Source organism: Athene cunicularia (genome assembly GCF_003259725.1).
Source record: "Athene cunicularia isolate RWA chromosome 2 unlocalized genomic scaffold, athCun1 chr2_part1, whole genome shotgun sequence".
Classification (NCBI taxonomy): Eukaryota; Metazoa; Chordata; class Aves; order Strigiformes; family Strigidae; genus Athene; species Athene cunicularia.
This window is the reverse complement of record NW_020799095.1, coordinates 2,752,014-2,821,460: the sequence shown is the minus strand read 5'-3', so window position 1 is coordinate 2,821,460 and position 69,447 is coordinate 2,752,014. Positions and strand designations below refer to the sequence as shown.

At 48.4% G+C, this 69,447-nt stretch overlaps 1 protein-coding gene across 4 annotated transcripts; it reads left to right on the top strand.

Annotated features, from left to right (window-relative positions):
- Positions 1–11,582: 11,582 nt before the first annotated feature.
- Positions 11,583–42,288, top strand: CCDC12 (coiled-coil domain containing 12). Of its 4 annotated transcripts, none has more exons than XM_026843409.1 (7): positions 11,583–11,617; positions 26,415–26,485; positions 37,631–37,710; positions 40,096–40,157; positions 40,262–40,296; positions 40,681–40,757; positions 41,037–42,285. In XM_026843409.1, exons 1-7 carry the CDS (start codon positions 11,609–11,611, stop codon positions 41,114–41,116), a joined length of 414 nt encoding a protein of 137 aa, XP_026699210.1. In that variant the 5' UTR covers positions 11,583–11,608; the 3' UTR covers positions 41,117–42,285. The 4 variants fall into 4 exon arrangements, with proteins under 4 accessions (XP_026699210.1, XP_026699208.1, XP_026699209.1 ...); XM_026843407.1 differs by lacking the exon at positions 11,583–11,617 and adding an exon at positions 15,720–15,816 and having other exon boundaries at positions 41,037–42,286; XM_026843408.1 differs by lacking the exon at positions 11,583–11,617 and adding an exon at positions 24,254–24,304.
- Positions 42,289–69,447: the final 27,159 nt, after the last annotated feature.

The window sequence follows — 69,447 nt, the reverse complement described above, 5'->3', positions numbered from 1 at the left end:
GGCTGAGGGGTCTGGGACTCCCAGGTGGTGGGGCTGGGCACAGCGCTGGGATCAGGTTATGGGGCGCTGGGGGTTAGTGGGAGAAGAATGGCTGGTGTCTGATGGGGGGGTGGTGTGGGAGGGAGGACGAGCAGAGAGGAGTGGGTCAGAGGAGTCCTCTGGTGTGGGGAAGGGGCCGTGGGGTAAGAGGGATGTAAGAGATGGTGGGGGTGCAAGCGCAGGAGGAGGGGACTTGGAGCTTGGGTGGTGCCCCAGTGCTGGTGCTGGGTCTCTTTGGTCCCATCTGCGGGCTCCGTGCTGGCTCTGGAAGACCCCATGGCCTGTCTGGTCTCAGGCTTCCTCTTGCTTTTCTGTGCTGCCCCTGGCCCTGCCTCATGGGATTAAACCTCTTGATTTTCCCATGTGATCTCCTCAGTTCACTCTGTTTGCACCACATCTGAAATCCAGGCTGTGAGCTGCATTGGGCAGCGAGGATGAAAACAGGGTTCACCCTGGGGTTAATTAATAACATATTTCTTTGTCACTTCTTGGGCTTTAAACTTCTCTTCCATAGAGACGTTGAGACCCCATTGCCCTTAGCACGGGCTTGAGGATACTTGAGGAACCCGGGCATGTTGCCTCACCAAAACCAGGCCCAAGTGGGTCTGTAAACTGGGATTTTCCTCTTGGCTGTGTGCGCTGTGGATGGTGCTGCTGGTAGCAGAATATCTGGGGTCGATTCTGAAAGAGTTTATCTGAAAAATTTTGTGATGGGTTGAACCCTCACCCAAAAACCTCCACTTTTTATCTGGTTGTTGTTGTTGCCTCTGTGAATGCTGAGCTCAGATTAACCTAGAGAATTATTATTTTTTTTTTAATTGGGGGTGAAAGAAGGATGGAGTAAACTTGAGCAACTTGGCAATTAATACCTTGGCAGCTCCTGCTGAGGAAGGCAGCCACACTCCAGCGTGTCTTGGCACATCTTGGCATTGCTTAATTCCCCTCTTTTAGGCTAATAAGGTGCTCACCTTCTGCCACATCATCCTGAATTTGTTGACCGAGGTCGGTATGGTCTGGTGATGTGGGAAGATGTCCTCTCCCTCGGCTGAGGAACCTTCTCTTGGGGTTGTTAACGGGAGCTGTGACTTTGGTGGGCAGGCCAAGCACATTCTGCTGTGTCTCTTGCCTTGAGATGTCTGTTATTATGGGAGAGCTGAGCTTTCAGAAAGGGTTACAGCCTTGTGCCCAGCCTTACTGAGAGAACAAGCAGTTGGAAAGAAAAGCTCCTTCCAAAACAAAAGCTCTTTCCTTTTTTTTCTGTCCTGTCTGGCAAATTTTAGAGAGACCGAGGCAGAGTGATTGTGGAGGGTGTAGCACACCGGGTGTTGTTCTCATCTGCTTTATTGCTGCCTTGTTTTAAATTTTGGGTAAGATCTTCTGACACTCACTGTGAGGGCTAAAGCTGTTCTTACTTTTCAACGAGTAGTATCTTGTGCACAGTGCCAGTGTACTGCACCTTCGAGGGTGGTCTGTGATGGCTCCTCAGAGACCTGTCCTGGTGAGTTTGTCCAAGCCTTTCTAAATCCCTTTTTTCCTTTTGGCTTTTTTAGTCTCCTGAGACAAGGTTCCACTGTTTCATGACAAAATAGTGACTCTAAAACCATGAAATGAAAGTTACCTTGGGTGCTCTCTCACACAGCCCTTGTGGAAAAAACACAAATTAATAATTCTGTCTTCACGTTTATGATTTTATAGTGTGCTTGGTCTCCCTTCCAGATTCAAGGTGTGGTCTGTGAAGCCTGTTATTGTATACAAATCTCTCTGAATCAGCTTGGTGACTTTCCCCAGTACCTCCCTGAGTGCTGGGATGCCCTTTTGCCATGAGGGAATCTGGGACTGGCTCAGGATGGGGGGCATTTGTGGGCTTACAGCACTGGCATGTGATTTCCTGTTTTTTTTTTTTTTTTTTTCCTATATTCTCACTTTGGCCACGTGAACCTGTCTTCAACCATCAGAACTTGTCTACCTTTTATAGTCCTATGAGTCGCAGCTGGAACCTTTCCCCAGCAGCAGAGCTCACTGGGAGCCCATTGCCTGCTTACAGAATGATTTTTCCCCCCCCCCCCCAGTGTGTGTTGCTTTGCTCCAGGCTCTGAATTCCACCTGTTGTCTCATCGCTCAGTCAAGTGTAATTTTACAACCCTTCTGCCAGCCCTTGTGGGACTTCCTTGTGAGTGATCTCACCTACAGATGCTGTCATCTAACTTGTTAGGTCTTTCCTGAGTCTTATGTGGTGCTTGGCAGAAGGTGTGGGGGATAGTGGGGAAGAGGGGACCGGCTGATCCTCACCTGCTGCTGGGAAAAAGCTGCTTGCTGGGGTTTGCAGAAGAGAAGGTGCTGTGCTTTCTGCTGTGTTTCTGTATGCTTAGGGAATGGGTACTTAATATCAAGCCAGGAGCCTCCTTCAGCTCAAGACTTCTCCTCAAATTGCATCCTGCGCTCAGTTTTCAGAGGAAGGTGATGCTCATCTTTCCCAATCAGAGGAAACAAGTGAGGTAATACCCAGACCTACAGAAACTCAATGGATGATGTGCTTTCTGCTGCTGTGGCACCGCCTTTTATTGATTGCCAGCAAATGGGTGTTTTACTCAATAAAAGGTGTATACGTGTGTGTGTGTGTGTGTGTGTGTGAGAGAGTTCTGGGCGTTATTTATGTTTGAGAAATGCCAGTCACCACTTGCATAAAACAGTCTGCAATGCTGGATTCCCAGCCTCAGTGTCTGGCCTTTTTATCAGCAGAATTTGCAGTGTCGAGGATCAGGTACTGTATGAGAGAGGCTGTTTCCCTCCTAAATTTAAATAAAAGTGTCTTTCAGTAGCAAGAAGTCAAATTGTGGACTCTGACTCGGTGGCATATTGAATATTGCTGCCTGCTCTGGAAAAAAATTAGTTTTGAATTGTGTAATCTTGGTTTGCAACTTTACTCTTTTTTTTTTTTTTTTTTTCCCCTCTTCCCTCAAAAACATCAAATCAAAGTATCTTGCAGCAGTTACTTACTAAGCTTATGAGCCCTGAGGGTTGCTGTACAGCCTGCCCTGTCTGTGGCTGCTTGCCTTTGAATTGCCAGTCTGTAGCTGAAATCTCATCTTTTAGTCTGACCTGTTCAGGCTTTGCTTGGTGCTTCTGAGCAACCAGAGCACCAGGTTATTATTTGAGACCTTTTTTGCTTCCTTGGGCTAAGTCTTGATCTGTGCAGGCTCAGCCAGGATGGGTAGCAGAGCCTTTTTTTGCTTTGGACGAGCGTCGTTACTGTTTCTGTGAGTCCTGCAAATTGAAAGATCATCTCTCCCTGTTTTATATCCTTCCCCCAAATCTCAAACCGAGGGAGAGGAATCTGAAAAAAACCCACAGTATCCAGTTATCTAGAAGGCATTGGGAAATAAAGTGAGAAGGTGGCAGGAGCAGTCTTGGAAGGTAAGCTTTCTGCTGTGCTGGGGGAGAGGAAGTACACAGGGAAGTCTTTAACGGGGCTGTGCATGTTTTCTCCCAGCTTATGACACTTAAAAAAAAAAAAAATCTTCCTGAAGCTGGTCACTTATATAACTCGTGCTTAGCTCCTGTTTTCACTGCCACGTTCAATTAACAGGAAAACCCCACCAGGTTTTTGCAGGGAGCCTTGTGAAAGGTCATGCAGTGACGTAAGCCTTTTCAAGCTTGAAGTTGGCTTTTTTGGTTGTTTTAAGTAACAAACAGTTCCAGCTCCTGAGATCCTGCAGCGGGGGAAAGAGGAGACAGCCTTTTCCTAAATTGTACTGTGCTTTGCAGACCTCTCCTAAAGAAGGGTGCCTGTGGGGTTAAGGGCTGAGGAATGGGATTCTTTCTATGGCTTTTATTTTTCAGATGGCTGAGTACGGGCAGTAAAAGCTGTGTAAGTGCTGAGCTGGTCCGTAGCACGCTCTGTGCTGATGCTAATGACAGCACTGAGTCTTTATCCTTGCGCTATCGTGTGATAAAGCCCTGATTATCTGCTATGTCTCTTTTTCTTTTCTTGCTTAATGGCTGAAAATCAGATTAAAACATTCTCTTTGTTCCTCAGGAAGGTTTTTTTTTTTTAGCTGAAGAAAAACTTTTGCCCGATTCAAGCTTTTAGCTTAGCATGGTTGTATTTGCTGTCTTCAGTTTGTTCCTGCCTATCGTCTAACTATAAATTTTGAAGCAAAATAGAGGAGCAAGGTCTCCTGAATCTGTTTAACACTACCTGGCTGGAGGTGGCTCGCTGTTTGCACACACTGAGGTCCTGCAAGTGCTTGCTGGAGCAAGCTGGAGAAGTTTGACCATTAGTGGGATATGCAAAGCTACAGGTACTTTCAGGATGGAGACTTTACGGGCTGAGTGAGTTTCAACAGCACTTTGCAATTTTCCAGAGTGAAAAAAAAAAAAGAGTGAAACAGCGTGGTGCTTCCCATGAAAAGCTGAAAACACTTGCACCACCTCGACTGTAAAATTGTGGTGCTACAGATCAGACTGAAGCTTTTGGGGAACTTTGCTTAATGGAGGGTTCAGTCCAAAATGGTGTTTGGAGCAGAAAAGTCCTTGTCCTGGATGAGGAGTCAGGAGATGGCTCTGTTGATCACTGCTGGCTGGTCTAAGGGGAGCCATTGTCCCTGCCTATCTGAAAACTTGGAATTTTGTTACAAGTTCTTCTTGTAATACAGAAGAAGCTGTATTTCCATAACCACAGCTTTCTGCTGAACAGGTTGATAATTAACTGTAGTTACTTGTATTTATGAAATGCTTGTCTGCAGGTTGCCCTTGAAACCGGTTCTCTGATGCATTCACATCTGCCCAGTTTGGAGTTAGACAAAATCTTTGCTTGGGTGCTGCATCCACTGAAGTTTACTGTGCTTTTAACCCTGTTAAAATCGCCATGTAACGTCAGATTTTCCAGCAGACATATCCTGCAGTGTGTCTGTAAGCACCTTGTAAACTGGAGCTTGCATCTTAAAGACAGTGAGGTCTCTGAAAGCCAAGCTGATTTGGTGATCCATGCATGATAAGAAAAACTTCTGGTAACAAAAAAAAAAAAGGGTGAGAGAGGGGAAGGTTGCAGGCCCTTTAGTGGGTTTAGACATCCCAGTATAGCGTGTGTGTGATCACAAATGTTTTTGGCTTAGGGAGGACTTTCAGTTAAAAATATGTGTATGTATATTTAGTAAAGGGTTTGATAGGCTTTTCCTCTGGGTAGTACCAGAGAAGCAAAGGAGTAGTGAAATACAGAAGTACACTTGTTATCTTTCTTGCAAGAAGCTAAGTACTTTCCCACAGCTACTTATTTTTAGCGATAGATATCCGAGTAGAGTAACTGTTGTCCTGGATGCTGCTTGTAACCTGGGTCTGCTCCTTTGATCCAGCTGTTGAAATAATCTTGTGTGTGGCTGCTGTTGAAATGAGAGGAAATTCTTCATGGCTGCTGGTGGCGCGTTGCTGCTGGGTTAATTTGGATGACGAGGGGAGAGGAGGGTGTTCAGAGGAAACTTCCCAAATTCAGCTTTGTGAGACGGTGAGCAGTGAGGTTTAAGGTGTGCTGGGTCAGGCTGTCGTATGATGAATGCAGTTAAAGGTATTGAGAGAAGCTTTGGATCCAGCTCTGCCCTTTTCCCACCAGTTTCTAGGGTTTGGGGGTGATTTTTTCCCCATTTCTAAAATACAGCTTGTGGCCCCTGTAAAAACAAAGAGGGAGCAAAGCCCACTGTGTGCAGGGAGGATTTGGAGCACAGGTCTGCTGGGGAGCAGCTGAGGGAACTGGGGGGGTTCAGTTTGGAGAAGAGGAGGCTGAGGGGAGACCTCCTGGCCCTCTGCAACTCCCTGCCAGGAGGGTGCAGAGAGGGGGGATGAGTCTCTTGAGCCAAGGCCCCAGCGCCAGGCCCAGAGGGAATGGCCTCAAGCTGCGCCAGGGCAGGGTCAGGCTGGCTCTGAGGAAGGATTTCTGTGCAGAAGGGGCTGTTGGGCGTTGGAATGGGCTGCCCAGGGCAGGGGGGAGTCCCCGGGATCCCTGGAGGGGTTGAAGAGTCGGGCTGACCCAACGCTGAGGGATCTGGTGGAGTTGGGAATGGTCAGGGGGAGGTTCATGGTTGGGTTGGAGGAGCTTCAGAGGCTTTTCCAACTGAAGTGATTCTGTGATTTGAATGGCAGCAGGTTGGAGATGGAAGGGCAGCTGGCAGCACTGGATTCGTCTGTTGGAGCAGCTCTGTGCTAGGAGTACAGGCGTAATAATCCTTTTCTGTTTTCTCTGGCTCTTTAATGGGCTCCTGTGTCCTGGCTGAGGTTCAGCAGTTCATCAAGGATGGGCCAGCAATGCTCGACGTGTCAGAGTGGGAAAGGGTGACCTGGGGGGAGATGTAAAACAAATAGAACTGACTAAATGGAAGGTAGAGAAGCTTGCAGGGTGATACAGGTATGATAAGGACCAGAAGTCCTCAACACTAGTCCCATTTGAACCCTGACATCCTTTCTTCTCCAGCATGGCTACCACCTCCCTGTCCCTCACCCACTGCACATGCCTCTGAACTGTCGGGGCTGCTTCCAGGGTGTTTGGGATGCTGGTCCTTAGGCCAAGGCTAGTACAAGGAGATGATTTAAGCAGAACCATCTCGACTTAGACCCTCTTTTTCATGTTGTTTTTTGTCATCACCAGCAAGGCACCGTTGCCACCTTGTCAGACCGCCAGTGGAGCAGCCCAACAGAAGTTGGTGCTTGGAGGCAGAATCTTTGAAAAGCATGCTGGATGATTTCCTCCTTTTTTTTTTTTTTTTTTCTTCTTAAAGTATGAAACCGCTGTGATATTATAAACCCTGTTGGGAGCATATCTTGTAAATGGAGGGTTAACTCTTCTAGGAGAAACCAGCAGAAAGTTTGAGATCTGCTTTTCCTGACACATTAATCTTGATTTACTTTTGCATCGCCATGGTAATGGACAGAGGGTTTTTACATAATTTTTCTCTTTTCATCTGTACCCATAAAAAAAACTTTTAAGTGCTCCTTTTCAAGCCGAACTAGACAGTGCTAAAACCTTGGCTCCTTTAATCTACTGCTCAGTAGTCCCAGCTGTGCTGCCTGCGTTGCCATTTTTCTGGTGCTTTTGAATGGGCTCCGTGGAAATAATAACTGTCACAAAGCCTCTTTTCATCCGTCACCGACAGCGTGCTCATTCCAAATGAGGAGAAGCTCCAAAGGCTAACTCAGAGCTGGAGGGCTAAGTTGTGGTAGCATCAGGAGATACGTATGGTGTGTCAGCTCTCTGTTGGGGGAATCTTGGTTTCGCCTTCAAATGGGATAAACTTGTCTCTATAAGTACTTGCTCTTTAGGTTATCTAAGTTACCTGTTGTGGGTAGCTTTTTATTTTTTTTTATCAGAGAAGCCCTGTTTTCCCAGGGAGGCAAGGCTGATGGGATTGTGTCTCCTATGCTGGTCCTGGCTTCATGATGGAGTGATGGAGGTGGGCACTCTGTAGCTCCGAGGCCCCTACAAGCTTCAGGGAAAGAGGCTGGATATAGAAGGAGACTTTTTTTTTTTTTTTTTAACCACCCTACTGAAACATTCAGTGTGAGCTCAGCTGTTAGTGGAAAATGTTTGGATTGCAGCTCCTACTTTATTAAATGTTGGAGAACATACCCAGGAGTCAAAACCATAGGAGAGCAGGCCTGAACCTACAATAATTCCTACAGGAATTTCACTTGGCATCTCTGATTGAAGGAAATGCGCGATGGTTATTACTGGGAAGGCAACAGGCTTTGTAAATTGTGGTAAAATTCAAGAAGGTGTTTGTTCAACAAGAGCAATGTAGTTAAAAGTCAGCTTGATGCTTTTCCTCTCCTGTCAGTGTTTGATTCCTTTTCAGATTCTATTTTTGAAGTTTTTAAAAGATTTTCCTTTATTCACGTTCGGTTCTATTTCCTTTGACAACTCACAGCATCTTCTTTTTTTTTTTTTTTTAAACTAGGGCTTGACATTTGTTTTCCTCATGCCCTTAGTTCCATAAATACAGCAAATGCAAATCATCCCACTCCTCAGATCGTCTAGTGTAAAGTATGAACATTTCAAGGGTAATGTATTTTCATCTGGAAGAAAGTGATTTGAAATACAAAAGCCAACAGGGAAAAGTGGCATGTATGTGAACTTTTGGATGCACTCCTTAAATTGCAATTGCAGTGCAGAAATGGGGATGTAAAGCTGATCTAAGCAGCAAAATGCATTCCTGAGTGGATTTAATGAGAGCTGCAAAGGACTTTGTTAATGAGCAAAAATCAAGTGACCTTTAGTAGTGTGATGGCAAAGCACCTTGAAGGCATAATCCAGGCTAGTGGTGAAGACCATGTGAAGCATCTAAGGCCCCAGGTTGTTTGCCAAAAAGTAGGAACTGGCTGAAATAAGAAAATCTACTCTGTATACATCCAGATTTCACCCGTTTCTTGCAGCTAACGCAGATTGTTTGAGCTTGTGAGGGCATGCTACTCTTCCTTTAATTTTCCTATTGTTCCTGTGTCTCTTGGCCCGCAGATGGCTTTGTGCCTAAAATGTGGCAGCTTCAGGTTATTCCCACCGATTTGTGGGAAACAAGGCACCGGGGGGAGCAACAGGAGAGCCTGTGGGTCTGTAGAGAAACTGGTGGTTGGCCCTGGGTGACCAACTTGCCTGTGCTGTAAAAATCCAGGTTGCTTGGGACTGCTGGGCGTTTTGTGCTGAGGTAAGTGTTGGTGGCACCGATCAAAGGCAAAAAGTGGATGCCTTGTGCCTGCTTGCTCAGATTCTCTGTCAGATCAGCTTAAGGAGAGATCTCCAAAAACCTTTAGTTGTATGGAGGTGTAAAAAATAATAGGAGCGAATAATAAAGAAAAGAATGAGATCTCTGCTTTGAAATGCCATGAACTGGCACAGCAGAGTATAAAGCGGCTTTAATAAGCATCCTTTGTCTGTAGCACTTGAATTTCCAAGGGAGTAAAGCAGATGGTTGTGCTGTTGGCTTCTGTGGAAATGCTTGTTGTAGGCATGTATTTCAGTATTGTCCATATAATATGTGTGTGTGTGTGTATATATATATGAGTTCCTGCATTCAGATTCCACCATCTCCTTCCTTGCTGCCTTCCCTTGGTTTCTTCACTTAAAAGGTGGGTGGTGTAGTACTTTTTCTGTGATTTAGGGAGGAACAGTTGCGTGGAAGAGGTTTTTGCTGGAAAGTAGTATTTAGCATTTACAATCGTAGACCTTACTGTGCAAGCATGTTCTGGATGTACAGGCTTTTTTTTTCTTCCTTTTGCAATCACCTTTGCTGCTATTAAATTCTTCTGGGGCAGTGTTTGATTGCTGCAGCTAAATAACAGGATCCACTACTAGGTAATTTCCCAGTAAAAGATCTGGGTGTTCTTCTTTTAAAACAGACTAGCTGGCGACTCAAGGGGATGCCGCGCATTTTCTAAAAGTGTTTGTCAGCAAAACCAAGATGGAGATGATCGTGCGGGGTGCGGGCTCACCTGAGCAAGGGACATGCCTTTCTCCACACCGAACCTTCATAATGCAATAACCTAACGAGCATAATAGCTGTTTCGTTCAGTTTTCTGGCCAAAAAAGCCTTGCCTCTGAGGCTGTGCAACCTTTAGGCTGTGTTTGCGCAGGAAGGGGCTCCCACCTACTCCTTCGCTTTGCCCCCTTGCACCGGCACTAAAGCTTTCGTGGTTGTGTTGTGCATCACGTCGGGGGAAAAAAAATTGCTTTGGCCTCAGCCCAACCTTTTGTTTAACGTTGCTTTCGCTTTGCAGCCAGATCACTTCCCTGCTCCTCCACGCCTGCCCGTGCTGGCAGGAGAGCTAGGAGGGGGAGGAAGGCCACGGCGCTGCTCATTTCCTTTGCAGTGTAGCTCTGTTTTCCTGCTATCGCCGTGGATGAGGAGCCTTTCTGCCACTTTCCCTGGCTGGGCCAAAGAGTTGGTCAACCTGTAAGTGCTGGTGGACTCTGACCGAAGCATCTCTCCAGCTGAAGATTGGGGTGTGATCCGGCAGCTTGGCTTGTTGCTGTCCTCAGTTTTGTTTTTCTGCTTGTTTTTTTTATTTTGGTGGAGCGAAGCAGCCTTGCGTTCCTGCAAGCAAAGCACCAAGTGGCTGAGAAAATAGTTGCTGTGGAAACAGAGTGTAGTAAAGTTGTTATGGCGAGAATAAACTGCACACTTAGGGCTACAAAGGCTTCATTTCTATTCAGACTTTATTAGGAAAGTAATAAACTATCGCAGCGGGGCTGGGGATGGAAACCTACAGACAAAATGATTGTGCTTCCACCAGTGACGCACAAACACAGGCCAGGAGTGGTCAGTTGGTCATCTCACCTTGGGTAACGTTCCTTGAGGGTGTCTCTACAGTGTCACCTCACAAACGTTCTTGACTTTGAGACAAGAGGGTTCTCCAGAGCTGTGTCCGTGTACTCCGTGCTCTGGGGTGATGGGGTTTGGACATCCCAGGAATGATGGCGAAGATGGAGTCAAGTGTGCTTGGGCGTTAATTTGGACATGGAGTTTGCTGGAGATCTTGGGTGTTTCTTAGTGCCCTGCAGTGAGGTCCTTGGCCTGGCATGCTCTGGTGTTGTGTTGCTTAATTGGTATCAGCAGAGAAAACTGTCGATAGTAAAAGCTAAAAAGCAATATGTTCTTGAACACTCGTTTTATTTTTTTGGTCTTGTGGCCAGTGTAAAATATGTTGGGTGTTTTGTTTTTTTTTTTTTTTTTTTTTTTCTATGTGGTTAGGAAGGGCTGGGAAATAAAGTCTGGGAGTAAGGGAGTGCTGATATATAATTACTTAAAACAGTGCTGTACACAACAGAAGGATGGGAAGTAAAAGCTTGCAGGTGAATAGTGTTTTGTTTGTCCATCCCTGATGGCAGTGCTGTGAAATAAGGAGCTATGCTGGCTTTTGTAGGAAGGTGGATCTCTTTGTTTCCTTTAGGGATGTGCAGAGTTGGTGGTTATAGTCAAGACTCAAATTCATGTCTGCTTCTTCACAGCTCCTTGCTGGAAACAGTGACAGTCACAGCTGTCTCCTCCACGCACTGTTTGACAGGTTTTGTGCAAGGGAGCCAAATAAATGCAAGTATTTTGCTTTGGCTGTAGTTCCCAAGATGCTGCCATACACACATAAGCCAATGCTATGGGGGAAGAAAGCGGTCCTGCTTTAGCTGCTGTGTCTGCCCTCCCTCTGGTGAGCTGAGGTTAAAACAAATCGAGCCAGGTTAAAACTAACCCAGCAGGAAAAAGGAAACGCTTGGTTTCTCTGCTTCGATTCCTGGATCAGGTTCACAGGGAGACCTTGCAAACAAGGAGGGGTGGGGAGGAGGATGGCAAGACCTTTGTTTAAGTGCTGGCTTTTGTGCATCTGTGAAACTGTGGCTGTAGGCTGTGGAGTTTAACAAACTTTTACACCCGTCCGAGTGGATCCTACTGTGGCTGCATCCTGCCTGTGCTGGCATGTGTTTGACCCCACCATGAACTGGTTCAGGAATCTAACTGGCTTTTATTTATTTTTTTTTTCTTTTTGTTCTGTTGGTTTGGTTTAATTTCTGTGGGAGAGTAAGCCCTTGAAGTGGTTTCCCATGGGTGAGGTGAGCGCTGGTGATGGGGAGGTGAGTCTGGTGGGGATGGATGGAGGATTGGGGATACAGGGGGGCTCTGGCATGGCCCCCTTGGATGGGAATGGGGACAGGTTGAAAGGAGGCTTCTGACCAAGGCAGGAGCTGAGATATATTTATTTTTAAGCCTGGGACAGCCTGTCTCCAGGTATGGAGTGTGATGGGATTATTTTGAGTGAAAACACATGGAGCTGGCACAGAGGCATCCAGAATAATTGATTCAATGAATCTGAAACGCACTCGAGACTGAGGTTTTCCAGCAAGTGTTCTCTGTGGTGCAGTGCTCCTGTTCATCTTTGGGCAATGCTGGACTCCCTCAAACTTGCTTTTCTTCAGTGCACCCACCTGTGTTGCTCTGACATGAATCCCCTCAGCACTCGAGGGGCGGCTGGTCTTGCTGTGAGTTGCAGGTGGATAAAGAGCAGCGTGGATCCTGACCACCTGCTACGAGTCAGGCAGGGATCTGCAGAGCTTCTATGACCTGGGGAAGCTGGGGGAATCCCTCCTGTCCTGAAACCAGCAGCAATTAGTAACAGTGGCACAAAAGGTTTCCCATCTCTTAACCGCTGTCTCTCCAAAAGACGGTGGTGAGAGAATGACATAATTGACCCCGTTGGCAAAATGCATCGCGTGTCGTGTGGTCGGGATTACTCAGCGCAGGCTTTGAGCAGATGGATGGGTAAAACATTTTTGTTCCACACGATTTGAGCGTTAATCAGGCCGTGCTTGGCTTTGGGGAAGCTGTGCTCGTTCCCTCCTGCAGCCTTGATGCAGGTGGAAGAGGAGCATTTCTCCCTTCCCATTTAATTTCTGAGTAGTTGTGACCGTGTGAAGAATTTGGAGACAAGGCCAGCAAAAGCTGCATTTTTGCCTTTTTTTTTTTTTTTTTTTTTTTTTTTCGCAGGGCTTGTTTTTTTCCCCTCACGAAACGTTATTCTCCTTGCCTTAGAGCTGTTTCAGAGAGGTAGAAATTAGACCCATCTATGGGAAAACATGCTTGTTTGGAGCTGCAGTGTGCATCCTGTGGGTATGTCTGAGCTCCTCCTGCTCCGTACGGTGAGGCACCGCTGCTGCATTTCCTGACAGGGACGTCCCCATGTGAGCGGTCAGACCGTGCTGCTCTTCTCTGGATGTATCTGCAGCAGTTCCCCCATGACGCTGGGGAATTCAGCCTTTCTCCAGGCAGTTTCCCAATGAGACAAATAGCCGAGGTTCTTGTTGACCTCCCGTTGAAGAGCCCTTAATGTTCCCATTAACCATCTACTCTGATTTGCCCGTTTTCCATGTCGGGTACTGATGCCAAATTTCCATGCTGCTTGCTTGGGGTCATACTTGCTGCTGACTCCCTTGTCTGGATTGTTGGTGTGCTGCTACTATACTGCAGGGGTTTCAGCATCTCACGTGGCGTATGAATGAACAATTAAACGTTCATAAAGGTTGTCAGATTTTTAAAATAAAAATAAATTAAAACCAGAGACACAGCAATATGGGGAACCACTCGCATTTGGTGCTGTTTGAAAAAAATAATGCAAAGTTCAGCTTTTGAGGACTTGATACTTCGTGCTACTGTCTTCCCCATGTTTCAGCCTCTTTGGAAAAGTGAATGTTAGGTTGTTCTGTTGTAAAACAAGTCAGCAGCAGGTCAGGATTTAGTGTCCCAACACCGGGGTTACTGCCCAGTTTGATGAGCTAAAGATACAGAGTTTGAGTGAAAATATTTGTTTCTTATCCAAAAAACACGAGGCCCTGAACTGAACTGAGTTTTCAACCCAATCCTGAAATATCAGGTGGGCAGATGCTTTGTGGTGGCTGTAGGTGGCTCGGCACTGCCCCTCCCCTGCCATCAGAAGGAGAGAAGTAGTTTTGTATGAGATACAGTGTGGCCTGGAGGACTTAGGGCAGTGATCATCCCCCTTGCTCAGCCTTGGTGAGGCTGCACTGTAAATACTGTGTTTGATTTTGGATTTTGGGCCCCCTCATTACAAGAAGATTGAGGTGCTGGAGTGTGTCCAGAGAAGAGCAGCAAAGCTGGTGCAGGGTCTGGAGCACAAGTCCTGTGAGGAGCAGCTGAGGGAACTGCAGAAAAGGAGGCTGAGGGGAGACCTTATTCTCTACAACTCCCTGAAAGAGGGTGCAGAGAGGTGGGTGTTGGTCTCTTTTTCCAAGTAACAAGCAATGGGACAAGAGGAAATGGCCTCAAGCTGTGCCAGGGGAGGTTTAGACTGGATATCAGGAAAAATTCCTTCACCAAAAGGGTTATCAAGCACTGAAACAGGCTGCCCAGGGAAGGGGTTGAGTCACCATCCTGGAAGGTATTTAAAATCCGTGTAGGTGTGGTGCTGAGGGACACAGTTTAGTGGTGGCTGTGGCAGTGTTAGGTTAACGGTTGGACTACATGAACTTAAGGGTCTTTTCCAACCAAAATGATTCTGTGATTCTATCATCCACCACAGCCTGGTGGAGGATTGTGGTGTATGGAGAAGGAAAGGGTCAAAGGAGGCTTTGTGTCCATACTTCTGCAAGGAACTATTTTGTTTTCCACTTAAGGGTTTTGTTCTCAGCCAGTTTGGTCCATGTCTTGGGAGTCCCCTGTGGCCATGACCTTGCGTGAATCACAAAAGAGAAACTGCAGTTATTAATGCCGTGTCTCCCTGCAACGCCCAATTACTTTGGTGCTGGACTGTAAATACCTGGGTTGCACCATCTATGAAATTGTTGAGTTATTTGCAAAGCCTGTGTGTTCCTTGAGCCTCCCGGCATCCCTCTCGGGTGGCTTTGAACCATCCCAATTTCACGGATGAGGAAATTAAAATCTTGTTGCTGAAATAATGTGTGTCGTAAAAAGCCTGAATGAATGGCCGGGCCTTCCTTTCGCCCTACAAACATAAGATTGTTGTTAGTTGAGGAATTTTCTTTTAAAATTTAGTCCTCTCATAGCAAATAATTTATAATACTAATGAAGATGGGATGGTCCTGGTGATCTCTGTCACGTTTTCCCAGCAGCTTTTTGCTTTGGAGAAGAAAGTCGAATGCAAAAAAAAGCAAAGAAAAACCCATGGTAGGATAGATGGAGAGCTGCATGGCCGGCTGGCATTGCTTTTCAATGGGCTTTTTTGTTTAATTTATGAAGAGGAAAAAATGACCTCCAGAAAATAGGTTAATCATCAGCTCCAAAAATGCAGAGTTAGATTAGTCTTTGCCCAAGCAGCACTGCTTAATTAGCGTGTGCAAAGCTGTGATTTACATTTGTGAAATGGTAGTTTATCTAACTTAAAAAAAAAAGGGATTGGTAAAATTCATGTGTGGAGCTTCTTGGCTGCAGCAAACCTTTAACCTTTCAAGAAGGTCTTGGTGTGTAAACACAAAGCTGGTTGTAGTCTCTCTCATTCCCCCCTGCCCCCTCTTTTTTTTTTTTTTTCTCCTTGGAGAAATGAAACTGGCCATGTGTAGCGTTTGGTTTTGTTTCTGCTTTTATCTGAGAGCAACAGAAGTGACAAATTAACTCACTGAAATGCCTCTAAAATCTGACAAAGCCTGCCTGACCCTCTTTTCCCTCCCACCCCAGAGGAAAACAAGATAACTGGAACATTGTCTTGCCTGCAGTGGTGGCTTCTCCACTGGATTATGGCTAGCAGGTGGTTTTTTTTTTTTTTCATTGTTTTATTTTATTTTTTTCTCCTGATAGTAGAAAATAATTATGTGACAGTGAACATGTGACAGGGGTTAAAACAGGCACATTGTTTCTCTGCCACAAACATAATTAATTCTTGAGTTAAAACCCCTTTTTGGGTAGAGATTCAGCCGATTCCTGAGTGTTGTGTCCTGTAAATCAACGGCTTTTATTGGAGGACAGGATGACTCTTGCAAGCACGTTAACCTGTCAGATTCAAATAAAGAAGTTTTGTCGTTGGTAGAACAAGCTGTAATGGTCTGCTCTGCCTGCTGCTGCTCTGCCTGCTGCCAGCATTGCTTTTTCAGAAAAGCTGGCTGTATCTTCTCAAACGTGTCAGAGCTCTGAACACAGCCTACAAAACCCACAAAACTTTCCACTGCTGATACCAGCACTCGTGTTAGTGGGTGTTAGGGAGTGATGCTTTACTGCCCATCTTCAGATGCATTTGCCCTGCCATTCCAAGGATGGATGGTCCTCCTGCGTCTTTGCAGACTGGGAAGTAAGTGGTCCCTAATGAGCATTTGCTGCATTTAAGTGAATGGCTCTGGTTCTGCAGATTTCCCCGGGGGGAAAAACGATTTTAGAGTCAGACCTCAGAAGAGCACCACCCTACCTCTCAAATGTTAACTATTTGATGCTTCTGCAAATTGGCAGCTCCATCTGTTCTCGCTCAAGGAGTGAGCCTTTCCCTGCTAGCATGGTGAGGTTCCCTGCTGCCTCCCTAAGATATTTCGTAGCAGCGCGCTGTGGCTTTCACACCAGGGCTGCGGCTTCTCTGCGGAGGGCGCGTTCACGTGAAGGAAATCCTCACGTTAGCGTTTTGCGTTAATAGGGAGGATTATGGGAGATTCTTGGCACAGGGATTGGGAGAAGACTCACCATTCACACCAGATCTGAAGGCAGAGGCAGAGCACCTCTAATGACCACCAAGAGCGCCTCTAGTGATTGCCTAATGCTGGCCACACTGATGCATGCACATGCCCATCGTTCACAAAGTTGGCTCAGCCAGCAACCCTCAGTGCTCTTGTTCTGTGCAGTTTAGATTTTTTGCATTGACAGTGTCCTACATGGAAAGGAGTTAGTGACATTTCTACCATGTTTGAATGGAGAATCTTCTTCATGGCTTTTCCAGCTCTTCGTTGCCTGGAAAGTGTTTTGACTTTGAAACGTCTTGTTCTTCCCGCTCAAAAGTGCTTATTTCTTTCCCCTCAAGCTTTCTACGTCTAATTGAAACTCACGGGTTTTCATATATGCATTTTCTTCAGCAAAAAGTTTGTAGTTCTGATCTTAGGGGAATATCTGTGTCACTAATTTCACGGGGGGGACGGCGACTTGCTGCCAGAAACGTTCTCCAGTCTTTGCTATGCAGTGTTTGCAATGCAAACATTCAGATTCTGAAATCGTGATAATAGGTCTAGTGAAAACAGCAAACCACAGCCATTGAGGAGTCATTTTGGCTTATTTGAAGGGAAGAAATACGTGTGCTTGTTTACTATATAAACAACACAATTATTAAAAAAAAATAAAAATACCTTTCCTTATGGAAACGTGAAGTTATTTTTTGGCGGCATGGACATAAACCACAGTGTTTAATTTTCTGAGGCAGTTTTGTTCCTTGGGTTTGTTTCTTAGGGGAAGTCATGCTGTTTGGGCTCTGATTTAACCATTTCCATAGTAACTGAACGAGGATTAGGACTTCAATAAAGGAATAAGCAGCAGGGACACAGAAGCTCCGGCTCTTAAAAATCATGTTTTAATACAATTACCGCAAGGGTTGCTATGAGCAAATGGATTCCAAACAGCTTTTGAAAAATATCAGTGAATCTCGGGTACTGAATATACTTTAATGATGTTTTTATGTTCGGAACTTTTTGCTGTAAAATGTTATTATGAGATCCCTTTTTTGACTACTTAGAGAATTGTAACTGTTGGTTTTAAAACATGCTTTATTGCTAATTGAAACCTTTAGCTACTCAATGACATTTCTTCAACTACTCAGTGACTTAGCTTTTTGCGTTCTGGCATTAAACGTCTTGAAAGAGCGGGGAGATGAGAGCAGGACTGCTCAGCGGTGCCTTGCCAGACTTCAAGGACATTTAAGCTTAAATCCTGGCCAAGCGGGAAGCAGAAAGAACTAGTACGTGCCACGCTCAGAGCAAGGCACCGTAACTCTGTCCTCACCTCGTAGCTGACCTCACTGCCACGTATGCTTCGGTACAAAGAAAATGCCAAGGAAAACGGTGGATGTAACCACCAGGCAAGATGAATGCTCCTTACTTGGATGAAGTTGTCTGCTTGTGTTGTGTAGAAAATCAGACTGTATGATCTGTGAGCTTCCCAGCTGTCGGAGATATGGACAGGCTGCTGGAGCGGTTGCTTTTCCTGCTGGTTTGAGTGCTAGCACTTTGCCTTGCATGGGCTCCCCGGGGCTGGCTTTCTGCAGCCAGTAAGTGGGAATAGGAGTGGCTACAGCTCAGCTGGCAGAGAATAGCTTGAGAGATCAAACCTGCTTTGTTCCAACTCCGACCTCTTTTTAACTCCTCAAAAAGAGACAGTTATTTGTGCCAAAGTAGTACTTGACTGGTAACGTGACCATCCTCTAAACCTTAAATGAAAGATAAGGAGATCTTTAGTATTCTGGTCAATCTCCAAGGAAAATAAGTTGATATTAGTTCTCGGGGAGAGGAGAAGCTGTCGGGTCATTTTGTTGACTTTTAGGGGTTGCCTGGGGATGGCTAGCTGTGGGCTGGGTTGCATTTAATACGGGCACATAGGGCCAGCTCAGTAGCCTGGGGGATTTGAAAAAGCAGCTCTGTTAAAGCTGGGGAGCAGTGGAAATGCCAGTTGGAAGATTTAGGCAGATATCAAAATGTGGCAATTTGGTTATTGCAAGTTTGAGTAAAGGCCAGCCCTGATTAGAGGGGGAAGCAGTTCTTCAGAGACAAAAATTTAAAAGATGATGAAAAGAGAAGGAAACAAATACAAGCTTCAGTTATAAAGTGTATTTAGGAAGGAGTTAAGTGACACACTTGTGTTGTATGGGAATGATGAGCTGCTTTCCAGACCAACAGTGATGAGAGGATGTTATGACATCTAGCAAAGCCACTTAAAATCAGCAGTTGTAGGTAATTTGCACCTAGGAATCCTAAAATAATCAGCCAAAGAGATTGTTAGCTCGCTGCGTTTTGATTGAAATCTTTTCTGAGTACTGGATAAATTCCAAAGGACTGGAAAAGCGCTAATAAAACACCACTATTTTAAAATAAAGGCAAGAAGACTTAACTTGGGTGAAGCCAGTTTGACTGCTGCTGGTGTTGAGCCGAATGATGAAAAGCCCGATTTGCAATTCTTTTAACCAAGAGTGAGAAATGGGGAGTGTCTTTTTTTTTTTTGTCATGTAAATTTGAATTAGGGAAGGGTTAGTGTTGCACAACATGCAGGTTAAAAATGACAGCTCTGAAATGGATTAACCAATAGCAAGGAATCATCATCTGGCAGAAGTGTTGCTTTTGGGGGCCTGTGCACGCAATATTTCCATTAGTTATTTGGAAATATGTGTGAACTTTCTGCTGACTTGAGAGCTGACTCAAAGTCTGAAGGCTGGTGAGGTCCCAGTAGCTATTGTTACCTGTTTGGGTGGGTTTTTTTGATTTTTTTTTTTTTTTTTTTTTTTTTTTTTTTTTTTTTTTGATTTTTTTTTTTTTTATTGGTAAACTATGAGCCCTTTGCAGCAAAAAGGGGCTGCAGGGCATGGGAATCTGTTCTCTGCACATCTGCATGGGAAAAATACGGGGTTTATCCATAAAATGAGTTGACCTCCAGGAAACCAGCTGTGTTTATAAGGATGCATGTGTTGGGGGAGGGCTGGTGTCCCCTCTGTGTTGCCCTGGTTCATGTGGGTATTTGGAGGCATTTGAAAAAGTTAGTGGTGGGCTGGGGGTGCAGAGAGAGCAAGCCACGTTAATCTAGTTGATCAAAAAGATTTGAGAAGTGTCTTCAATCCTAGTGCGCAAGTGTTTACACCCTTTAAACAGCTCAGGTACAAAATGCTCTTGGCAAGTGAGTGATGATGGCAGGAACCAACGACTGGGAATAAGCTTTGGATGGGATTTAAGAGGAGAAGCTGCCAAAGAAAGGGGTGGCTCCTCCACCTGTTGTCTCAGGATAAGGTTGTGTCCTTTCCCTTTTCTTGGAAAAGATGCTTCATTTGGATGCGGATTGCCACAGTATAGGGATAACCGGCTGAGACTTCCCTGATCAGAGGCATTTTAAAAGTCAGGTGAGGTGATTTAAACATCCCTTTTGGGCTTCCATCTTTGAATGCGATGCAATGTGAACTCCTTCCCTTGTTATTACAGTGGAAGGAACCAAATAGCTGGGCAGGCTTCTACCAGCAAGAAAAAAGCATGATAATGTGCTGAAGCACAGGGGAAAGTTTCATATTCCTCAAAATGTTGTATTCCCCAGAGGAGATATTCTCGCTGGTAGCCAAGACCTGCTCCACATGCAGGGAAGCACATGATGGGTGGGAGAGTTTGCTTTACTGCAGGCAAAATGTCTCATGTTTTGTAATTTCATATGCAAAGTCTGGCTGTACACCAGGAGAGGAGATGATAGAAATTACTTCCTCGACCGCATTCCTCTCTGCTGATTTTCAGGGCTTACCTCCTGCTTTGTGATAGGACCTGCCTGAAGTCCAGGAAGTGGTAGAACATGAAATCTGGTGCTTTCCCCAAAATGCTGGAGAAGCTTGATCTTTTTTCAGCAGGAGCTCAATAAAATCTAGTTGTTCTTCAGCAGACAAATAAAACTTCTGCCTTGCAGGACTGTGGGTTGTGGGTGGCGACAGATGGACTCATCCCCCTGATAATGACCCAGGAGTCTTCCTCTTTCCCTCTGCTCAGCTGTGCTTACAAAGTGTTTTTTACCAAGTTGTCACTGTTCATCTCTGAACTGTCAGATTATTTTCTCTGCCTGGTGCTGGCTAGGAGGAAAACAAACTAATGGAATGGGTTTACATCCCAGGTTTGCAGGACCCGAGTTCTGAACTTTGCAGGCATCATCCAGTTCCCCACAGATGTTCAGCTAGGAGCACAAGCTATTAACTGATCCCATGTAAATCTTGCTCTGGGCCTTGTGGGTGTTGCACAGAGGCAGCTGACACTCTTCTTTGAACAACCTGATGCAAATCTTCTTGGATTTATGCCTTGAACAGGTAGTGGATTAGACTCTTCATCTCAGATCTCTGTGAAGAGTGGGTGTCCATGGAGCAAAAGTCTTTGTGTTGGTAGCTACAAGCCAAGGATTGCTGGTTCCGACGTCTGCAAATTAAAATAGGTAGGAGACTACAGGCCAGCAAGCTTTTTAATGTTGGGAGTTTATCTCTAGAGTGTCTCCTTCCAAAGACTAAAGGATGGGAATGACTTTGTCTGCAGGCAGTTGGCGAACAATCTTGTAGACTTGTGTGTGTGTCTCTCCAATCTCATGACTTAATAATAAAAACCTCACCACAGGGTGCCTTGAAAAGAGGAGTCTCTAGAGTGAGAGTGGAAGGGCAGAGGGGTTATTTTCGGCTCCCATTGTGGCATTTAGGTTTGAAACGTGAGAAAATGGAAGTTGAACCGAAAAGTAGTAAGAGTCCAGTTGCTGATGCAACACCTATGGGAAGTGCCCACCAGCAAACAAAGCATTAAAACACTTGAAGGATGAACTGGTAATTATGGCAAATGCTGTTTTGGGGAGGAATGCTTCCTTTTGTGAGTTAAGAAATGAAAGTTGTGACAACTTGTTGAACAGAAATACTTGAAGAGGATGATGAAGGGTGCAGATCTTAAGGCAAAAATTCAGAGCAAAGTGGAGAACCCCAAGACGTTGCTGCTGTGTTGAAGACCTGAGGGATCTGCTAAATCCAGTGTGGGCAGAGAAGAAAGAGGAGAGGGATGGGCAGCAGTAAAAGATGGAGCTGTAAGTTACATGTTTGATAGGCTGCCTTGGCATTGATAAATGATCACGGTAATGGGAGCTGCTTTCCATAACCCTTTGCTCCTGCAGAGACATGGCATCCTTGCGGCAGGCTCTGTATCTTGTGTGTGGTTTCAGGTTCTGCCCCTGCAGGAGTGGCTGGAGGGGGAAGCTCCTCCCCGTTGGTGCAGCCCTTGCCTGCACAGCTGGTTGTGCAGAGGAGGAAGGAGATGATGGTTGCAAACCCCCATTGCTTCTCTTTGCAAGGGCAGTTCATCATCCGCTTCTGCATTAAGCAGAATATCAAGGGAACATTATTTCCTCTCTTTTCTGTCTACTTATTAATGGCTCTCTCAGTGGCATCTTTCAGCTATGCTCAGACAAGGAGACGTGAACAAGGGAGGCTTTGTATCTTAGCTAGGTTAATTTAGAGCACTGCTGGACTCGGTGGGAGCTGCTCTGGCTGCTCCTGCACAGCAGCAGATGACACACGCATGGTCCTTCAGCAGACTATGCTGGGCCAACCTGTGAGGACAGGAGTGTCACACAGAGCTCTGCCCCAGCTCTCTGTTGATACCCCGGGGATTTCTGATGGGTATTCCCTGAAGAATCTGGTTGACTTATTTCAGACTGAAATGGAGCGTGTTTGTTTTGAATATAATTTCAGGGCACGCTGCGGGTAACTACCTGGAGAGGGGACACAGGCAAGGTTTGCTGGGGTAAAGCTGTCTGGGAGAGAAGGATCTGGAGGTTCTCACTGACAAGCAGCTGAACAAGAGCCAGCAGTGTGCCCGGGTAGCCAAGAAAGCCAAAGGCATCCTGGTTTGGATTAGAAATAGTGTGACCAGCAGGAGTAGGGAGGTGACAGTCCCCCTGTTCTCTGCACTGGTGAGGCCACACCTGGAGTGTTGTGTCCAGTTTTGGGCACCTCAATACGAGAGAGATCTCGAGGGGCTGGAGCGAGGGCAGAGGAGGGCAACGAGGCTGGGGAAGGGCCTGGGGAATAAATCCTGTGAGGAGCCATTGAAGGAGCTGGGAGTGTTCAGTGTGAGGAGGAGAAGGCTGAGGGGAGACCTCATCACTCTCTACAGCTCCCTGAAAGGACATTGCAGAGAGGCTGGGGCTGGGCTCTTCTCACAGGGAATTAGTAACAGAACAAGAGGGAACGGCTTTAAACTGCAACAGGGGAGGGTCAGACTGGGCTTGAGGAGAAAGTATTTCCCAGCAAGAGTGGTCAGAGAGTGGAATAGGCTGCCCAGGGAGGGGTGGAGTCCCCATCCCTGGGTGTGTTTAAGGGTCATTTGGATGAGCTGTGGGTGGATGTGGGGTAGGGGAGAACTTTGTAGAGTCAGGCTGAGGGTTGGACTTGATAATACCGAGGGGCTTTTCCAACCTGAATGATTCTGGGATTCTATGATTCTATGAAGCTGTGGCGAGCACAGAATCAGTCCTTTCTTTTCCCTGTCCTGCTGCTGTTGTGCACAGTTAGTCTCTCAAGGCTGCAGGCACTTTAATTGCCTCTTTTTGCTGAAGCAATTGAAAGTTCATCTTGCTCATCCAGCAGGAAACCCCAGCATTTTGCCCGAGGAAGTGTGGAAAGCAGAGGAGGGGTGATAGCCGTACACCCCACTTGCTGCCTGCTGCAGCCTAAAACCGTCAAGAAGCACTTTGAATCAGCTGTCGTTTGTATGGATATTTAAAAACCTGTGACAGCTCCTTCTATGCACCATCTACAGCAAGCCACTCTTGTCTTACAACTGCCTTTTTTCAGCTTGTGTGAATTCACGTGCTCGAAGGCAGAACAGGAAGCCTTCATGGTAAGCTGTGGGTAAGGAGAGTGTGCAGGGGGAAGGCAGCACAGCCTGCCTGGAAATGCAAGCAAAATCTCAGCAGTTGGAAGAGGAGCAGTGGTCCTCCTCTGCTGTTCCATCAAATATTGCTTTAGAATGTTTGTTTTGTGGGTTTTTCTTTTTTTTGTTTTTGTTTTTTTTGTAGAGTCGGTGCTGAGCTGTCTCTTTGCAGATCTGCGAGGGGTTCCCGATGCTGCTGGAGGTTTATGGCCTCTTTGCCACATGTCACCTCTGCCCCGTGGCTGGGGGTTTTTCGTCACTCTGCTCATGAAACCAACATCTTGTTTACAGACCTTGTGCAAACAGGGAACCAGCATTTATTTCTCTTTTTGCGGGGGGGAGCAGAAGCCTGACTTTAGACATCTGTTTCAGACCTCGTTAGTGTTCCACTTGCACGTTGATCCATCTGGTGGATCCCGATTAGTGGTGGATGAGGGGAGAGAATATAATTTAAAAGGCATTCCTGACCATGATGAATAGGCTGGAAATGCTCACGTACCGTTACACTGTATCCTTGAACTGCACTGCAGTTCTCATTATCCTCTGTTTACTTCTGCTGAAGTACAGGAGGGCTCACCTTTTGTTTTTTCCCAGCTCACAGTATCCCCAGGGAGACTCTGGCTTCCGTTCACTCCTTACTGAAGGGCAGCATGCCTGCTCCCTGCTGTCTGAGAAGGTGCCACAAGGAGATGCTTAGCAGGGAAAAAGTCCCTCGTTGAAGGCACTGCAGCACTTGTGGCACAAAGTTGCATTTGGTGGTGGTGTGCTTGATTTTTCTAGGAATATCACCATGTGGGTAGGGAGCTACTCTGTGCTGTATTCCCCCTGCACGTGCTGCCTCCCCACAGGAAAATATTTGGGTGGTAATGGGAATAAATTGGAACTGAGGATTTTGGTCAAGCTCTAGAAGAGTGGTAGGATTTCAATATTGTATTATTTCAGCATACGGTGAAAAGAAAGGTTTGCAGCACTGCAAGGAGTGCAGGCTTGTGGTGGGAAGAAAAGCCATGGCTTGATGAGAATATTTTTGTCAAATATCTCTTTAGGATTTCAAAACCTGCATATAATCCTCCTGGATAAAACTGTAGCAAGAATGAGGGGAATGCAGGCTCTTCATACATGCCCTAGAAGTATGAAGAGATGAAAGGAATGAGAAAGGACTTAGAGTGCAAGAAGGTACTTTCCACAACTTTAAATAACTTGGACTGGAGGGTTTCTAAATATTACCTAGGACTAAGCTCACAGCAGAAAGTTACAGCAGGCTGCTCTTGCTCTTACCAAGCCAAGCTCATGGTCTTTATTGAATATGAAATTTCTGTGCATGTATCACAAGGTTACTAGGGACTGAAAATGACGAACAGGGAGTAAAAGCTGAACTAAACACTGGGTTTAAGAAAGATTTTTTTTTTTTTTTCTAAAAAGACAGGACTGTTTCTTGCCCTTTGATCAGGAGCTGAATCTGAACAACTCCAGTCACTGATGGGGCTGAACCAGACCTGAGCTCTTTCCTGGCTCACCTCCCTGTTTGCGTGTAATCTAATTTTTAACCTAGGTCATAGAATGGAGTTTTAAAGTTTGTAGAGTCAAGATGCATGTGGTAAGCAAGCTGTTCACTAGGGAAACCCTTCTGGTCCTTCCAGAGGTTAGGAATAAGTTTAGCTGGTAAATTATTTTGGTATCCTGAAGCTGGCTGTTAGATGTCTGAACTCTCTAGTGAAGCTTTTAACAGAGCAAGTAACTAATCAAAGTAATTTCTGATCTGAAAATAATATTGGTCGTGTTCTGGTTATAGCCAATTTTTCCTTGCAATTTTCCAAAGAAGGATGTGAACCTATTTCAGGGCTGAAAAAAGACTTTGAACAGACTGACCTAGAATGCTTCATCTCTTTGAACCATGTGAAAAGGACCGGTAACCTTTGCAATGCGATGAAAGGACATTTCTTGATAATAGTTCTTCTGCTCTGTGAGGTATTCCTACTGAAAGGTAGATGAATGTTGGCACAACAGCTCCCGTGTGTTTGTGGCCATGTGAATTGTAGCCAGAGATTAGAAACGCTGTGTATTTATTACCAGGTAGCTTGGGTAATACTGCTGAAACCAGCCACGCTCAAGCAAATAAAGACTTAATCTGTCTAGAACTGCCACATTTTGCTTTTCCTTTGGAGGATGATGGAGGAGTTCAATCAGAAGAGCAACAGCTTCCTTGGAAGTTGTTCATTCATTGCGTTTGCTATAACAATATACCCGGCAAAATACAGGCAGATGTCTTTGTCATGAAGCATGCTTTGTTCAGCGGTTGAATTAAATTAGTTAATCAGTGTAAGAGCCAAACAAAACCCTTTCCAGCTCGTTATTGTTAACACTCAATATCTGTGCCTGTCTGGATAATACATATAATTGGTAACTCGAGTAATAAACTTAGTGCCAGTGCCTGGATGATGCAAAATGAGCTTCTTCACAATACTGTAACACCCTGTTAAAGGGAAATTTGATTTATGTCACTGCACAGTGTTTCTGGAGCTGAAATTAGACTCTTTGTGGTGCCAATTGCTGTTTGATTCCTGCCACCTTGTTTCACAACTGGTTAAAACGTCCAAATTGATTACTTTGGAGAAGGAAAAGGGACTCGTGTGAAGCCTGCTGGTGTGTGCTCCTTTTGCAGGTGAGCTGCTGCATCACGAGCCAGCCGAGCAGGGGCTTGCTCACTTCCTGAGTTTTTATTCTCTCTCACGTCTGCCTGTAGTTCCTTTCAAACAACACAATAATATCCATCCTTTCTTCTGGATCGGGGAGCGTGGGATTTAACTTCAGGTCCCTGCCCCAGTGACATGGTGAAGGTGTACATGGATGCTGGCTGTCCTCTCTTTTGCTCCGTGCCCTGTTCTCCTTTTGCTCTGCCATTTAATGTGAGGTGGTAATTCAAACACAGGACAAGGTTTCTGAGCTCTGTTATTGATTGCAACTTGCCGTTTGCTCTCTGAATTGATGCAGTGACCAGTAGTCAGGGGGATATCAGCACTGAGTGGTGTGATGCTTCTGAGAGGAAAGCTAAATTTTCCTTGCCTGTTCTTACATTTGTTTATTGTGCTATCTGTACAAGCAGAATACTAAGAGGAGGGGGAAAAAAAGAAAAACAGGCTGAATTTAAATTTGTCATCATTTAAAAGTAATTTCAAACTGCGCCTTACTGTTTGCCCTGTGCCCTCTGGGAGGGTTTCTGGACTGCTGTTTGTTCTCTGTCATTTCCAGAGAGGCCAAGGCCTGACAGATCAACTTCTTCTTTCAGAATAAGGGCAGCAGCGAACGTGAGAACAAGCAGCTCGGAGAAGATGATGAAGAGGAGACCGTCAAGCACAAGTAATTATTTATTTATTCCCACTTGTCTCTCTTGTATGTATTGTTCAGGTGCTGCTCTTGTGTTTGCTGATTAGTCTCTGTGCTTGGCTTCTAACATGCAATTTTTTTTTTATTTTTTTTTTTTAGTGTGATTTTGATCTCATGGTGTAAATGATCTGAGTTGGGGGAATAAAGAGGAAAAGCCTGGGGCTGACTGGCAGCATTTTTGGGGGTAGCAGGGGGAAGGTGGTGCCATCAGAAGTGTTGGCTGCCTTGCTTTTAGGCTCCCTTGAATTCAACAGCCATTGCTGCAGCTCTGTCCCCTGCATGTGTCATTAAGTGTGGTGGGTTTTTTTTCCCATGAACGGAGGCCCACAGGGTACACGTGGCTGTTTAACTGCACCCCACCGCTCTTCTCTCTTGTCACTGGAAAATGTGAGCACAAAAACTAACCGAGGCAGGGTGTCACTCCAGGCAGGACCAGCTGACTGCAGTTGGTTTCCTGCTGGTAAAAACGCTGTCAGGTCTTCTTTGGAGACGACGGGAGGTAAAGTTTGGTTTGAAGATGCAGGACGTGACCTTTTCTCATCGTTTTTACCAGCTAGAAACCTCCTCTGTGGGAGGTGTGTATCAGAGATGCTGCTGCAGATGAGCACACGTGCTCTGCTGAGAAAGTAGAGCAAAATCCTTGCTGGTTCTTGGGAATAACTCGTGGCAGAAAATGCATATCCCTTCTTGAGATCAGCCTGCCTGCATCTCGGACTGGGAATAGTTCTTGAGAGCCATCACGGAGGCTGAAACTTCTCAGTGCTTGCTGTGGTTGGGTTTCACACTGGAAAAGGCACGAGGTCTGGGTTGAAGCTGAAACAGGAGCTAGAGATCTTGGAAATAATGATGAATAATGAATAAACAGCTCTTGCTTTTCAACCCTGCCACTTGATATGGTGCACGGTGAGGTGATGCAGCCTGTGGTGGCCCATTGACAAGGAGCATCAGTCCTGGGCAGTCTTTACCAAGCAATGAGCTGGCATTGTTGGGCTAGCAGCGATGCACTCCTGCTCCCAAACTGGAATTAGGAATTGCTCCGCTAAATCTCTTGACAAAAATATTTTTTTCCCCACTCTGACTTGACTTTTCAGGCTGAGGATTGCGGCTGTTTAACCACTGCTGAGCAGCCTGGAACGTATCGGAGGTGACGTGGTTTCATACCACGTTTTTGGCATCGCTGCTGTCAACTTGGTAAATCACTTTTTTCCACGAGTGCTTGTTTGTGAGCTCTCATCTTAGGGCAGGGTCAGCAAAAAGCCTTCCCCTGCCTGTGGGTGATGCCCTTGAAACTTCACCGTGGTTGTACGTAGAGAGCAAAAGTGTTGAGTAGGAGCTCCCATCTCCAGGCAGCTTTGTACTGATGCATGAAACTCCCCGCAGATGCGGGCACAGAGCTGCTTCTGAAATACATGGGAGTGATGCCCCTGGGGAGGCAGCTTTTGGGGCGAATGATTCTCTTTCCAGATCAGTTTTCTGCAGGATTCTGTAGCCCTTTGTCCATCTATCTAACCACAGCGTGTTTTGTCAGGATCCAAACATAACTTTGCAAGGCAAATTAGAGCAAGATCTGCTCTGCAGGAAATGTTTGAATCACAAATTTGGCTGAGATGATACTTAGCTTTTGCTTTACTTGTTGAATGTCCTTTTTCTGCTGCCGGAATTGGACACGTGTTTTGAAAAAGATCTAGATGGCCAGTGAGCAGGTGACTTGATTTCATCTTCGATTTTTCAGTAGCGTAGTGGAACTTTCTCAGCCCTTTGAATAAGGGAACTGCTGTGCACTAATATTAGCCCAGTTAGCTGGTGGCAAAAGGTAAACTGAGATAATCTGTTGGTGTTTATCCTGAATTTGAGAAACGTGGGGTGTCCTGGTAACTGAATTCTGCCTTCCCTGCAAACAACTCCCTCACCCCAAACGAGCACCTCATCCTGTGCTTTCTCAAGCTGAAAACCACCTAGAGCACGACACGGGGAGGGGAAGTCTAGCGGTACAATAAATAATCCTGTGGCCTGTACGTGGGGTTTAGTTGTGGTGACTGGCCTGAAAACTAGGGGTTTTGCTGCAGGCTGCTTCCTCCATCCCTGCTGCTGCACCTTCTGTGCCACCCCTTTATACACCCTCTAGGAAGGGCATAACTGCTGGGCACTGGCTTTACTAATATTTTCTTGCTGCCTATGTGACGACACTTTTCTTGGCAGCTTCCTGTTGTTTTGTTGGGTTTTTTTTCTGATATACTCAGATCTCCCCACCCCCCACTTTTCTTTTTTTTTTTGTTGTTCCTTGTTTTTATCTTTCACACTGCAAGCTACCGCCACAGGAACAAGTGCTGACGAAGCCCTCTGTGAAAACCCTGATACACTCGCAGCAATTTCAGCTCAGGCTATCTCTGATCTGAGCTCTCAGGGGAGTTTATATCTGTAATTGCAAAGAGCTTGGGTTATTTATTTATTTTTTTATTTTTATTTTAAACCAGTTATACTTAGCCCACTGAGCAGGAAACACTCTCCACCACAGCGCAGCCTGCAATCCGCCTTTGCAAGGAACAGGGTGTGGGTGCACTTTGGGTGGACTTTGGCTTTTCCGCCCTGTTCCCGTGGGGAAAAACAGTCGGTTTGGGGCTCGGAGATCTGCAAGGTGAGCGCTGTGTAAAGCCATGGCTTGCTGGAGACCGACACTTCTGCCCCGCAGGGAGCAGAGGGGCGTTGAGCTTTGAAGTTGGGCTGCAGTTCTGTAAGCAGAGCTCGTCAGGGATGTTGAAAGTGTAAATAAAAATCCAAGGTAGGGCTTGGAGAGGGAGGGGAACAAAAAAATAATCTTCAACTCTTCAACTTACCTAAAAATTAAGCTTCAGTGAGCTGCTGTTAATCAGCTGCTGGTGTTTCGACACTTAGTCATCCTTTAAAATTACAGCTCTGTGCTGTGCCTCTTGCAGAGATGAATTTCTGGGAGGAGCTGGGGGAGGCAGGGGTTGGGAAATGAGATCTCTCCCCTTGCAGTGGGAAGAATGTCACGGGGCAGGTCAAAACCACTTTACTTTTTTTTTTTTTTTTTTTTTTTTAAATTTTTTTTTTTTTTTTAAAATCTCTGCACAAAAAAATGCAGCGGCGAGTCTGCTCAGTGTTGGCCTTAGTTTGGCAGGACAGACAAGTAGTAGCAAGGATAACTGCTGTACCAACGGGCTTCCTTACATTTTGGGGCGTGGAGACCTTAATGGAGAGTTTAAAAAAAAAAAAAAAATCACCTATGGAAGAGAGCAGTATTGTGCATATGCTGAGCTGAGTACACGTGGTGGGTTTGATCGCCGTGTGTGTGGGCAGCTGAACTGGTTACCACTGGTGGCTTGTCCTGCTGGATAATGGTGCAGGGAGTCAGGCTTTGGCACCACCCCGCATCTCCAGGGACCCGTGGTGTGTGTCCCCTTCCTTGGGAAAGTGCTGGGCCTTCGGTAGGAGGAGGTGGGCAGGGCCAGGCTGTAGCATCACACCTTCTGCTCAGTGCTGAAGAAGGGAGGAGTTCAGATGCCTGAATGCACCTGAGGAGTAACCACTGCGCTGCTGGGCAGTGAGATTTAGGACCTGGCAGGATCTCTGCTCCCTCCTGAAGGTGCTTGTCCCCATTTTGATGCAGTGCAGAGCCCTTCTCCCTTCCAGAGCTGTGAGGATGCTGTGGACCTTCTCTCCAGTTAGAGCTGGAGGTGATCTGCCTTTGCAGGGAAGGCCCCGTGTAGCTTCAGCTGGTCCGAGGCCTGGCTGCACCCTCCTAACAGAGGCTGTTGATATGTTTAGCAGGTGCCTGGTGATCCCAGCTTTGCCTCGGACAGGCTGGGTGTTCCTCTGCCTGTCCCCCAGCAGCACGGAGCAAGGCTGGGCAGCCAGAAGTGAAGCCCTGGTCCCTCCTACCCAATCCTTAGCTGTGTGTTCCCAGCATCTTCCTCTCACTCCGCTCTTTTTCAGTAGTCATTGCTGGAAACACAGCTCAGCTGTAGCCAAACCACAGCATTTGGGTGTTGAATTTTGAGTGCTTAGACCTCCACCCGACCTGCCAGTGGGAGAGCCCTGGGTGTAGTGCAGGGGCAAGGCTGTACATAACCCGGAGTTTACTTGGAACACCTTTTTGGTCACAGGCCTTGTGCTGGCTCTGTGCTGAGACAGTGGATCTGAACGTGGTTATTGAAGAGCAGAGCTGCAGCAAAGTCGTGCTTGGCACTATTTTGAGCCTGGCTAGGAAGATGTTGAGGTTCTGTGGCCATCCAGGTGCTACTGAAGTACCTTCAGGGCCTCTTTTTGGCTTGAGCCTCAAGGGTGGCAGATCGTTTCTGACCCACCACCAGACGCAGAAGCTGGAGAAACCCCATAAGAGTATGGGTGAAGCGTGAGCATAGCTGGGTGCTGCAGGCAGGGCCAGGTTTGCCCATCAGCCTGGTGCTGCGTCCCCAGCCTGGGTCCCCCACTGCAGATTGAACGTGGATTTTGTTCTGGTTGTATTTACTGATGTTGAAGCTGCTTGTGTCTGACTGGAAAGCGCTCAGCTGCCTGGTAAAGCAGCATGGGAGGCCAGACGGCCTCGTGGCGCCTGCCTGCATTTGGAAAACTTCTCTTACAGGTCTCCTGCAACACCTGGGGATATGTCTCTCCCCATCTGTGCTTCCCCTCAAGAAGTGTGTCCTGAGAAACCAGCTGCCTCGGCAAGTTTTGGGGGCTCATGGTGTTAATAGAGGCGTTTGTTGTTTCGGCATTCCTTGAGTGCCTTTCGGCAGCCGCTTGGGGAGGAGGATGTGCTCCGACAGGCTCAGCTATTTGAGCAGGAGCAGCCCTCTCCCAGTGAAAAGGGATTGCTCCTCGGAGGGTGGGTGCTGAGGAGTCTCTGCCTCTTCTTGTTGCTTGCACCTTTTCTGCCTGGGGCGAGGAATCTACAAACGACAGCGACAACTTTATCCTCATACCCAAACAACATCTCTGGACCTCTGTGTTGGAGACATCTCATCCTGCAAGAGGGTGCGAAGAGAGCCTTGGCTAACATGGTGTGAGTTCAGGAGATGAAAGTCATTTCTTGGTTTTTAAGTTGAAGCAGACACAGATCATCTCGGCGTGTGTCTTGGTTGCTGCATGAAACGAGGCAGCCTGGAGATGCATGGACCATGCTTCTGAGCCAGCCCAACTGTAGGGAAGCCTCCAGGATGGCTGTAGCAAGAGGGGGTGCACCCAGATGTCAAAGCAAGGGGACAAGCTGGATAGGAAAGCAAAGTGCAAAAAAAACCCCAAAGGGGTTGTGAAATTCGTTCAGTGCCAGGCTTGATGACTAGCAAGTCTTGCAGTGACCCCGGAGGGTGATGGTGCTGTAGAGTTTCCTCAGCACCCATGGGTGATCACGCAGCACCCTGTACGTGCTGGGTGACTTTGCAGAGAAGTGCAGGAGGTTAGGGATTGGTGACCGAGGGGAGCAAAAAGGATGTAAGAGTCCAAGCCTGAAATTTCTGCCTAAATGCTCTTAATCTGGTTCTTTCCATGGGGTCTGCAGATGGCAGGGAAGAAAGTAAGTTTGTCAGTCAAATTCACTATACAGTGACTTTTCCCTGGCAAAAAAAAATAATTAGGGGACCTGTAGAAAAAGCTTGAAAATGATATTATGTGGTTTGCAATTGGAAACAGAAAAGGGAAGAGGCACTTCGAGAAGTGTTTGCTGCCACTGAGGAGAGTCTGAGTGCTGTCCCAGGGGACACCTTCATGGCCCCACAGGTACCCCAACATCCTCACTCCTTTCCAGTCCTTCAGTGCTTTGGTGAGAGCCCACCTTGGGTCCCAAACCTCCTGGATAGCTGCAGAAGTCTCCTGCTTTGCTTTTCTTTGTTGTCTGGCTGCCTTGTCCCTGCTCCTTCAAACCTTCTTGCCCTCACGGAGCACATGATGGAGAAGAGGAGCATCCACCAAACCAACACTCCTTCAAGGATGTGAGATCTCCCTTGTCTCTTCTGTAGCAGTAATTTCTTTACGTGTTTGAGTGTGGCTTCCCAGAACCACCCAGAAGTGAGTGAATTTTGAAGAGAAATAAAATGAAATTCCTTGTGCTGGTACGTCTTTAAAGGACAATGTGAAAATGGTTGCCCAGGACATTTGCTTTCAAGCAAGTTGGAGTGGCTGTTGCAAAAATGGAAAGCTCAGAAAATGCTCTGGAGCAGCTTGGGAAGGTCACAGGGCAGCAAATTCTCAAACCAGATGTTATTTCTCCAGGACTTTGGAAAAGGAATTGCCTAAAAAAACTGAGAAAGGATTGAAAACACCCAGGACTTCCCTAAAGAAGATTCTCCAAAGAATGGCATTTCAAAATCAGTTGTCTGGGATCTGGGTGTTTGAAACCACTTTGTTTTGATGGTGCAGCAGAGGAAGCTTTTTTTTTTTTTTTTTTCCCCACCTTGCTTCATCAGGTGGCTAGAGCTGATGCTGAGGAACACAAGAGGCATTTAAGCATAGAGACATGAAGGGAGGGAGACCAAGAGGTGAAGAGCTGTGAAGGACACCCATCTCTGATCCTGGGCAGAATAAGCAGGGTCTGCAAACGCTGCTGGACTCCTGCCTTCTCCTCCTAGTATCTGCCCTGCTGAGCTCTGCTTGTCTTCCACCTCCAGAAGCACTAAAACCCCCCTATTGAGATGTCCTAACCAGCTTTCCTTGGCCCCTAGCCTTGCCCTCAAGGAAGTAAAAATAGGAAGGTGCTCTTGAAGCAGTCTAGTGGGTGCCGCTCCAAGTGACTGTTTTGTGATATGGGAGTGGGGATGCTGTGACATCTGAAGAAATCGCTGTTACAGGGTTTCTTGGCAAACCCATTCCTCGTGTTCCTGACATCAGCAAGCGGGTGCTTCACCAGAAGGCTTAGAAATATCCATTTGTCAATTCAAAACTGGTGTTTTCTCCGTCAAGCCCTTGAGGCTGGAGGAGTACAGCAAAAAAACAACCTTGCAGACAGCTTTGAGTGGCCTGTGTTTTTTTGCAATGAGATAGCTCTTTGCATTCTGCACATACCCTGCATGCCATACCATTTCCAACCCGACTACTTCAAAGAAAAGCTGACATCTTTTCTTATTCCCCAGCTAGGAGCTCCAGGCCCGAGTGGAAAGTGGGTTTGAGGCATTCCTGACCCAAAATAGGGAACAGCCACCCCTGACGGGCTTTTAGGTAATGCTGGGAGGCTGTGTCCATTGCTTCCCTCTGTAATTGCTGCAGCCACCCAAATCCTCCCGTGGTCCTGTGAGCTTCCAGCACAGACCTGCACCCACTGCTGACTTTAAGGCTGTAACCACCTAGAGATCCTGGCTCATTTAGGCTGAAACGGGCTGGGAAGCGCTGTGCAAGGAGATCTGGGCTGGGCACATCTATTCCTTACAAAGAGATGCTGATAAAATCTGCTAGTGACTGTGCATGAGTTTAAGCCTACTCTACTGGTGCAGGGTCCGGAGCACAGGTCTGATGGGGAGCGGCTGAGTGAACCGGGGGGGGTTCAGTCTGGAGAAGAGGAGGCTGAGGGGAGACCTCCTGGCCCTCTGCACCTCCCTGACAGGAGGGTGCAGAGAGTGGGGATGAGTCTCTTGAGTCAAGGACCCAGCGCCAGGCCCAGAGGGAATGGCTGCAAGCTGCCCAGGGCAGGGTCAGGCTGGCTCTGAGGAAGGATTTCTTTGCAGAAGGGGCTGTTGGGCGTTGGAATGGGCTGCCCAGGGCAGGGGGGGAGTCCCCATCCCTGGAGGGGTTGAAGAGTCGTTGAGGTTGACCCAGCGCTGAGGGTTCTGGTGGAGTTGGGAACAGTCAGGATGAGGTTCATGGTTGGGCTGGAGGAGCTTCAAGGGCTTTTCCAACCCAGATGATTCTGGGATTCTGTAAACCCAAACAGTTCAAACCCAGCTCTTGTCCAGGCACTCAGTCCTTCCTGGGAAGCATTAAGCACCCAGTTCATGCTGGTGCCTTGCTGTGAAGTGCCCTGGAACTGCACTTCTCAACCTGGCTCCTACCTGCCCTGTTCTGACGTGTGAGCCTGTTGGTAGCTCTGGGTTGTTTCTTTTTGTGGGAACTCGGATAATTCATCACTTGTAAAGCACGCCTGGCTGTCTTTCTGGAGCACAGCACTAGAGGAACTGCTGGCACCTGAACTTCCTTTAACCCGGTTCTGTGGAACACCAGCAAATTCTAAATATATATATATATATCTATATCTCCTTAACCCTTGTCTGCCTTTGAGTTCCTTGGGGTGGCACTGCCCTGCTCCTCATCTCTCTGTTTTTACAGACATTTTCAAGGACAGAAGAAAGGGGGGAGAAGTCTTCTGCTCCTGGTGAGCGTGGCACTGCTGGGGCTGGTGCATGGTGAAATCCCCTACCCCCCGGGGAGCACCAGGCACCAAGAATTACCGGAGGCAGGTGCGAGAGCTGCTCTCTCCTTGCACGGTTAATTAGAGGGATCAATTTTTTGTTTGTTTTCTTCTGGCCTTTGCAGTTGTGCACAGGTTTAATAAGGATCTGAAAGCACTGGTGGCAGGTGTGGGGGGATCTTCTCTTTGCCCCACACGTCGGCTGCTTCCTCTTCTGCCAGACCTACGATGCTGCTTGCCCGGTCTGCCAAGTTGTGCCTTGTGGTTTTATTTTTTTTTTAATCTTGTGGATAAACCTCCAGTGCTGGACTACACGACTTTTGTTTGCAAGCTGAGATATGGGCTTTCTGGGTGGAAAGAGTGTAGGGAGCAGATTTAAACTCCCAATTCCTCCTCCTTGTGTGTTCCCCAAGTGGTGCTGGAGCCCTGTAGCAACATAACAAAGGGCTGGACACCCTTCTTGTAGCAGGAACCAGACCTCCAGAGTGTGTGCTCAAACAAAAGACCTCTTAGCTCTCTGCTGGTTTGGCTGTGTCTGAGCAGCCGCAGCTCCCGTTGTATGTGCAAAACGATGATTTTAAAATACTTCTTGTCAAGGTGTAATGGTAACACCTTGCTGGACTCAAAGAAACAGCTTGCTTATAGTTCTCTTGTTTTAGGTGATTTGACTCTAGGGAGTCTGTGTTGGTTGCCTTTCAGCTGTAAATCCTTCTAAATGTGAGCTAAGGAGACCAGAAACTCTGGGAGATATTAAAAGTTTGCCTTCTGCAGGGCCTGCTGCTTTGTCAGAAAAATCCTCTCCAGCGAGCATGAGCTAGCCTGTAGCCAGATTTTAGACATGGCAGCCCAATGTCCTATTACCTCCTGGATGAATGAGCTGTTCCTCTTCCTCCTCCAGCCTCCCAGGTTAGCAACAAAATCCTGCCAAGTGAAGATTGTCCGTAAAATTAGAGAAGAGCGGTGATTTCTGTGTGCCTGCAGGAGGCATTTCCTTCTGCAAAAAAAATTATCACTTGATCCTCTGAGATCAGTCTTCCTGAAAAGAACTGCCTTTCTGGCTGGGGATTGATGGTGATCAGTACAGGTTAATTTAATAAATCCCTTCTCCCAGGGCATGTATGCATAAAAATACACATAAACCTCTGCACAGTGACTTATCTTTGTGGGATGAAGGTGCTCTTGGCCTGGGTGGGGGAGGTATTGTAGCTACGTGCTAATCTCTCAAGCATCCTTTCTCCCAGTGCTGGGGAAGTTGTTTCTGTTCCACAGTGTTGCACTGATGTAAGGCCTTGGGGGACCTGGGCTTGATTACACGAGAAACGTCAGCAAGTCTCCTAATCTGCCTGAGCTCTAGTTTCCAGTCTGCTGGTCGCCTTTATCTCAGTTAGGTTTTGCTGAGCTTCAACCATGTATTCCCATCACCTCCGTGGCACCAGCCACAGTGTGGAGCGAACTCTTTGCAAGTAAAATTCATCTTCTGGAGAGAGTATGGGATGGCGTGTGAAGGGTAGGACCTCTGGCTGTGCATCAGGGACCTCCAGGGTTGGGTTTTTTTGTGCTTCCCAGATGATGTGGCCAGCTGAGCGCTGACCACCTTCTTACTTCTCTTGGACTGCAGTTTCTTCACCCTTTATTTTGCTTCTCTTTGCTTTGCAAGCCTTTGGGTTGGGTTGTATCTCAACTTGGTTCTCCATCAGTAAAGTCTAGCAGGGAAGTGGCCTCGGGTATCAGCTATCTGCTGGAAGGAAAAATGATTGTGTTCAACCATTGATTTTCCTTCCTGATAAAAGTGCCGTCTCCTGTGTTTGCATTGGGGCTCTCTGCATCCTCCTCTGCCATGGCACAGCCACCCTTGTCGCTGCTAAAGGCTTTGCTCACAGCTGGGGCAGAAGCATTTCTGAGCAGCAAGTGCCTCAGTTTTTATTTAAACTGATTAAACCCATCAACAGTGTTAAATGAGTTTAATCTACTTAATTTGCTCTGTGGGCTAGTGTACTGTTATATAGATCCTGCAGAGCACGTTAGGGGCATGCATAAGCAGCTGGAGGTGGGATGGGGTCCTGTGAGCTTGATTTTCAGGGCTCTGGTTTTGTAGGTGTCTCTGAAGCTTTTAGGGCTTGACCCAGGTGAGGAATCAGCCTGGGGCTGCACGTGACTGAGGTTGCCTGACAGTTGTCCATTTGAAGCCCAAATGTTTTGGGAGACATATAAAAAGAACAGCCTTGAAAAGGGGGAGAACTAGCATCCAGATATCAGCGAGGTGTGTGCACTGGGGAGAGTGCTGACTGCTGACTCTTGAGCTCTCCTGGAGGGAGGTAAGATGATGGGTGAACTTCTGGGTGTCCTTTGGATATCACCATCCCTGGCACCTCCAGCTCCAGCACCCATTTGCTCCCCTTACTTGTACCACATGGCTGACCAGCACCCCTTCCAGAAGCACCTCTGGTGACTGGGTAACCACCTTGTAACCTAAATGCTCTTATTTCCCAGGATCATTTTTTTTCATGATTGTGGTGTTTCCTGAGCCTTTCGGTTGAGACCGAAAAGGGAGCTGGGCTGAAGTTCAGAGTTTTGCAAAGCAGCTTGGGTCCGTTACAAGCTGCCTCTGCTTGGCTTGCCAAGACATCACCTTTATTCTGCTGAGCTTTGACTTGTGTGGGTTGCTGCTGGCCCTGATGCAGATGTGCCCCTTGCTAGCGAGAGTCCACAGCCCAGAACAGCGTGGACGTGTCTCACCACTCTGTGCTCTTCCCTTTCCTCTCCAGGGAGCTCAAACTGCGAAACTATGAGCCTGAAGATGAGGAGCTGAAGAAGAGGAAGGTGCCCCAGGCCAAGCCAGCTTCAGGTACATGCATGTGGGAACGTGGGAGGTGAAAGGAGTGAGCAGGAAAGCAGAAGCATTGCCAGTGGTGGTGCTCGTACTTTGCTCTGTTCCGGGGGCTTGTAGGCAAAGGCAGATCACGCAGAGCCCTGTGCAAGGATTCACTGACTGCTGAAGTGAGCCCCTCTCTAACAGCACTTCCTACCCCCTCCTGCTGGTGAGCCTGCCTCCCCAGTGAAGTTCCCAGAGAGAATGAGGCAGCGCTTGGGGCTGTGAGGACAAATAAATCAGTGTGGGACTCTGCATCCAGCCAGCATGCTGCAAAGTGGATGGGTTATTTTCCTTTCCAAAAATCAGGCAGCTTGGAAACCTCTGTGTTCCTGCTCTGAATCACAGAATTGTCTCTGTTGGAAAAGCCCCTGAAGCTCCTCCAGCCCAACCATGACCCTCCCCCTGACCGTTCCCAACTCCACCAGATCCCTCAGCGCTGGGTCAGCCCGACTCTTCAACCCCTCCAGGGATGGGGACTCCCCCCCTGCCCTGGGCAGCCCATTCCAACGCCCAACAGCCCCTTCTGCACAGAAATCCTTCCTCAGAGCCAGCCTGACCCTGCCCTGGCGCAGCTTGAGGCCATTCCCTCTGGGCCTGGCGCTGGGTCCTTGGCTCAAGAGACTCATCCCCCCTCTCTGCACCCTCCTGGCAGGGAGTTGCCGAGGGCCAGGAGGTCTCCCCTCAGCCTCCTCTTCTCCAGACTGAACCCCCCCGGTTCCCTCAGCCGCTCCCCAGCAGACCTGTGCTCCAGACCCTGCCCCAGCTCCGTTGCCCTTCTCTGGACACGCTCGAGGCATTCAATGGCCTTTTTGGGGTGAGGGGCCCAAAACTGAACCCACTCATCGAGGGGCGGCCTCACCAGTGCCGAGCACAGGGCTCAGATCCCTTCCCTGTCCCTGCTGGCCACGCTGGTGCTGACACAAGCCAGGATGCCATTGGCCTCCTTGGCCCCCTGGGCACACTGCTGGCTCATGTTCAGCCGGCTGGCAATCAACACCCCCTCTGGCTGCTTGCTCCAGCCCAAGGTGGAAAAGCCACTGGGATGTCTTCTGGTAGCAGCTCGCTGGTGTGAGGATGATAGGTCTTAGGAGATGAGTGTTTGCAGCCCTGGACAGTGCTGGAGTGTCCGAGCAGCCCGTGGGGCAAGCATGGTGCTTGCAGCCCCTTGTTGCTTCATCATCCTCACTGCCCCGTGGGGACTGCACGCCCTACGTTGCACAAGTTGGGGGTGTGTGTCTGAGCACACCGAGTCCAGCCCCAAACCAAAGGGTTGATACTCAGAGAAGCCAAGATCTTGCTGGAGAATTCTCAAGGAGATTCAGGCTATTTTTTGTTTGACTTACCTTTAAACAAACATTAATCATAAGTCCTGGGCGTTCAGTCTGCTATTTCCTAGCACCGAACCTCTGTGCAGCTCTTGAGAGGGAAGCAAGGGGTGGAAGTTCCCTTGATCTTGAAATATTGAGTCCTCCTGGAATAGATCACTTTAAAAATGCCCTTAAATAAAAAGGCTGCCTTTGGGAGCATGGCAGAGATCTGGTAGGTAGGAATGCTGACGCTGCTCTTTCTTTATGTTTTTGTAAAATTTTAAAACTATCCCGACGTGTGGTTTGGAATTGGGAACAGCAATTTTGACCATTTCCAGTAAAACTCACGCTCTCTGCCAGCCCTTCTTGGGAGCTGCAGTGCCCATCAGCTGTGATTCCTGTGTCTGGAGTGAGCAGCCTGCCTGTCCTTGGGCTCTTTGTGCCAGGGCAGGGGAAGGAAGCAGTCAGAGGAGCTGGGTCTTGTGGTGGATTTGTGCTAAATTCTCCATTTGCTGGAGCAGGATTCACCCCTCAGGTCTGTGCTCCCAGGTGCCTGCACCCCATCCTTGCTCAGAGTTGAGCTGAACCACAGAGGGCTGTTTTCCACAAGTGTTTTGCCACTGTCCCCAGTATCTGTAGAGCTTGATGTAAGGTCTGGGCTTGATTCCTCTGAGATGTCTCAGCTGGTGGCCTTGTAAATGAGTCACAGTGAGGCAAATTCCAGTTTAAACACCTCCAGAGCAGCTGATCCCTGCAGGTCTTACGAAAAGAGGGCTTGAACCCAGCAGACTTCTTGCTGCCGTTGTTTATGGTGTTAAATGGTTGTTGGGTTTGCATCATCTTCAGATGATTTTGGGGAGTCTCCAGAAGGGTTTGGGTGGTGGAGGAACATGTGTACCCACGTGTACTCCTACTTACCGTGCTTTTAGGGCAAAGACATTCAACCAGGCTATTGTAAAAGGTTTTGTGAACGAAGAGTTCAAGGGGGTTTCCCTGTGCGTTGTCCCCTTGGTGGTCCCTGCATTGATGCTGGTCCTGTTCCCCCATCTAGTGGAAGATAAGGTGAAAGACCAGCTGGAGGCTGCCAAGCCGGAGCCCATCATCGACGAGGTGGTATGTATGGGTGTTCTGAGCTGCTCTGTTCCGGGTGCGTCTGTCTATGTCCAGGCTTGAACCTTACCTGCAGCTCTCACTGGGTGTCTCCTCTTCTTCCCTAGGATCTGGCAAACCTGGCTCCCAGGAAGCCAGACTGGTGAGTGCCTGCCAAAGCCCTGCTCCTGGGTAGGTTACCATCACCTTGATGTTGTCTAGGTGGGCTTAAAAGTGCTAAAAATGGGAAACCCAGCCCTGCTTTTGAGGAAGTTGCAAGGCACGGGGCTGTCTTCCCTTTTCCTGCTTATACCGAGTGACCCCACTGATCCTTTTGGGGTCACGGTAGCCTCAGTGACAAGGGATGCTCTGGATGTTGAGTTGGTTTGCTCGTGAGCTGCCCTGGTGCCAGACACACGCTCTGCTCCCTGGTGCTCACAGGGGCAAGGAGGAGTTTCTCTTCCACTGGGAAAGTTGTGACATGGTCCCTGTGTTCACAGCTGCTTGTTGTGAGGATTTGTTCTGATGTTGTCTCTCTCCTCCCCAGGGATTTGAAGCGAGATGTTGCCAAGAAGCTGGAGAAGCTGGAGAAGAGGACGCAGAGAGCCATCGCTGAACTGATCCGTGGGTTGTGGTGCTGCGGGGATGGTGTGTGGGGTCCCAGTTGTTCCAGAGGGGTTACACAATCCTCACTGTGAGCTTTTGGGCCGGGGACGGCCTGGCAGACCTTGATCCCCTTCTCAAAAGGGTCTGTGGAGCTGTTGGTCCCAAGGGGCTTCCCCGAGGCCGCATGTGTCAGGGAAGGGTGGTTTGTGGGCTTGGGGGCTGTAGTTCAGCTCCTCCACTGTGGAGGTTCCCCATAGAGCTGGTTTATCCTTGAGCCCCTGCTTTTTCTCGTCACAGGAGAGAGGTTGAAAGGGCAGGAGGAGGAGCTGGCATCCGCTGTCGGGTCAGCGAAGCAGGAGGGGAGTGACTCCGACTGAGCAGGTATGTCGACAGCTGTGGGCCTGGGCTCTGCGGATCTGCCTCTGCCGGTAACGCCGAGCCCAGCGCCTTCGGGTGGAGGCACCTCCCTGGGACACGCTGCCCACCAAGGCTTTGCCAGAAGCCCACGAATCCTACCCTGCCCGAAGACGAGAGGCAGATCCCAGCTGTCCTCTCTCCTGGACTGTGGCTGGCTGTTAAGGAACGCTTCATATGCAGCTTTTTGGGACCACGGGGGCTGATGGGAGCAGGACAGACACCCACGTTAGCTTGAACCTAGGCTGTCAGGACTCAGAGCAAGGAAGATTTGGGCAAAAAAGACCCACAGAAGGTAAATTCAGGCTAACTCTCCTCTGGCTTGTAAGCAAGAAGATGCCCATACGGCCAACAGCAGCTCTTAGAGAGGCACACCCATTTCCCAGGGGACTGATACTCCTGTTCCTGCACAGAGATGCCTTTTTCAAGGGGTTCCTTTCTACAGAAGAGCTGCTGTAAGTGCCGTATGGGGAACAGCGAGGACTGTCACTCTGGTGAGCTGGCTCTGAGTATTTGGGAACATCCGTGGTCAGACCCAACCTGTGCAGAATAACTCTGCTGGAAGGATCCCTGCAACTTCGGACCCGTTGGCTGCTCTGTGTCCAGCTGAGGTTAACGTGAGGTTTATTCTGTTCCTTGAAGTTTCCTGATGCTCCAGGCTGCACAGTGTGTACCACTCCTCTATGTGTTTTATAATTGACAAAGTTTGTTGATAACAAATCTTTTTGTAATAAAACAGTCCCTCAGCGGAAGGAGTTGTCCCTTATTCTGCAGAGGACTGTGTGGAGGCAGCTCAGTTCACCTTCCTGATGTCTGTGGGGACTTCAGGTCGCTGGTCCCTGTCCCCTTTGCTTCCTCAGGACAGGGAGCAGTGGGTTTTTGTTTGTGGAAGTCTGAGGTGGCTGAGCTGTAGCTGCAGCATGTCAAAGCCAACTCCTGGGTCAGAGCTGTGCCACGGATGGGGCAGCCTGGGGCAATGCCAACCTCGTGGTGCTGGAAGAATCGAGGGGGTGGGATGTTGCAGAGCCGATGCTGCATCTTCCCTGGGAACCTTTGCTGGGGCTCCTGGAGGTCTTGCAGGATGGTTGCTCCTGAATCTCTGCAGAGAGACCTGGACAGGCTGGAGCAATGGGCTGAGCCCAACTGGAGGAGTTTCAATAAGGGCAAATGCCGGGGGCTGCCCTTAGGCCACAACAACCCCCAGCAGCGCTACAGGCTTGGGGAGGAGTGGCTGGAGAGCTGCCAGTCAGAGAGGGACCTGGGGGGGATTGATAATGAGCCAGCAGTGTGCCCAGGGGGCCAAGGAGGCCAATGGCATCCTGGCTTGTGTCAGCACCAGCGTGGCCAGCAGGGACAGGGAAGGGATCTGAGCCCTGTGCTCGGCACTGGTGAGGCCGCCCCTCGATGAGTGGGTTCAGTTTTGGGCCCCTCACCCCAAAAAGGCCATTGAATGCCTCGAGCGTGTCCAGAGAAGGGCAACGGAGCTGGGGCAGGGTCTGGAGCACAGGTCTGCTGGGGAGCAGCTGAGGGAACTGGGGGGGTTCAGTCTGGAGAAGAGGAGGCTGAGGGGAGACCTCCTGGCCCTCTGCAACTCCCTGCCAGGAGGATGCAGAGAGGGGGGATGAGTCTCTTGAGCCAAGGACCCAGCGCCAGGCCCAGAGGGAATGGCCTCAAGCTGCGCCAGGGCAGGGTCAGGCTGGCTCTGAGGAAGGATTTCTTTGCAGAAGGGGCTGTTGGGCGTTGGAATGGGCTGCCCAGGGCAGGGGGGGAGTCCCCATCCCTGGAGGGGTTGAAGAGTCGGGCTGAGCCAGCGCTGAGGGATCTGGTGGAGTTGGGAACAGTCAGGGCAAGGTTTATGGTTGGGCTGGAGGAGCTTCAAGGGCTTTTCCAACCCAAATGCTTCTGTGATTCTCGAAATCCTCTGCATTTGATTTAAAGGTGGTTTTGTCCCAAGGTGAACCATCTGATACGTAGAGCTCTGACAGTGGTATTTACAGGAGCTCACCTGTGATAAAAATAGCTGTTCCTGTTAATGCATTTGTCCTGCTGCTTTTAAAAGCCCATGGAAAAGAGCTGCTGGCAGGGAGAGGTCCCTCATGTGGCAGCAGCTTGGTTTGGCAGGGGGTGGCAGTTCTGACCTCACCTGCTGGAGCCTCGGTGGTTATAGCTGCCACCTCAGCTTGTCACCAAGCAGGTCCCCCTGCAGGACAGGATTGGTCCCAGCCGTGCTAAATAGAGACTGATTGACCCTTGTCCTCTGCTGGGAGCTCTGTGGCTGCACATGGTGAGGATACCTGAGGAGCTTTCCTCCTGCTAGACCCCCGTTCCTGCTTCCAGATCACGAGCTAGGAGCAAAGATCTGGTGAAATGCCCTCGTCCCTCCAGCTTCCATGCACAAACCTCTGCCCTCCATCCCCTGCTGCCTCTCTTCTCTCCCGTGACTTGCCTAGTCCTGCTGTTTGCATTCCTGCTCCGTCCTCCCCTTGGGCTGGAGCCTGTTGCCTCAGGGATGGGCCCTTTCCCAGACCTGTGGGGCCAACAAAGAGATAGACATCCCATGGAGTGAGGGGAGACCTGTATCCCCCTGTGGCAGTGAGTTTCCAGCACCAGGCTCCAACGTTGGTGTGTGGCTGTGGACTCCCTCTGGGCTCTCTAGTGAAAAAACACCTGGGATGAAAGCCTGGCTGTCTTCCTGCAGGTCATTTTTCGGCTATTTTTATAATTTGTCCCTGGGCAGGAGGCAGCCTGGTGTCCCTGGGTCAGACTGTTTCTGGGCAAGAAAACTGAGATCTGTCCCCAGTGTGAAGGTGCCACCCAGGCACCCTGTGCCGCGGGGACAGGTGGGTGCTGCTTCTCGTGGGTGCTCTCATCCATCAGGTAACGCTGCCCTGTGGGTCCGTCGTGGAAAAGAGGGGGTGGATGTGCTGTACAGGGACACCCTTGGCACCAGGCAGAGCACGTGGTGATGTGTAAAAATGAAAAGGACCCCTGACTTGTGACAGCGATGGCTTCTCCACCACCAGAGCAGAGCTGGCAACAACCGAGGTGCGTGTTTGGGGGGTTGCTCCCCCCACGCAGGTTTATTTGTGGTTAGTTACTAATGACCTGGGCTGTCACACACCTTAACGTGCCTTTCTTGGGAAGAAAAGTGGGGAGCCACGGCCTCGTCTCTGAAACGCCCTGTAGATGTCAGCAAATCTCCGTGCACCAACCCGCGGGGTGTCCAGTTAGTCCCAGAGCTGTCTGCTCTGCATGGGCTGACATTTTTTGAGCTCATTTGCAGCAGTGTTTCTCCCTAGCCACCCCCCCCACCCCCATCCTGCCAAATTTAAACAAAACCTGCTTTTCTCATGCAAGGAAAATCAGAATAATCTTTTTCACCTTTTCAGCTCTCTGTGAAATTGTCAGTTGTAAATTGAAAATCAAAACACTTTCTTCTCGGACAAACCGAAATGAAACATCCTGATTTTTCCTTTTCCCACATGCTTTCCACTTTTATTCCAGCCTGAAATTAAGCTGGGAATCAGCCTCAGGCCCCTCCTGGGTTTGGAGACTCAGCTGGGAATGGGGAGAGGTCCATTCCCAGCCGGATGATGGGGTCCACAGACCCCAAACCTGTGCGTGGGAGCTGGGCCCCGCTGCTGGAGCCTCCCATTCTCGTGACTTTTGGGAGCATCCCTGCAGCTGTGCTGCCGGCGCGGAGGCGCTGACCCAACCGCCATTTCCTCTGGCTGCAAAATACCTGCCCTGAGTCTGTCTTCTTTTGCTTTGCTGAGGACACAGATTCTTCTTCCTCTTTCCAATATATACGTTATTTCTTGTAAACCTTAAAAGGGCCGTTTCTCAGCCCCACAGGATGCCCTCCTGCTGCTTTAGGGGAGCACGCCTGTAAATCGTGACCTCTCTCCAAAACTGAGTGTGGACATCCCCTTCCCCCCGGAGCAGAGCTGCCCTTGCAGGACACGAGGGGCTGGGCTGGTACCTGGAGTGGGGTGGGAGGAAGAAGAGCAGCATCAGACTCATTTCCCTCTCCTGTGGGGCCTTGCAGTGACACATCGCTTATCCTGGCACAGGGCTGGAACCCCCAGCACGAGATGGGGGTCCTGACATGAGACTGGGGTCCTGGAATGGTGTGAGAGACTAAAATATCAAATGATTGTCTCAAAGCTTGCTTGTGTGTGTGCTTTGAATCACCGGGTGGTGTCAGCAACGCCTCGACCATTCATCAAGGACCAGCCTTTGGATTAGTCTAAGGAACATCACCCAAGGAAGCAGGAGTGTATTGAAGGATGCACCCTCCCACTCTCTTGCAGTTGGACTGACAAATTGCTTAGATAAGCCTCAGAAAAGGTGGACTGAGCAAAACCAGGTTTTTCTCATGGAGCACAAGGACTGCTGTGTAAGCCCCATGCTCTGTGGCTCTGTTGTATCACTCATGGCTTTGCACCTTCACCACTCAACTAGATAACAGGTGAGCGTTTCTGCCTCAAAAGCTGGATGGTTGCTCAAAAACCTGTAAGAATGGAGGAAAAACTAAAGGTAGGCAGATATGCTAATCTTCTGGTCAGATGAACTTAAAAGATGACCAAGAACTTTGCTGGGTGTGCACCCACCACTGAAGAATTGAAGACTGAGGACCAAAGGGATGCTGCTGGGTCCATGGTGGTGACTATTCTTGTGACTATTCTGGATGCTTGCTTGATTCCTGTCTTTTCCTTCCATTCTGTCCCATTGCCTCTTTACTTTTAATAAAAACACCCTATTTTGGGTGTACAGCATTTGACCCCATTTGTGTCTTTACCTCGCTCTTGGTATTGTATTCAAACCACCCCCGACATTCATAGAATCACGGAATCACCTCAGTTGGAAAAACCCCTGAAGCTCCTCCAGCCCAAACATGAACCTCAACCTGACCATTCCCAACTCCACCAGATCCCTCAGCGCTGGGTCAGCCCGACTCTTCAACCCCTCCAGGGATGGGGACTGCCCCCCTGCCCTGGGCAGCCCATTCCAACGCCCAACAGCCCCTTCTGCAAAGAAATCCTTCCTCAGAGCCAGCCTGACCCTGCCCTGGGCAGCTTGAGGCCATTCCCTCGGGGCCTGGCGCTGGGTCCTTGGCTCAAGAGACTCATCCCCCCTCTCTGCACCCTCCTGTCAGGGAGTTGCAGAGGGCCAGGAGGTCTCCCCTCAGCCTCCTCTTCTCCAGACTGAACCCCCCCAGTTCCCTCAGCCGCTCCCAGCAGACCTGTGCTCCAGACCCTGCCCCAGCTCCGTTGCCCTTCTCTGGACACGCTCAAGTCATTCAATGGCCTTTTTGGGGTGAGGGGCCCAAAACTGAACCCACTCATCGAGGGGCGGCCTCACCAGTGCCGAGCACAGGGCTCAGATCCCTTCCCTGTCCCTGCTGGCCACGCTGGTGCTGACACAAGCCAGGATGCCATTGGCCTCCTTGGCCCCCTGGGCACACTGCTGGCTCATTATCAATCCCCCCCAGGTCCCTCTCTGACTGGCAGCTCTCCAGCCACTCCTCCCCAAGCCTGTAGCGCTGCTGGGGGTTGTTGTGGCCCAAGGGCAGCCCCCGGCATTTTCCCTTATGGAAACTCCCCCAGTTGGCCTCAGCCCATGGCTCCAGCCTGCCCAGGTCTCTCTGCAGAGCCTCCCTACCCTCGAGCAGATCAACACTCCCACCCAGCTGGGTGTCACCTGCAAACTGACTGAGGGGGCACTGGATCCCCTTGTCTAGATTGTCAGTAACAATGTTAAACAGGAGTGGCCCCAGCACCCAGCCCTGGGGGACACCACTTGTGACTGGCCACCAACTGGATTTAATTCCATTCACATTGAATTGGGACAAATGGGATTGGGGTTCCTGCACGGTCCAAGGATCCCATCATGGGACTGGGATCCTGGCATGGCAATGGGGGCCCTGCACAGGATGGGGGTCCAGCATGAGGCAGGTGTCCGTCCATGGGACATGGCTCTGGGATCCTTGTTGTGGGAGCAGGGTCCGAGGATGTGCCAGCCCTGAGGCTGGTGCATAGGTGCCAAGGGGCTAATCTCCCCTTCCCTGGGACATTCCTTTCCCCAGCCTGGGGGAAGGAGGAGTGTGTGAGGCAGGGCTGAGAGAACAGGGGCACTTGGGATGTAACCTTGCATCCCATTGATTCCTTTTATTCCATCGCTGTGTGCCCAGATGATGAGGGCTTTTCTCCCTTTCCAAACTCATGCTCCACGCCTGTGTTTATTTTCTAGACGTTTTAAAATCCCGAACAGTTCTCCTCGTGGCCCAGAAGCAGTTTTTGTTTAACTATGGGTGGTATTTCTTGGATTCCATCTGTCCCAGGTACCCACCTGAAGCCCCCTCGGACAGTGCAGGGCTCTGTGCCCATCCTGTGCCTGTATTGCTGGGATGCTGCTGTGACAGAAACACTTGGAGAAGTAGCCCTGGTTTGCTTTGTCCCAGTTTCTCTGGGTGAGGGGAGCTCCTCTGAGAGCTGGGCTGGAAGAGGAAAATGAGACACAGGAGATCCCCAAGGATGGGAAGGTCTCAAGGTCATTTGCAAAGTGGATAGTGAGACCAGAATTAATGATTTCTCAAGCAAAGCGGATCAGACAGGCCAGGGGAGAACGGTAAATAAGTAACTTGCTGAGATAATCCCTTCAGCTGCATGAGAAGCAAAGGCTTAATGTTTAATTTCTGCATCTTGGGGAATTTCTCTGCATCACTGAGCTGATCATAGACTCCTAGAATGGTTTCAGGTGGAAAGACCTTATAGATCACCCAGTTCCCACCCCCCTGCCACAGACCAGGCAACCTTCCCCTAGCCCAGGTTGCCCAAAGCCCCGTCCAACCTGGCCTTGAACCCTTCCAGGGAGGGGGCAGCCACAGCTGCTCTGGGCAACCTGTGCCAGGGCCTCACCACTCACAGGAAAGCATTTCTTCCTTACATCTAATCTAAATCTCCTCTCTGTCAGTTTACCCCTTGTCCTATCCCTACACCCCTGATGACAAGTCCCTCCCCCCTTTCCTGCAGCCCCTTTCAGCCCTGGGAGGCCGCTCTAAGGTCTCCCCGGAGCCTTCTCTTCTCCAGCTGAACCCCCCAACTCTCTCAGCCTGTCCTCACAGGGGGGTGCTCCAGCCCCCCCAGCATCCTCGTGGCCTCCTCTGGCCCTGCTCGAGCAGGTCCGTGTCCTTCTGCTGTTGGTGCCCACAGAGCTGGACCCAGCCCTGCAGGGGGGTCTCAGGAGAGGGGAGCAGAGGGGGAGAATCCCCCCCTTGCTCTGCTGCCCACACTGCTCTGGGTGCAGCCCAGCACACGGGTGGCTTTCTGGGCTGTGAGCTCACATTTCTGGCTCACAGGCAGTTTCCCATCCACTGATACCCCCAAGTCCTTCTCCTTGGGGCTGCTCTCCATCCCCTCCTCACCTAGACTGGACTTGTGCTTGGGATTGGCCCAACCCATGGGCAGGACCTTGCCCTTGGCCTTGTTGAACTTCATGAGGTTTGCACCCACCACTCCAGCATGTTCAGGTCCCTCTGGTTGACACATCCCTTCCCTCCAGCCTGTTGACCACACCACACATCTTGATGTTGTTGGCAAACTTGCTGAGGGTGCCTCAATCCTACTGTCCGTGTCACCAACAAAGATGTTAAACAGCGCCGGTCCCAACACCCACCCCTGAGGGACGCCACTCATCAGGGGTCTCCACTTGGCCATTGTGCCATTGACCACAACTCTTTGATGCTTCATCCACAGCACCAAATACCAGAGTAGGCAACTCATCATTGAACTTCTCTGGACAGGGATGATTTTCATACCCTGCTTTTTGAAACAGGGAAAGCAATGGCCCATGCAGGTCTGCAGGTGTGAGCTGGTCCTTCTGGAAACCTCAGGGTATTTTGGGGTGGATGCGGGGAATTTGCTCTGTTGCCTCTTCTCCTCCTGCCTCCACAGCAGCAGTGAAGCAGGTCCCAGCTCTTTGAAGACCAGTCCAACTGCACAGCCCTGCCTATTCCTTTTACAGGCTCTGCTGGTGAACCATGGCATGACGTCTGTCCTCTGTCTGTCCCTCCCGAATGGTTTGGGACCTGCTGTCCTGGCCAGAGACCTCGAGACAGCCCTTGTCTCCTTTGGGTTGAGAGTGCTGCAACTGATTCCCCCAAACCAAGACCAATTTCTGGCCGACACCTGCACGTAGCAGAGCTGATAATAACTCATAACTCGTAACTTATGTCGATGTGGTGGCTACGTGGGGAGATGCAAGGCAAAATGAAGCTAGAAGTCTGCAGTGCCTTAGCTGGCTCTGATGGTACGGCCCATGGTTCCATGTATTGTCCACAGAGTTGGAGGTGCCTGCTCAGGCAGGGACTGATGGAGCAGGTTGCCCAGGACTATGTACAGCTGGGTTTTGAATAAATCCATATGACTGATGAGGAAGCAAAGTACTGGAGAATGTTGCTGCTACTCCCAGGGCCCAACCCACCTAGGAAGTTCAGCTGTTCGGTAACACAAAGCGAGACCACCATGGCTTTGGCAGAATGAGCTGGAACTGTGTGTTTGACACAAAATACCCTGAAAATATCATTAGGGGCCAAAGACAGTCCAGGCTAGATCTGCATGTGGGACATGGCTTTGCCTTTCGCTGAGCTCTCAGGACTGTGAAGGGGATCAAAGAGATGCAGGTGAGGATGGAGCTGGTCAGGACAATGCCAGAGGCTGTGCAATGCTTCCTTGAAGCTGAATTCTGCCAAAAATGTCTTTCTTTTGGGGGGTGGGGAGGCATCAAAAAGACCCACCCATAGGTTGGAGGTGTTTCTAAGTGGGGCTTGAGGAAGCTTCAACTCAAGTGACAGAGCTGGGGCAGAGTCCTCAGACTAACAGCATAGAGATAGTTGATGAAGAAAGATCTTGATATGGTCTCCAAAGGGTGACTATGTTGGCTTTCCAAGATGTTCTCACCTCTCTTTTCCATTAGTTTTAGGGTTGGGAATCCACCCTTTGCTACCTCTCTCCTCCAGGAGGTGTGTGTTGAACAATTCATGTTCCTCTTCCCTCCTGCCGTTGGCTGGAAAGTGTCAGCCTGAAGCTCACAATAGCAGTTTGAATATTTTCTGAAGTGAACAGGAGTCAATCAGACATGCATACATCAATTTCAGCATCTGGCTGTGAATAGCTTGGAGGAAAATTGAATTTCTGAGCTGGGGATGCTGAAAAAGAAAGAAAAATAGAGTTCATAGCAGCCCAGATCTGGAGCTGAACACATCTGTTAATTCAATGAAATTCAGCCGCCCAGGCATTTTCTGCCAGCAGGCTAATCTTGAGCATGAATTAATATTTTATAGGCCACATATATCTATGTATATATTCACAACAAAACAAATGAACAAGCCCTGAATACAGATATAGCTGGGGAGAAGCATCCTCACCTTCTCACCAGCAGCTCTGGGTTGTTCAATAGCCGTTCCTCGTATCCTGATGCTGAGCTGAGCCTCGGCAGCACGAGATGGTCCTGAGCTCCACCAGCACAAGGCCACAGCGAAGAGCCCCTCAGGGGTGTCTGACTTGGTGGCATTTTAATTCTCACCAGGTTTTACCTCTCCTGGCAGGGTTTTGTTCCCCGGCATGGGGGTTTTCGGCCACCCAAGTTCACTCTCCTGGAATATTCCTTGATGTTTGTTTTCTAGTTGTTGGTCTTTTGTGTTCTGTATGTATCTCTGTGTGTTTGTATGTATAGACACACACACACACACACACACACACAAGTTATCATTATTTGTAAAGTTTTTATTAACTACAGCAGAAGGCACAGGTCTTGGAGCAAGACCTAGCTCTTGCTTCTGGAAAAGCTTGTCTTTGTCTTAATTGGGCTCATCTCTTCTTGACAACATGTTGAATTTCTCCCTGGAAATCCAGCTCTTCTCTCTCCAATTCCACTCCTTGTACCTGCTATGGTTTTGGGTTACGTCTGTTCCTATTTGCCTTCTCCTGGCCCCTCCTCATGATCTTGGTCGACCCTTGAGGACTCTCTGGCCCCTTTGGTAGTTCCTGATGGAGTGTTTGGAGTCAGAGGGAGTCCAGTTCCATGCAGCCCAGCCAAACCATCACTTGGTTAGCTTCTTTGATAACCTGTTTCCATGAACATGATCCACCATGTTGCTCTTGTCCACCAGTGAGACACTTGGATGCAAACTCTGGCTAGAGGTTGAGAAAGATACAAGTGGAGCTGGGACAGAAGGGGAGAGAGCAATGTTTTAAGGCTCTCCACCACCAGGCTCTCGGGCTTACATGCCATTAAATACCCCAGATATCTCAGGAGCTATCTAGGCAACCATCAGCTGATGTGATGTCCTGTGCCAGCATGAGATGTAGCCTTATTCCTCATGGCTTCTAGCTCCAATCTTGCTCTGTGGTGTGGCAAATGCAAGGTCTTGGTTATTAAATTTTGCCAAAAGAGAGTGAAAGGCCTGATTTTGAGAAATAAGAGGGGAGCGTCCCTCCTTCTGATCAGTGGGACTGAGTTTACCAAGCTGCTCATGGACCTGTCCTCTGGTTCAGGCAAGGAAAAGGACTTGGGGGTACTGGTGGATGAAAAATTGGACACAAGCTGGCAACATGCGCTTGCAGCCCAGAAAGCCACTCGTGTGCTGGGCTGCACCCAGAGCAGTGTGGGCAGCAGGGCGAGGGGGGGGTTCTCCCCCTCTGCTCCCCTCTCCTGAGACCCCCGTGCAGGGCTGGGTCCAGCTCTGGGGGCACCAACAGCAGAAGGACACGGACCTGCTCGAGCAGGTCAGGCTGAGAGAGTTGGGGGGTTCAGCTGGAGAAGAGAAGGCTCCGGGGAGACCTTAGAGCGGCCTCCCAGGGCTGAAAGGGGCTGCAGGAAAGGGGGGAGGGACTCGTCATCAGGGGTGTAGGGGTAGGACAAGGGGAAGAGTTTTAATCTGAAAGAGGGGAGATTAAAATTAAATGTAAGGAAAAAATTATCTGCTGTGAGGGTGGTGAGGCCCTGGCACAGGTTGCCCAGAGCAGCTGTGGCTGCCCCCTCCCTGGAAGTGTTCAAGGCCAGGTTGGACGGGGCTTTGGGCAACCTGGGCTAGTGGAAATTTGCCCTGCCCATGGAAGGGGGGTGGGACTGGATGATCTTTAAGGTCCTTGCCAACCCCAACCATTCCAGGATTCTCTTCTTTGATTCTATGAACAAAAGCGTTAGCCATGCAAACCAGACTGGGGGCCCGCGTCTCGAGTCCGACACATACTTTGAGACCAAACACCTTGCACCTCCTTTAACAGCACATGCCAAGCTGCAAGGCTCTTTAATATTGACATGATATTTTCACAGTCTGGCCTCGCTGTGGCAACTGTCCTCTTCTGCAGTGGGTGACCCTTCTGGAGAACCTTGCTCTGGCCATGGGTTTGGCATCCCATGTGCTCACAGTGCAGAACTGTGGGTTCGGAATGAATATTTACCTGCAAAGCACTTGTGGCTTGTGGGCCATTTTGGATGTCACATTTCTGCCCTATTCTTTCAGCAAGAGCCTGTTTTCGAATAAGCTGTGAATATTTTATGGGCAAAATTTCAAGCAAGCCTGGGATCCTTCAAAAGCAGTCTTTCATGGCTAAATAATAGAAGTGGGTAGAAAGCAGATTTTTTTTTTCTATTTTGTAGGAAATTTCATGATTTTGAATTATTTTCTCCAAAACCAAATTCAAAGCTCACCACAGGATGAAATAAAATTAAAAAATCATGTTGGGCTAATCAAAATGCCATTTTGAAGCTGAGATGCATGCTCTGTGATTTGTGAATGCCTTAAGTCATCTCAGTTAAAACACTTATTTCAGTGTGGTTTTTTTTTTTTTTTTTTTTTTTTCCTGTAGAAGTACTTCAGGGTCTTTTGAGATACTTTTTTATCAGTTCTGGGAGTAAACTGGTCTGTGGTGGAGTCAGCACCATGGGCTCCTGGTGGAAGGACTCTGGGTGGTATTGCTGATGCACCCAGGAGAATTAGCCCACCCACCCCTGCTCTGTGCTCTCAGCTCCCTTCAATCTTCACGCCCTTGTACTGGGAGGACAAATCCAAGACCACAAATCCTCTGCAGATGGTTCAAGCAAACCTGGCTTTGCTTGGGTTAGACAGAACCCTGAGGAACTGGCACAAATCTCAGTGTTCCAGTCCCACCATCTTGTTTGAACACCAGAGCGTTGGGTGGACACAGGTTTGTGAAAGTGAAGTGTCATTTAAAAGGCGGTTGGCATAATGTGTCCTTCTTCCACCTGCCACGAGAAGACAGAGGCTATTTCTTGCAGCACTGTGTCCAGCAAAGTCTTCATGAATATTTTAAGTGCCTGATTTGCTGTTTTCTTTGAAAACCCTCAGTGACTGTCACCCTGCGTACTCTAGCGGTGCTCTAACAAGGAGGCCAATAACAACATCAAAGATTACGAGTTAAAAACTTGAGAGAGTGACATATTTCTAAGGTGCAATCCAAATGACGCTCTTTGCACAGCTAATACACGACAACAGGAGAATTAGGTGTGAATTATATTTATGCAGTGTCTGACCTGAGCAAAGGTCATTTTACAGGAGGATGTTCGTGGGAGATCAGCCGGATGCCCTGGCTGACCACCACCAACTTCTGCGTTGAGGGAGACTTTATTTCTGGTTGTACGTGTAGAGACTTGCAAATCTGGGGTCTAATGCTGCTTCTGATAGGCTTGTGGCTACATGGGTGTAGTCCTGATGGGTGACCCACGCCAGAGGGTCCAGCTGGCTGAGGCCCCAGGGTGATGCCCAGTGTTGTTCCACCGATGTCTAGGGATGGTGACAGCATCCTGGGTGACTTGTGAAATGTGTAGTCCATGGTGATGGGGAGATTGCTTGACAACCTGGTACTTGTTTTATTGGGGTGGGGGGTGGTGGTGGTGTCATCTTAGCACTAGTAGAAGATCATCAATGTTCTCCCGGTGCTGGCTGGCACATTGCCCTTGGTGCTCACTGTTCCACTTGCAGAAGGCTTTTCATCTTTGCCGTTCATGAAATAACAGAAAATAATGTAATTTGTGTTTTTCAGAGTCTGCTCGTTTGTCTTGGAGGTAATATTTCTGTTTTCTCCTTCACTGGGGAACTGTATGCCCCTCTAATTAAGGTACCCCATCTATCAAGTGTTGCTTTCCCAAATGGAGCTTTTTTTCTTAAATAATTAAGCAGTTCTTGACTGATTTACGGTGTCATGACTTGCGAGGTAGCATATATATTTTTCCCCACCAAATTACAGTCTGTACCTGAAAATCACTATAGAAATAGCTACAGATCCTTCTTATGACTGGGAGAACTCAATTCTTAATTCTCTACATCCTAAGAAACAGGTGATGGACTCTGCTCTCCTGTTCTTCATGTCTCCTATGAAGAGGTGTGTCCAGGTCCCAATCCTGGGCTATGTTGGAGGTAAAATGGGACTGGGATTATTAATCACGGAAGATCTGCCCTGGATGAAGTCCAGCTGGTCCCCAGTGTCCCTTCTTCTGCTTCTCTGTTTGTGTCAGACAGTTGTGTTATTTATTAAAGGGTTTCTTTGTGCATCTGTCTGCATGTGTGAGTTTTTCCCATTTCGTTTTCGCAACCCCCCTTTGCTCTGTGGTTTCATCTGGGGACTTGTCCATCTTTGAAAGCCATACTTGAATTTGAGTTGTGTTTGTGGTGCCCTGGGGCTGGGAGAAATTTGGCATTTCAAAGGCAGCCCAGGGTGACTGAGACACGAAGAAAAGGAGAGGGATCCTGTGGCTCATGCTTGACTGAATGTTTGTACCTTGTGTTATGAAGGACACTGGAGAACATCCTCCCCCATGTATTGGGGGCTTTTTCACTTTGCAGACTATCTTGGCCAAGGGGTGTGTCTGAGAAACAAGGGAGTTTTTCCAGGGTTGGCATTATCCACCCTGTCCAGCCCAGGATTGCCCAGGGTGCAAAAGAAGGATGGCCTAAGCCTCAGGAGAACAAGGATGAACCACCAGAAGAGCTACTGTCACTGTCTTCCTTATCGCATGAAGCGTGAAGGAGCCAGAGTTCAACCTGTAGCCTTTTGGGGGGCAGTTGCCCCCTGACCACCTTGAGGAGGGCAGCCCTACAGTGAGGTCTCCTCTGGGGAAGGAGGAGCTGCTGCAGGACTTCCCCTGAGTGGAGTAGGAGGACATGAAAGACCTGTCGAGCCCCTCCCCAGTGGTGATGGACTGTTGTTCCCGGTGGGAAGAGGATGATCCTGGCAGGTGGTGGGGAGTGCAGCTGCCTGCTCGGCAGGGGACTGCTCTTTGATTTCCCGGGGTATTTACTGCATTTGCTCTGCCTCCTCTCTGTGATTTGTTTAGGGACATCTTGTTTTGGTTAAGGCCCTTGAGCTCTGGGCTGTGCAGAGATGATTGCAGAGTCCTCCAAGGGCATCGCAGCTTGCTGGGGTTGCAAACTGCCAGTTGGTGCTTTGCCAAGTTATCTGTAATTTTATCTCACATGTTGGCTGCCTGGAGGACCTGAGCAATGAGCTTTCCTTGGACAATGGACCAAATTATCTTGCCTCCCTGCACACCATAGCAGCATCACTAGTGAGCTGCACCAGCCCTCTGTGTATAATTAAGTGCATCTTGATTTACCGCCCGTGCAGTTGTTACAGGCTTTGGAAGTGAATTTAGCTAAATCAAATTCAGCCACTTCAGTTCTGAATCAGAATGTCCTCACAGGGTTTTAATGCAGTTTAACCAATCCACTGCGGACCTTAACTCAGATTAATTTTTCCCCAGTGTCTCTGGGTAGATGAGCCCTCAGAATCAAAGAGGTCTGAATTTGTTTTATGTTAATTTATTTTAGACATTAATTTTGTAAATCAAATTACAGCCCTTTGGATTTATGGGCAGGCATAGGGAATTAATGTGATTTAGACTGGATTTCCTCGATGCACACCTTGAGCTGCTTTGCACCAGTCTCTCAGGAGCATTGGTATCCCTGAGGTCAGCTTTCAACCTCGTCTTGCTTTGTTGAGTCAAGAGCCAGGACCGAAGCTCTGCTCCATTTCAGTGGGAAGAGCTGAGGGTCTTCATGCAAGGTGGGATGGGGCCCAGGAGAAGTGGGGAAAGCTCTCCGGGCTGCTGGTGTGGTTGGATGGAACTGTGACATCTGGAAATCTGCCAGCACTGCCTTGAAAAGTGGAAATTGTGGGCTTTGTGGGAGGTGCACTTCGTAAATGTGAGCGCTGGGTTTGTGAGGAGGAGCGGCAGAGATGGAAAATGTGGGGGGACATTTTGAGGATGCAAAAAGGAGGGATCAGGAAACACAGAGATTACAGGATAGTCAAGAAAAATGTCTGTCATGGCTTGTAAATAGCTTGAAAGAGTCTGTGCTGGAGTGGTACTGTCCAGAGAGTGGCTACAGAGGTGAAGAGCAAGGGAGGAGCAAGGATGGGCTGGGCACACTCAGGGGAAGGAAGCAGTCTAAGAAGACTGGTCTTGAGCAAGACAAAGGCTGGATAGAAAGTTCCAGAAAGTCACTCAGTGGCTCTGCCCTTGCTGATGTGATGTAAAACCAATAATAATGAGAAAAATAAAGCTGTATCACTGGGTCACGGTCCTCTGAGAAGATTGAGACCTCCAGGTCTCATCCACACCCTGCCCATAAAGTCTTGGCTCTTCCCCTTCTCACCACTAGTCAGAGGTGGCCCCAGCTGAGGAAACTGCACAGCCAGTACTAAATTAAACAGGGATGGCCCCAGGCTCAGTCAGATGATGGCCCAGACAGCTCCATGGCTAGCATGCACCTTGCGGAGGGTTTGGGCTGGGAGAAAAAACAGTCCCAGACGACGTCCTGGTAAAGTTCAAGGGCGGCATGGGCCAAGGACCAGACCCCCGACTTGCCCATTTATTCTGTGGAGAAATGTGTTTAAGCATGTGGACACCATTGCAGGCTGGCTTTGGGAGAGGGAACAAGCACCTTGGTTCACATGGATGACAAAATACTTGCCCCTTTGTAGGGTGAGGCTGTGGAAATGGCTGGTCTTCTCAGGAGCCTCTGAAGAGCTGTGTGAATATTGATGCATACCACTGTGGTGGTGGACATATGGAGTGGCCCTCATCGCACTGGATATCTTCAGGGTGGGTGTCCCCAGCCCAGCAAATCACCCTGGACTTTCTTTACATGTTGAAGGACAGAAACAAGAACTTCCAGGGTGTGAGACCTCTGGCTTACTCAAAATACCTATTTTAGCATGAGCTGGAGCAAAAGGAGGAACCAGACTGACTGGACTTCCACTATCAAAGGACCTCAAAACCAGTTAGTTCAGCTGGATATGTGCTGAGCACATCTGCATGTAGTGAGATGGGCTTCATAGTCCTGGGAGACCATGAAGCTCAGCCTCATGGCCCAAGTCATCAGCTGCTAATAACTGAAAAGTGATTAGAGAGAAATGTTTGTCAAATGAGATGGAGTGGACTGGGTTCAGGAGTCTGTAGTTTAGCTGCTGAGATATAAAGCCAACAGCTTGCTTATATGTGCGTGGAAATCCAGTAAAATGCAGAAGGATTTGGGTAAAAAAAATGTTCTAAATCTTCCTATTTCTGTTCAGGTTTTGCTTGGCTGCTATTACACCCGGTGAGTAGCTGGTTAGCAGCTTTTCACTTCTCCATGCAGCTGGAAATGTTATGAGAACAAAGCAGAGAAGGAGCAGCAGGTTTGGTGGCATCCACCGGGAACATCAATTAGGAGAGTCCTAATTGACGTGGAAGAGGTATCTGCTGCAGCCAGGACCACGCACTGGGAAATAGTTCTTGTGCGTGGATGAGAAGTCCTCCTCCTGGGGAGTCCTCCTGCTGAGCAGCACCCTTAGCATTTATGGTTGTTGTTAATACAATGAGGAATAAAGAGTGCAATTCTTCCTTGGGCTGAACTTCTTTTCTATATTTTTTTTTTTTTTGTGAATCAAGGGCAATGTGCGGAGCTGCTCAGCTACATCCAAACCATCTGTCTATGGATAAATATATAGAGTGAGTGCACTGAGGACACAGCAGAGGTTGTATTCAAGCTGCCAGTGGGCTGAAATCGCCTCTGTTGCTGCAGTCTGGGATGGGATTCGGGTAACTGAATCATCCACCTCCTTTCCTGCTCAGAGGGGAGATGAGGAGTAGATAAATGCTCATTTATTGGGTGCGAACTATTTCGTGCTTTGAATTGTTTCTGGGCTTTTTGCAGACATGTGGTGGGATACTTCATATTTACTGGTTATAAAAAAAAAAAAAAGAAACGAAGCCCAACCAGCCCATGCCTCGTCCTGCTGTCTCCATGCTCTCCATCCTTTTTCTGCCTTGGGTTGGGCAAGCCTGGCTCCTTCTTTGCAAATACTGTCTGCTGTTGCTGGTGCTCTCCCAACCTTTCTCATTAATAACTTGCATCTGTAGGACAGTCATTTTTTCTCTGGTTGATTTGGAGCCTGATCGCTTCATTACCTTTTACTGGCAAGTGTAGAAAGCCCCTGATATGCTACAAAATTGACAACGATGTCAAATACATCCCCACAGGACTCTCCTGGTCACTCGATCTGGTTTATCCTCAGCCAATATAATGGCCTTTTAAAAATGGTGATGTTTCTTTCTCGTCTTGTTAGAAATGCCACCTCCCGCATCTTTTAATTGTATTCCCTTCTGTGCTCTTTTCGCTCCGGCCTTGGAGAGTGCCTTAGAAGACAGTTGTCTCGACACCCCTCTGTTTGTCTTGTGAGAAACTGGGCATAACATGTGCTTGGTCAGAATAAAAGACAACAGGGTGGGCCAGATTTTGTAGGGGACTTTGACGACTGCGTGACATGAAGCAGGAGCGATCCTGGTGTGCCGGAGCAATTGTGCTAGTGTGGGATTCTCGAGCCAGCAGATCCCGGGGTCCTACCTGCTGGGATGATGGAGGGGAGGTTTCATCCCAAGTTCTCAGCCCTTCGGGCCATGTTTCTGCAGTGGTCCACGCCCACGGACAAGGTCAGGCTTTCAAGTGTCCGGCTGCTGCAGAAACATGAAAGGAAATGCCCAGTTTTTGACAGCTGCTGAAAAATCCTTTTGTGATGTCCCCGGCCAGACTTTTCCCAAGTTGAGAGCTTCTGCTGCTTGTCCCATGAGCTGAACTCACTGGGGAATTAGGACCATTGTTGCTTCTCGTAAAGAAAGGAAACAAAACCCTCTTCTGTGCTGCCATCATGACTCAACAGGTCTCCAAGCCTCCAAAGCAGGTTTCTGCAAAATTTTCTTTTGTGATATCATTGTACCAAATGAGCAGAGACTGTAGGGCAGAACTTTGTTTCTGAAATATTTGAGATGCTTAGGAAATGCTCGGTTGTTTCCTAGGGCCATCTGAGATGACCTGGACATCCCAGCTTATGGATGGGGCTTGGGACCTCTGGGAGACCTGTGGCAATGGCAGGTGACTGTCTGCAATGGTGAGTGGAGGCATGGAGGGATCCCACAAGGTATTTCCTATGGCACTATTTTTGTGGCAGGACTTAGCACAAACACATTCAGAAATGTGAGGAAGGCTCCCTTGGGTGCTGCCAAAATCATGACCTCTCCGTGGTGTGAAGTCTCTGTCCTAGGAGATGCTGGGAGCCGGTTCCCAACAACTTGTGGCCAGCAGGTCAAGTGAAGTGAATCTCCACCTCTATTCTGGTCTAATGAGACAGGAGTACTGTGCCCAGCTCTAGGGTCCCCAATACAAGACACAGACTTGTTTGAGCGGGGCCAGAGGAGGCCATAAAGATGATCAGGGGCTGTGAGGACAGGCTGAGAGAGTTGGGGGGTTCAGCTGGAGAAGAGAAGGCTTCGGGGAGACCTTAGAGCGGCCTCCCAGAGCTGAGAGGGGCTACAGGAAAGATGGGGACAGACTTTTTAGCAGGGTCTGTAGCGATAGGACGAGGGGTAATGGTTTTAAACTGGAAGAGTGTAGATTCAGACTAGATATAAGGAAGAAATTTTTTCTGTTGAGGGTGGTAAAACACTGGCACAGGTTGCCTGGAGAGGTGGCTGATATCCCATCCCTGGAAGTGTTCGAGGCCAGGTTGGATGGGTCTCTGAGCAACCTGAAGATGTCCCTGCTCGTGGCAGAGGGGGTTTGGACCTTTGAAGGTCCCTTCCGACCTAAACCGTGCTTTGATTCTAGTCTATGATTCTATGATCTTACAATGGCTAAAGGGACACAAGCCCCACACTCACTGACCATGAATTACAAATGTGGCATGAGCAGAGAAGAGGACATCTGCCCTGATTGCCCCAGCTCTAACTAATGGCTTTCTCTGGGACTTCAGTGGGGTGACCAGAGGCAGAAAAGCAGTTGAGGCCGGGGAGGAGATGATCAGCAGGAAGCAGGGCTTGTCTTTTGATGCTACAGCCTTTGATCTCATCAGGACTATGTCCTCCCCTGCCCGAGGCTCGTTGCCGTGTCTGGGAATTAGGAGCAGGTGCCGGGGCAAATCCCATGGGCTGTGCACAGCAAAGGCTGCAACGTGATGCTCCACTACCACAGTTTTCCATTTCCTACTGGCACAGGCACGCGAAAACTTCCCAAGGCAATTCCTACAATGTCAGCTGGACAAGGCGAACAATAAAAGAATGGGGCAGGAGAAAAAAAATGGATGGCAAAGTCCCAGTATAATTTTCCTGTCTGGAAGTTCATTAGTGTCTGTTAGCTGGCTGCAGCTGCTGGATTTATTTCCATCACACCCCACCAAGGTGCCAACCATGTGTGGAAAGTGTTTCAGGCACAGCGGGGCCGTGGTTGGAGCCAAGGGCTTTTCAGGAGAGCTCTGGCTGGCATGTGCTGGGAGTCATTGCAAGTACAAGGCTGGGGCTGGATGGGAAAGGTCACAACTCAAGACCAAGGTGTGTTAGCTGAGATTGAGCTTTGCTTGTACAGCTGGCATTATTTTTTCTCCCCCCTTCTGTAAACCATCCCTCTCTGTTGGTAATGCAGCCTGAAGAAAGAAGGACAGAGATAATTCCTGAGTGCTGGTTCGTGCTCTTGCCATCCCTTATGACTTTTTGTCAGGGGCCTTAGGGATAAGGGCGGGGGTTGCTCCAAGCTGCCCTTGCTGCAGTCACACAAAAAGCTTGGCTATCACTTGGAAAAAGCGAGGGAGAACTCTGCCCTTGTGGAGAGTTCAGAGACTCAGAAATACAAATCCAGAAGGCCTCCAAAACCCCAAAAAGGGGTGCAAAGCTTAGGAAAAAAAAAAAAAAAGGCCAAACAAACCAGAGCATATTGGTTTAGGAGTCATGAGTCTGAAAAGGGCCTATGTGATATGTTTAGGGGTGGCTTGGGATCTCCTCGTGGTACTGGGGAAGGTGGCCAGCCTGCTCTCCACCCCAGCAGGACTTCAGTGAGGACCACCAGATTTTGAGTTATTTTCCAGCCCTGGCAATCCTTGAGTGATCAGATCTAAGTTGCAGGATAATTTGTGGCCCAAATTACCAACAGACCTGGTCCAGGGTCACTGCTCAGTCCTTTAAGGAGGTGGCTGGCAGCTGTGCTGAGAACTATGAGACAGGAGGCTCCTCCTTGGACTGCTCATGATTTCCCTGTGGAGCTGCTGACCCAGTCTTAAGGGCTAGAGAAAGCACATGGAGGAAAAACACCTGAAAAGGAGCTCACCTGATCCATTAGTTTATTTTGTTTCCCATTTCCTCATCTTCCCCACGAGCGATACTTGGGAAGGAGGTTATGGTGTGAGCCAGGAGGCAACAGCAGGCAGAGGTTGAGTTCTGCTTGTTTTGCTGTACAAATTACATGGGATGGGCACAGCGTTTTGAACGATAAGTATGCACATGCTCTTGTTTTATTCCTGGTTTTTAAGCCTCCCTCCAAACCTTGAGAGCTGGAACTATGCTTAGAGAAATCCAGAAATTATTGATGTAACCACATGGTTAAAAGGATGGGCCTCTTAGAAAAAAAGTGAGATATGTTGAACCTTGGAACAACATAACGTAAGGCATTGCCACTTCGGGTGGTGCTTAGATTCCCTTGGATGGTGGCTGACCCCTGAGTTTTTAACTTGCCTGTTTGATCAAGAAATAATGAAAAGCTCTTCATCCACCCATTCATTCGTCCATCTGTGGGCTGTTCATCATTCCCATTCTCTGGACCAAAGGACACAAAGTTGGTGGAAGGCAGAGAATGACCTGGTCTTCCCTTTTCTTTCCTCCTTGGCTTTTCCACATACTGCATTTCCATCCCTTGGGGTGGGAGCAGAGATGGAGCCTTTCCAGCAGCAAAGCCTGCAAGGGCCAAAGGACTCCCAGAATCTTGTTTTTTTTCCCCATCTTGAAGTGAAGTCAAAAGATGTTTGCATGTGATCTGTGGATGATGCTAAGTACATGTGTTTCTTTCTGTCTTATAGCTACATGTGTAAATTTATGTGTGCATCTATTTACATTCCCTCTCACTGATTTGGAGGTTAGATGAAATTTAGAAACAGGCCAGGAGGCATCACCTGGTCAGAGATTTTTCTCTAGTAAATGTGTGTCCTGGAGAGAAGTTTTTCTGTAGTTCTTCGATAGCAAATGTCACTGACTGACAAAAAAAGCAATCCAGGACCACCGGACAGTTAAAGAAGTTCTCAGCTCATTTTCTGGAGGGAAAATGAGATCCAACTGGAGGAGCTTCAGTTCAGAGAGACTTCTATTTAGTGTGTTCTATGCCCCAGACCCATTTGTGGTACCAGACAGCCTTGGTCTACTGAAAGTACTCTGCACTGATTTGTGCCAGCTGGGTCTTTGTGCCTAACAGGTCCTGTCTTTGTCATAGAGTTTAAAATGAGAATGAAAAAATCCAAGTGACTGGGTTACTCCACGCTCTTGGTCACTCTCTCATACCCGTGGTGACTCATGGTCAACTGCTGGTGGTCAACTGGTGAAGTGAGAGATGGGAGCTGGATGTTGTCTCTGATGCTGTGGAAGTCAGAGGTGAAATGATCCAAGAGATGATTTCCCTCTCACTTGGGGTGCTGCACATCAGTATAATTGAGAAATACAACTACAGCTTGCTACTCTTTGGTATGCTTTCCTGCTTCACCATGAACCATGCAGATGAGCCAGGACTTGTAGGGAGGATCAATGAATTGCAATGCTTACTGCATGGTGATGTTTTTATGACTTCAGAGTTTTCCAGCACTGGCTGATGTATCTGAGAGTGGTTCCTCAGAGCTTCCCAAACATCTGGAGGATTTAAAAACATAAAAATAACCCCATTTAGACAGAAAAGAGATCTTCCAGCCAAATGTGCTATTTTAACCAATGGCGAGCTGCTGATATGCACAACATGGACAAATGCAAGGTAATCCTCTATCCTCATCCCTTTTCATGGTCAGTAAGTGATGACATACCTGTGTCTGAAGTTATATCTGGACCACTGTGCTCAGAGACATTGTTCATGTCTTCTCATGAATGCATCTCAATCAGCATACTCCTGGGACTGCATTTCTTCAGTCTTCTGTGGCTTGGTTAGTTAGGGACCAGGTGGACAACAGTGTTGCTTTGTTTTAAAGTCTTTGCACAAAAATAACAATAACCCCTACCCCAATCAAGTTCTGCGGCATCTCCATGCTGCAGGAGGGAGGGAGAAGGAAGGCCCATTTCTTCCATGAGGTCTCCAGATCCATGAGAAGAGCATTTTTCAGAGTGTGGACATTACAGAAATCAGCCTCCTGTAGCAATTTCTTGAGTGCAGTGCAGAGTCAACACTGCCTCCCTATCGAGCTTCTTTGGACCTCCAAGACCTCATTTTTGCCTGTATTTTGCCAAATTCATATTCAATTACTCAGATCCTTATCTGGAAACATGTTCCACAAAACTGGGCAATGTAGAGTAAAATCCTGGATACACGTGCAAAGTAAATCACAGGATCTATCTAGTTTGAATCTGCCCTCTTTTGTTTAAACCCATTACCCCTCATCCTATTGCTACAGACACTGCTAAAAAGTCTGTCCCCATCTTTCCTGCAGCCCCTTTCAGCCCTGGGAGGCCGCTCTAAGGTCTCCCCGGAGCCTTCTCTTCTCCAGCTGAACCCCCCAACTCTCTCAGCCTGTCCTCACAGGGGGGTGCTCCAGCCCCCCCAGCATCCTCGTGGCCTCCTCTGGCCCCACTCAAGCAGGTCAGTGTCCTTCTGCTGTTGGTGCCCCCAGAGCTGGACCCAGCCCTGCAGGGGGGTTCTCACCAGAGTGGAGTAGATGGGCAGACTCACCTCCCTCAATACCCCTCTCCAGCAGAAGAATACAAATTTACTACGGAAAACCAAACCTGTTTCACTTGGCATAAGGAGACTGTTCTTAAACAGCACTTGTCATCTTGTCAGTTCTGAACGGCTCTCCCTTTCAAAACTGTGTTAAAACAAGACAGCCAGGAATTTCTTCAAGCTTTGTATGATTTTTTTTTCTTCTTCAATATTATGATATTTGAAAGAAAAATACCCCAAGAGTTCTAGTAAAACTCCTGCTGAATTTATTACGTGATTGTTAGAGAGTAGAAAATGTTGAGTAAAAAGCAGTTTTCAACAGCGGACTAACCTACCACAGCTCTTCATAGACTATCTGCGGTAGATGAAGCTATATTAAATAAAACAACATCTTGCAGGCATTTGGATATTGTGACTGTGACTAATAATAGGAAAGCCATGCTATTATTAATGACTTTTTCCTCTGGGATATGTGAAGGACTGAGGAAAACTGCAGGTCAGATGAGTTCATTTCATCTAGGTACCACCAGGAAAGGTTTGACACGGTTTTTCCTGAGCGTGTTTTCATTTGCAACTGACTGGCTTCAGGCTTTTGACCTATTGTTCACTAGAATAATGACGAAAAGAAGAGAGAAGGCCTTACTGTTCATCTGTATTTAATGGGGAATTATGGCATGTTTGTAAAGCTGAGGGTGGTTCGTGTCCTGGGAGTGCTTGGCAGAATTTACATGACTTGATGTTTTGCAAAATGGTTGCTTGAGGCATTGGTGCTACTGGGATTTTGTCCTTCAGAAAACTGAAAAAGAGCTAATGTACAGAATTTCTTACAGACCTGTCCATCTCTCTGCATGAAACATAACCCTATGGAGTGCCAAAAAACTTCTGGCAAACATTTGGAGATGTAAGGATAAGGCTCTTCCCATGCCTGTCAACACTTCGGTTTCGGAAAGAGAAAAGCTTTTCGGTTGATCTCCATTGGAGTTGTGGTTGAATCTTGCCAAATAAAAAGGCATTCCGGAAAAGTTTATTAATGGAAATGCATGAAAGTCTCAGGGAGGCCTGAAATAGTACTAAATGCTTTTCTTTTTATGTTAACCTGAGATGCCTGGAGGTGCATCTTCTCACAGCTGGCAGAAGCAGGGCAGATATTTGGGCATCGGTCTTCTGTTAATCTGGAAGGTTCCTCTGAATGCTACAGAGGTCATTCTAGAAGGTAGTTCCATACTTAACCCCCATGAAGACGCTGCTCTCCTTTATTTGTATGCTGGCTAAGTCTTGCCAAAGTCAGTAGGAGTTTGGCTGATGAAGGACCTTCAAGTTTGGCAGGAGGTGCTGTCTGAACATTCATATGCCCCAACAATCAAATGTGAATGGTTTTATTGCCTTCGGTGAGGATAGGAATCTCTTTTCATTCTGTGGGAATAATAAAAGCAGAAGGAATATTAACCTTCCCGCAGCTTTTAAAATTGCCATTGGCATTTCGGAGACGGAGACTGTGGCCAGGCATGTTGCTGCAAAGTGATAAAGAGGCCAGAGCCAGAGCCTTTTGAAATTCATGGAAAAAAAACTTCCACCGACTTCAATAAGTTTGAATTAAACTCTGAAATTTTGTACATCTGGATCCCATTCCCAAGGGGATCAAGAACTGGAGAGGAAGGTAAATTAACCTAATAGCAAACTGACTTTAAAATACAGTTTAATCAACGTGAAATGAGAGAAGTGAAAGCTCAGTTTTTTAATAAAGGGGTATTACCACTTTCTTACATGATTGAGCATCCAAGAATGCGAGAAATAGAGTTGCTGGAGCCTTCGTGAAGTCCGGTTACAGAAGTCTGATGCTTTTAGACTGTGCAGGTATTTAGTTTATGACTGTGATCTTTGAGCATGATGAAGCCCATGGCTCTATTAAAATGTCCTCTTAAAGACACTTTCAAATATATTAACAACTGAGCTACCATAAGTTTGGGCCATCTAACCCTAGCATCTGCTTGATAAGAAAGCAGAAGTCCATCCTTTGCTGTAGTCTCTATCTTATTTTGACATTCATAGAATCACAGAATGTTTGGGGTTGGGAGAGACCTTAAAGATCATCCAGTCCCACCCCCCCTGCCCCGGGCAGGCACACCTTCCACTAGCCCAGGTTGCCCAAAGCCCCGTCCAACCTGGCCTTGAACCCTTCCAGGGAGGGGGCAGCCACAGCTGCTCTGGGCAACCTGTGCCAGGGCCTCACCACCCTCACAGGGAAGAATTTCTTCCTTAGATCTAGTTAGAATCTCCCCTCTTCCAGTTTAAAACCATTCCCCCTTGTCCTACCCCTACACCCCTGATGACGAGTCCCTCCCCCCTTTCCTGCAGCCCCTTTCAGCCCTGGGAGGCCACTCTAAGGTCTCCCCCGAGCCTTCTCTTCTCCAGCTGAACCCCCCAACTCTCTCAGCCTGTCCTCACAGGGGGGTGCTCCAGACCCCCCAGCATCTTCCTGGCCTCCTCTGGCCCCGCTCGAGCAGGTCCGTGTCCTTCTGCTGTTGGTGCCCCCAGAGCTGGACCCAGCCCTGCAGGGGGGTCTCAGGAGAGGGGAGCAGAGGGGGAGAATCCCCCCCTCGCCCTGCTGCCCACACTGCTCTGGGTGCAGCCCAGCACACGGGTGGCTTTCTGGGCTGTGAGCTCACATTGCTGGCTCACAGGCAGTTTTCCATCCACTACTACTCTGCCGAAGTCCTTCTCCTTGGGGCTGCTCTCAACCCACTCCTCGCCCAGCCTGTGTTTGTGCTTGGGATTGCCCCGACCCATGGGCAGGACCTTGCCCTTGGCCTTGTTGAACTCCATGAGGTTCACATGGTGCCACCTCTCCAGCCTGTCCAGGTCCCTTTGGATGGCACATCCTTTCCCTCCAGCGTGTCACTGCACCACACAGCTCAGTGTCATCAGCAAACTTGTTGAGGGTGTGCTCCGCCCCACTGTCCATATTTCCAACAAAGATGTCAAACAGTGTCAGTCTCAGCACTGACCCTGAGGAATGCCACCCATCACCGCTCTCCACTTGGACATCGAGCTGTTGACCGCAGCTCTTTCAGTGCAATCATCCTGCCAATTCCTTATGCACCAAGTGGTCCATCCATCAAATCCATGTCTCTCCAGTTTAGAGACAAGGACGTCATGCAGAACAGTGTTAAAAGCTTTGCACAATTCCATCTGTTACATGGGGATTTTGTTTCTGGGCTTTTCCTGAAAGTCAGCCCACATAAGCGTCAATGAAAGCTGAGGTTCTGGGGGACCTGATATTACTTTCATGCCACTATTGCTCAGGGTAGATAGAGGTCCATTGAACTTCATACAACAGCACCAATTTCAGAAAGACGAGGCTTCCAGTGCTCAAGAAATGGTGGACACTGAACTGAGTGGCTGTACTTATAATTTACATGAGTGTATAAAGTGAAAAGAGAACAAAAATATTAATTTGATTTTATACCATTTTAAATTAAATCAATATCACAGCTAAAGGATCATGGGAAGTCCTTCTTGGTGGCTGATGGCATTTATGCTGGCCTTGGGTAATGTAGGTGCTTATTTCCTTTACTTTAATCCAGCAGATAGCATAACAGTGGTTTGAGCCTCAGTATGGTTTGCAGAGGGGGAAAACAAAAAACCTTTAGAGCAAAAAAGAAATGGGTTACTTATGAAGATAACAAAAGAACGTCGTGAAAACTGTAAGTTTCCCAAGCAAAAGCCAATGTTCTTCCGCAACCAGCATCCGAAAAATGTTGATGCTTTTGCAGCGCTGCAGTTGAAATACCGAAATAAGAAAGACCTTCATACAGCATAACATCAGCTGCATTGGAGAGGGACCCCAAATATAGGGGGTGTAACCTTCGGTGCCACTGAAGCCAAAAGGCCAAAAGACCGTTTTTGGTTTTGTCTGTCCACCATGGGGACAGATTTTTTAGCAGGGCCTGTAGTGATAGGACAAGAGGTCATGGTTTTTAAACTAAAAGATGGTAGATCCAAACTAGATAGAAGGAAGAACTTTTTAATGATGAGGGTAGTAAAACACTGGCACAGGTTGCCCAGAGAGGTGGTTGAAGCCCCATCCCTGGAGACATTCAAAGGCCAGGTTGGATGGGGCTCTGAGGCCCTGCTCATGGCAGGGGGGTCGGACTGGATGACCTTTAAAAGTCCATTCCAACCCAAACCATTTCATAGTTCTATGATTTTATGATTTTGGCTCCAGACTGCTGCTTGAAATAGGTGTTACGGCCAATCTCTGTGTTTTGCAGGGTGAAGTTTTTTGTGGTCTTTAGCTAAAGACTCGTTCTAAAGATGATATTCATCGTTCCCTTGTGTTCCATGGCTGTCATTTCAGATTGGTTTGCTTCCCAGAACACCTCATCCCTTCTTCCAGAGAAGCCATTCTGTGTTGGAGAGTCACATTTCCCAACACACCTCTGTACAGAAGAAAAAAAATCAGTCCAGTTTAGTACATGGCAATACAAAGAGGTTAGTGACTTGTCCTTCTCTCTTCCCCCACGCTCCCCCCTCAACCCCAGCATGCCAGACAGAGCCCAGGAGTTCTGGCTTTTAAGTGTCTGCGTCAAGATTCTCCCTGTCCTGTTATAACTTCTTTAAACAAGCTCTAGATAATAAATAAAACAAATCCCAAGTCCTCCATGCAGGCGTGCACATACGCACACATACTCTCGGTCGCCAGCCAAAAAGAGCCAACTCCACTAATGTCATAACTGCTAATTTATGCAAAGTGCCTTGTTTTGCCATTGAAGGCTTTTCATTCTTGACTGCAGTCCAAGCAAAATCCCATTAGGTCCTAAAAATTAATTTAAGGCACATTTCCCCAGTTGTTTACAATTACCCTCCACACTAATTCAAGCAGCATGCCGATCCCCTCCTGCTGGCTTTAATTTATTTATTTCAGCCTAATTTCCCGCCTCCCCACAGTCACTTTGTGTATACTGGAAAAGTAGAAGATTCCAGAGCATTGCAATGGACAGAGACTTTTTGCTTGGATTCCCCAAAGAACTGCAAGACAGTGTGGGATGCAGCTCCTGAGAG

What these genes read in the sequence shown, in the direction of transcription:
- CCDC12 (XM_026843407.1), top strand. Translation starts at nt 15,757, where the DNA reads ATGCATTTGCCCTGCCATTCCAAGGATGGATGGTCCTCCTGCGTCTTT. An exon ending in GAGGAGACCGTCAAGCACAA is followed by an intron (nt 26,486 to 37,630) that starts GTAATTATTTAT and finishes TTTCCTCTCCAG; the next exon opens with GGAGCTCAAACTGCGAAACT. An exon ending in AGCCCATCATCGACGAGGTG is followed by an intron (nt 40,158 to 40,261) that starts GTATGTATGGGT and finishes CTTCTTCCCTAG; the next exon opens with GATCTGGCAAACCTGGCTCC.